Consider the following 72,089-nt stretch of genomic DNA (forward strand, 5'->3'; position numbering starts at 1 on the left):
TGCACACAAGTCAAAAACCTGACCAACAATCTAGATTTTTACCCTTTTAGGCAAAAATAAATGTGAATATCCTCTCCATCCAAAATCCTATACCAAAATGCCATGCTGTACATTTGTTTTTAACAAATTTTAAATTCTTATCAGGTAATCAGTCATATGATGGGCACAGCACACTGTGGTCAATCAAATCTTCTGCAATCAGCCAAATCTTTGCTTCTAAATGTCCAGCAATCACATCTTTGCTCTTTCCGGAAGACAGCTCAGTGATTCGCCAACTCAATTTAGTCTGCTGGTGGTTGATATGTGACCATGTGGTCAAAACTTTCATTCACTTTATGCAGAAATTCATCTGACAATCTTAACAATTCCTTTAATAGGGAAAGTAACTGATGGGCAGTGATGAATCAGTAGTGAAGCATGAAGATTAGTCCTACTTAACATTCTTCCATGGTTCCCCAGAGCCTTCAGGATAAAATCCAGGTTCCTTAAACTGACAATCATGAAACTTTAGAAGCTGAGCTTCATCTGTCTTTCTAGTACCATTTCTCAATCTTTCCCCCTTATTCTCTGGCCCAGGCATGCTGAACTATTCTTAGTTCTCTGGAAAAATTGATTTTTTTTTTTTTTTTTTGCACAGAGTTTCTTGATATGTGCCTAGTTTTTTCCTACTCATACTGCAAAGGTCCATAGCTGCATATATCAGTTTAGAGTGTTATCATAATGTAACTGATGTCATCACCCTAAATGTAGAAATAGACAACCTACTTTCAGTGCTACAGCTCTCATATCAACATTTGCTTTTTTACCACTAATCTCTTGGTAAATGGTTTCTATTCACAACTTCCAATTTTTTTTTATCATCCAATCATTTCTTATTTCCTTGCAAACGTGCTTCCCCTAGCACTACTCAACTGAAAATGCTTTTTAAAAGGTTACTAGTGTCCTCATAATCACATCATTCCTTGGAAATAGTTTTTGCTAAGTAGTTTCTAATGCCACCAAGACTGCTAGTCACCTTGTTCCATTTTCCCTTCCTTTTCCTTGGGTACCATGATTTTCTGGGGGCTTTTATAACAACTTTTCATTTACTGATTCCTTTTCCTCTCACTTTTTCTTCTTTCCTGGGTCTCTTTCTCTGCTGTTCTTCACTCATTCCACTACATTCACCAGATCCACATCTTTCTCTAATTAAAGATACTCCTCTGGGTTTACTAGATTCAAAACATCAGCATTAATATGTCTCCCACTTCCTCAACTTAACAAACTCAATTTGTGTATCCAGTTGACTCTAACTTCTCAAGAGAAAAAGGAGCAATTACAGTCCAGTAAAAATGGAATTAGGATAATTAGATATGACTTGGGCTCATACCTCAGATCTGTCCTTCACTCATGAACATTGTGACATGGAAGTCTCTCACCTATAAATTTGACAAAAGAATGCCTATCTTTTAGTATTACTGTGTTAATTGCAGTACACAGTGTATTTCTGTGAATTTGTACATAGCAGACACTCAATAAAAAGTTATTATTACTATTTTTTTCCACATTCACTTTTCCTGAACTTTTAGTCTCTCTGTTCTGACTCATTACTTCCAATGTGTCATACACACCAACAAAAGGTGAATCTTCTAGAGTACAAATAAGAACAGGTTTCTTCTTTGGCCCAATGGTTCCCAATTGCTTTACTGAATCAAAGCCCAATGTTGTTTTTCAAAGTCTTCAGATTCTAGTCATAACCTTCCTCACCTTTCTTCTCCCTCCCTGCTCTTCTATGAACTCCATTTTCTAAGCAAACTGAACATATTCTAGTCCTCAACATTTCAGGTACTCTTCACTTCAAATTCTGTCTTAATTTCAAGAAACTTGTTATCTCTCCAACTGGGTATTTCATTTTACCTTTACCTTATTGATACTCAAATACTCCCAGGGTATTCACATTGTCTGGTATTTAATTATTTGGGCATAACTGAGCCTTCCTGATTATATATCATAACCACTTTGAAGGAAGAAACTAGATTCATATGTATTCTCCTACTCACCACTTTGCTAAATGATGAGGCACATAAATTAAAAAGTAAAAACAAACATACAAAAGTAGATATTTCCTTAAGGAATTATTTTCATTTCTTCAACTTCTTATAAAGAGGTAGGGACAGGATGGGGAGGCAAGTGTGCATCTAGGGTATTGATAGAGGCTCTGCTGGCAGAATTCCCACTTGGAATTCTCCCAGCAGCAACAAAAGGCAGGGCTGAAACAGCCATCCTGGAAATTGACCAGGTAAGACTTTAAGATCTGTTGATCAATTGCAGTCAACCTCTTGGGAAACCCTTCACCAATTTGCTAAGCTTGTCCATATATTTTTTCTTCCCTGGAGCTATTTTTCTAACCTTCCAGTCTCCTCTAAACCAAAGAGTAAACAAAAGGTTTTATTTTAAGCCCACAGTTGAACACATAGGGATATACATACATATATTTAACAGTAGTGTATGTATGAGTTCACACTTGAAAACTTTAGTTCTTTAAAATGAAACTTCTTTCAACCAAAACTCAATGTCAACATTTTAGGGATATTATCTTAAGGCAGCACCTAGTGATTTTCTTACAGCGCAATTTCAATATGTCATGGTAGAAAAAATTAATTTATAGTCCACAATTACAGAACTCAATGTAAGTTAACTACAGTGGAATTTTTTGAAATGATACAGGATGAGCATGACACTTGGGGGCTCAGCCCTTCATCAACACCAGCTAGGTAAATCCTTTTGTGTCTAGTGGTACATAAAGATTTAAGAATCCTTAACTGAGCCCCTTTGAAATAGAGATGATCCAGCATTTTATTTTGTAATCTTGGTTCTGCTTCAAACCCAAGTCAGGAATCAGAAATAATGAAAGCTTCACTAGTCAAGCATATTAGATATAATTTTTATTTGTTAAATTTTCAACAAATTCTTGTGATCCTCGGCCGTTCAATAGACTAACTATACAATTATTAACCTCAATTACAAATCATGAGGTCATACTGCTGGCACTAAAATCTAATTCCAGAGCCACTTTTCTTCTACTATTGAATGTAACTGAAAAACAGGATAGTAAAAATAGAAGGGTGTTTAGAAATTCTGTAGCCTGATTTTTTTTTAACATAAGGAAAACTGAATCCACGAAGAAGTCACATTAGAGGATCCTACTAAAAGGCAATTCTTTAATACCTACCTTTGAATATTACTGTCAACACACACGTATTGCCTTTTTGAAAACTAGGAAGTGGAAAGATAAAAAGTCTCCAGGTAATGTCTGTCAGCCCATGTAGCCAGAGGGTAAGTTGTTTGCCCATGATGGTTTCTTAAATGGAAAAAAGGCAGAATGTAAGGGATGTTCTTGCATTTTACTTTGCAACACTGATGTCACAGGCCCCCTCTTCTACAACTCAACTACCACTTGGATATAGTAGACACAGCACAGGCTTTCAGGACACGTCCATTTCAAGTGCAAATCCCGACACTATATTTACTAAGAGGTCTTGGCCAGGACAATAAATTGCCCGGACCCTTAGCTACCTCAATAGTAAAAGAGCGATAACTGAGACTTGATGTGAAGCTGGCACACAATCCAAGACTGATAAATGTGCGCAAAGTGAGTCACTGGCACTCAGGGATGCTCAATGAAAGGCAATCACCCTCGGTTAGGGAACTGCAGGCTCCCAAGCCTTCTCTGACCTTCGAGGCCTGAAGTCGGGCCCCTATCTTCTCCTCCATCAGGGCCTTGCAGGGCCCACAGAGAACTCTCGACCTTGTACTCAAGTCCACCAGAGCACACAGGTTTTAGAACTTGCTTCGCCATTTCTCTCCCCGCCCCTCCTCTCCGAGTCAGAGCAGAGTTGCGATGCGATTCCCCTCCTCCCCGACCAACTCCACCATCCGGGCGCTTCCCCTGCCATTAGTGTCCAGCGGACACGCAGCATTTGGCCTTTCTCATCCTTTACAACGCCGGGTTTTAAAATCCTGGCCGGCGCTTCGCAGCTCCTGGCTACTTTCCGCCGCCACGCAGGCCACACCTCCACTCCCAAGCCACACCCCGCCCTCCAAAGTAAGCCCCGCCTTCTCCTGGTGGCTGGCGGGCCACGTTGCCTAGGAAACTGGGGCGGGGCTTGGGAAATCCCAGCCCCCCGAGCGGGATTTTGCGCAGGCGCTCAGGCCAGGCCTCTGACTATCGCGAGAATCACTTCCCGGAAGTTCCACGTCAGTCAGTCGGCCAGTCTGTGGGTCGGTGGGTTTCTCAGGCCCTTCGCCACCGGGATCAAGTGATTTCCCGGGCTCGGACTGACGGAGCCATGGTAGGTGTCCTTTCGGCTGCGGACCATTCCTGGGGTTCCTCGGCTGAGGGCCGCGATAAGCAGCGGTCTGTGCTTCGGCTGCGGCCGCCGCCTTTGGCCCGGTTCTGTTTGAGCCCTGGGAGGGAAGAGGTGATGGGGACCAGCAGACTGGGCTCGTTTTGGAGGCAATGTCTGTTCAGTGAGGGGTCCCTGACTCCTCTTGGGCCTTAAGGTGCTTTCCAAATCATCTAAGGTCTGCATTGGGGTCAGTGGATTAGGAAAAACGTTGAACTCTGGGCAGTTTTTGCAAAGCTACTCCATTCTACGCTGAAGACTGTGACAGCTAATCTTGCACTCCTGTCGGGCTTTTTTCCTGGATAGTGTGCTGACTACAAACTATGAATTTAAGCAGAGAAGAAGGGGGGGAAAGTCAATAAAATGTGTATGGAACTTAAGTTTGAATCCAGTGTGACTCTGTAGAACTGAGTTATACTTTATTCCTAGCCCTCCCACAATTCCTGGTTTGGGTCTCCTGTGCTTGCAGTATGGAATTTCTAATATTTTGGGAGCTAGCTCTTAGTTTTCTAGAGGGAAAAGGATTGGGAAGTTGTTTTTAAAGCTTGATAATGTGCTTTTTCAGTATTGCAAATGCAGTGAAAGCAGTGAATGGTAGTAATAGCAAGCAATCAGGACAGCACATTTTTATTATCACTTACTCGCAAACACTCCCCATAATGCCTTTGCATAACTGTATTATAATGATGAAGGAAAAACAATAGTGAGAATATCTTTTCTGAAAAAAGAACTTATTTTTGTAAACATTTTTCTGCCTTTTTAAAAACATATTATGGAGTACATGGTCAGATATTTTGGAGCTTGAAGACTGTGGATTACTCATTTCAAGTCCTTTATCTTGCAGTTAAAAAATTAAGTTTAACAAGTCTCATTGTGGTAAAGTTGGATCAGAGGTTGATCTCTTGGGGAAACTTATGAAAGTTATGGATAGTGCCAGAAGAATACTCAGAGAAACACCCGTTTTGCAATGTAAAGGTGGCCCTCACAGACAGCTCCTGCCAAGCCATACTTATCTGTAGACTCTCTTTTCCCTAGGTTCAGAACCCTTGAGAAAGACCTTAAATCTCTTGATTATACACTTTATATTATTAACAACTTGTGCTGGTTTGGGTCTCCTGTGCTTGCAGTATGGACTTAAAAAAAAAAAAAAAAGCCCATAGATTTGCCTAACTTCATTTTTAACTATTAAGTATTTTTATAATGAAATATTGCCATTATTCTTTAATATACAGTCAGCCCCTCCATTTCTTTGGGTTATACATCCACAGATTAAATAAACTGCAGTTTGAAAATTTTGGAAAAACATTGTCTGAACATGTACAGGCTTTTTTTTTCTTGTTCTTAATCCCTAAAAAACACAGTATTACAACTATTTACATCATTTACAGTGTATGAGGTATTTTAAGTAATTTAGAAATGATTTAAATTGTACAGAAGGACTTTGTAGGTCCTATACTACATCATTTTTCATAATTTGACTTAAGCATCTATGGATATCCATGGAGGTGGAATAGGGGGCACTGGACTCATTCCTTTCCCAATACCTAGGAACAATTTCTGTGGAAAGCACAAATTGTGAATTTATTTGTTTGCTCATGTACTACAATAATATTTACTCTGTGCTGTGCACTTTGCTAACATTTGCCACCTAGTTCTCTCAGTAGCTGGTAGAGAGATTTTATAAATAATGTTTATGGAGTGGATACTATATAGCCAGGTATTGTTGCAAGTGAACTCTGAATTAAATTCTCCTAACACCAAAAGGTATATGTTAGTATTATCACTGTTTTACACAAGTCAAACCTCAGAGAGGTTAAATATACTTACCTAGGATTGTACTTAGGAAATGTAAAGCTGAAACATTGTTTGAATCCAGTATGACTCTGTAGTACTGAGTTATACTTTATTCCTAGCTCTCTCCCAATTCCTAAATATATAAAGTGCTGTGCAAATAAAGACGTGTAAACAGTGACCCTGTCCTTAAGTGTCTACTCTGAGAAGCAAGAAGAGATATATGCAAAATTTACCATGAGCAGTTAAAATGAAATCCTACAGTAGCCTCTGGGAAAGAATACTTCAGACTAGGGAAATAAGAAAGGCCTTATTGATGACAGTTGCATTTACCTGAATCATCCATCTTTTGGAAGATGGAGGGATACTTTGGAGCATCTTAATCATCTTTGTTCCCATGTGCTTGAACCTTATTCAAAGTAATCATTGAAATGTTCAAGGAAATAGAGCAGGAGCACACATTTACCTGTGTGTTTTAAACTGGGATTTGCTCTTCCAGAGTATGTAGAGATAACTCATGTTCAGAGTTCCCTGGCCCACTTTCTGAAGCATCACTTTTACTCAGTAATTAAAACATTGTTACAGTAAAATATGTGGCTTAGAGTCCAGTTTTCTTAGTTCTAGAAGAACAATGTTGGATGTGTACCTACCCAGGTTCCCAGCACAAAGACATCATTATTAACAACTTGTGCTGGTTTGGGTCTCCTGTGCTTGCAGTATAGACATTAAAAAAAAAAAAAAAAAAAAAAAAAACCCTTAGATTTGCCTAACTTCATTTTTTAAGTATCAAATATTTTTATAATGAAATATTGCCATTATTCTAACTCTAAGAAGACCAGAAAAAGATGTTAAATTTTGTGATAGTAATTAGTGGGACAAATTTCAGAAATGGATGAAGCAGAAGGTTTTGCTTCCCTCAAACTAGCAAGGAATTCAGAGATAATGGTTTCAAAGTAGAAAGTTTGAGAAGGAAGATATGACAGTGGAAACATTTTTTTTTTTTTTTTTTTGAGGCAACTGAAGAGTCAGAGAACTCACATCCTTTAAGTAAAAGGTAAAGGTTGTTGCTAAAAGTATAGGAGGTATGAATAGGAAAAAGTAAGAGCAAAGACTAGAATGGAATAGTCTGCGACCCACATTTGATAGAGATTCAAACAAGATAAATGAATGCCTCATGAGGTATTTGCTTTGTCTCAGGAAATTACCTCTGGTAGATATTCATTTCATGTTTCATATTTTTCTGCCAAAATAAATATGCTTTTCTCTGAAGAGCTCTTTTACTGTTATGACTTAGAGTTACTAAGACTTCATGAATAACATTTCTTCAGAATATTTTCTTTTTTTATGTTAATTTTTTAGTTCTAGGTGGACACAATATCTTTATTTTATTTTTATGTGGTGTTGAGGATCGAACCCAGCGCCCAGTACATGCCAGGCAAGCGCACTACCGCTTGAACCAAATCCCTAGCCCCAGAATATTTTCTGCCATGACACTAATGACATGGGCACAGGGCTGTGATTTAGCAGCTATTTTGAATTTATTCAGGTGCTCAAAGTGTGTTCTGCAATGCCTTAGAGATCCCCATTCTTCCAGGAGGGACCACAGATTAAGTTTTCCTAATGGTCAGATGCTGTTGGCCTCTTTCACTATGTTAATATTTGCACCAATGGTGTAAAAGTAATGAAAGGTAAGCCTGCTCATGCAGAGGCACCAAATTATACTGATAGTGTATCTCCATTGTCACACAATGTTTTAAAAGCCAGTTTCACTTAAGGATGTCATTGATCAGTAAAAGTGATTGATGGCATTTCATCCAACATTTGAGTACACATCTTTTTAATTCTGTATGATGAAGTGAGGAGGGTGCATAAAGTACCTCTGCTGCTGTCTACTGAAGTGTGATGGTTGTCTCATGGAAAGGCACCTATACAGTCAGGGGAGCTTTACATGAAACAAAAGCTGAAGAAACTAGTTATTTAGACTTGATTATTTGTTAAACATACTCTTAAAAACTGTAAGAAGTTAGCTGATACCAGACAGTATTATTTGCTAATGACAAATTCGAACTTCAAAGTGAAATTTAGAATTTTAGAGAACTTCTGTCACTGAACTTGATGAATTTCTAATATTTAAGACTTATCAGTTGAGGTAGGTGGTGAGATTAATGAATATGATCTTTTTGATACAGTACAATGAAATACATCCCCGTTTGGAAAATATGCCTAACTTAGTGAACCAATATATCCCATATAATCAATGTGTGATGCTATAAAATGCATGAATAAGCCACTCAAAGTATAGGATAGTACACTGGATTTTAATTTAACAAAGCATAAGCAGTTCATTAGTTTGGTTTCAGATTCCACATTACAATTATCTTTTAAGAAACTACCACTTGAGTTTTAATGTGGTATCATTCAAAAATTATTTCAAAAATTAAAATATTCTTTCCAACTCTATTATCTATGTGAGGCCAGGTGTGGTGGTAGTTGTTTTGGGCATATATCATCCAAAACAATATCACAACATATTGAAGGCAGAAGCAGATACCAACTATTTTGGTACTCAATATTTTGACTATTGAGTCAAAATCTAAAGAGTTTTTACAAAAATATAAAACATTGACACTATTCTCATTAAATTTCTTTTGAAATTTTCAGAGCCATGGATAGTAAATATGATTAAAAAGTCTTTGGGGGGGGTCCTATAAATTTTAGATGTCAAGGTACTGAGAATTAAAATTTTGAAAACTGCTGCTATAAGTTTAATATTTTTAGATATTTTCATATTTTATACATATGATTGGAGAAGTAGGTGCTTTAAACTGTGCCTATAATTTAGCAAAATAAAAACAGAATTGTTTTATAGGCCTATTAACATACTATTTGTAGTTGCGGTCTCATATTTAATTTGACTAAACAATTTGATTTTTGTTTTAATGTTTTTTTTCTCCTTAGCCTCTCCGACTTGATATCAAGAGAAAGCTAACCGCTAGATCTGATCGAGTTAAGAGTGTGGATTTGCATCCTACAGAGCCATGGATGTTGGCAAGTCTGTACAATGGCAGTGTGTGTGTTTGGAATCATGAAACACAGGTAGGATTTTTAAAGGAATTTATTAGAAATAAAATGCAGTGTTGGACTTTTATTTTATAATGAAGAGAACTGTCATAATAGATAGCAGTAGCTATGAGCATATTACTTTCTAAAATAACTTGATACAAAGTATTTTAAATGAAGTGCAACTACATTTGGGAGAGTATAGCTTATGAGAGAAACTCTTCTGGACAAGTTATATGTGGTATTTAAATCTAGTTACTCTAATATAGGTAGAATTAACTCTTTGAAATTGAGGAAACAGATGTTAAAGTAAGATGATTTGCTATAAAGTATTTAGTAGTTCATATTTAATTTTCTATTCAGTGACTATTCTGATCATCTTTAAGAGTGGATTGTTAATTGTTTACCCAAATACTCAATGTAATGATATGCAAGTAACTTTCAAACACAGAAATATTCATAGTCAACTTTTGGTTATACTTATGAGAGTATGCCTATTCTAGATTGTCTGCCTTAATGCTTACATTATTCTCTTTCACCTAAGTAAATAATGTATCCTTCAAATAAATTTTTCTCATATTTTCTGCAGTCTTTCAGATTATCTTTTAAAATTTTTCTTTCAATGTACAAAACATGTCATTGGCATTATAATATACAGTGATGTGACTGCTCAAATAGTAGTTATCTTCAATATCCATCTTGAAATCTGATAAAATTTACATTTGAGGAATTTAAGATGGCAAAATAGGATTAGCAATCCAAGGTCAGGAGTAAAACTAAAAATACTTTTGTATGCTTACACTCGTTATAGTGAAACAACAGTGACCACACACTAAACCAGGCTCCATCAGGATGATGTTTTATACTCATTAACATTTTGTTCTCTGCTATATCCCAGTGCCTATATTATTACCTGACACATAGTAACTTATTAATACCCATTTGCTGAACTAAAGAATAAAAGGAATGTGTTTATCACTAGTTGATAATTTCTGTTCTCTGCAATTTGCTTGATAAAGATAATATACTGACCAGCTTGTCTCTCTTTCTCCCACTCTGCTCCCTTTTGGTCTAATTCTCCATCCAAATGTTTAAAGTCCTTGTATTTTATGCTTAACAGATATGTTGGATTCTCCTCTCCCTAATTCTTCCTGGGGATTTCCTCTGTTGGCTCAGTTTACCCATCTGCCAGCATTATTATTTCACTGTCATATGTTCTAAAGGCCAGATATAGTTCCTTCATGTTTCCTCTAGGCTTTACTATCAAATACCTCTGCTTTACCTAGGTCATCCACTTTGCCTCCTCTTTCTTTGTTGTTCCCTTCTGTGTCCTCCTGCTGGGCTCTCTGCTTCCACTTTTGTAATTCATCTCATTGGTAATTTCTTCTTTAATTTCCTTCTTTCCTCTGAGATTGGGGGTTCCCTGAGGACAGGGATCCCAGTATCCTCTTTCCCTTTGTCCCTCCAATGCATGGGGCACAGAGTGGCAGTATTTATCAGACTCAGTAAGTCTTTATTGAGTGATCTATATTTGGTTCTGTCTGCCTTTTCCCCTCTATCACTAACAGAAGTTATTTGCCATTTATGTATATTGAGAATAAAATTCTTAAGAGAGCCAAAGGGTTTTAGAAGTTAATTCAGATGTACTTGAATTTCAAAAAAGGAGATATTATATACTTCTTGAGTGGATGCAATGGGATTTTTTTTGTTTATTGTTTTGTTGTGTATTTTTTTTTTAAGTATTTTAGGATTCAAAGCCAACTTGCTGATTAAATTATATGGAAAAGCCTTTAACCACACTGAGTATCACTTTATTTTATCTGTACTAAAGATGATGTTCTTAAAAATCTTATATCACATAATTGTTAATAGAATTAAATAACATTAGGTAAAATTGTTTGAGACCTGTAAAGGGCTATGTAAAATATTGGTCATTGCTTTCCTAATTTACATTGGGCATTTGTATGTACTAAGTGTAGCTTTTCCTCTTCTGTGGATCATTTAGCTCCAGAGTGTGGAGACCATTTTTCATGTAGCTGTACCAGCCACAGTACCTATCATGATGCTGAACCATGATAGTTTGTTTTACAGCTAATTTATTTTCACTGTTTCTCATATCCCAGGATTTGTTGGCTCCTTATGAGCATTGATGGATTTTCCTGCTATCTTATAGATTACATGTTCTCTGTTCTCAATGTGTATATCATAGTCAATTGTAGCAGATGTGTAGGTGAGCATTGAAGCCCAATTTGTTCAAGCTTTGTCTAAGGCAAAGTCTGGCCTGGGAAGCCAGAGTAAGCTCAACAGTGAACCAGTCTCTATTACTTTTTCTTTAACGTACATGGTTTTTAAATAGTAAGATTATATTATGTTCCTTATTTATTTCATTCTTGCTTTCTGGAACATAAAGTAATTTCAAAATGAAGTTTGGTTTTTAGAATCTTAAAGAACAGGTATCAAGGAGGGATGCCTCTGCTCTTTCCAGGAGGTCTTCTAGTTTTCTACCTTTGTCTTATGTATATAATCTACTTTGAAGGGGCGTCTAAATCACTATGTTGTGATACTTACTGACAGCATATAAATATTCATATGGAAGTATGTTACTAAGGTGTATAAAAGAAACATCTTGTTTGAGTTACTTCTGTGGGTTCAGTTTTAAAAAGAAGAAACTAAGATCTAATTTATTCAACAAATACTTGTTACCCACTAGTTGTGTACCAACTGCTATTTTGGGTTCTGGGTATACAGTGGTAAAGATGATTCCTGCCCTTAGAGAGCATAATAGGGAATATTGAAATTAAGCATGAATTATGCAGTGCTGTGTTAGGAAAGGAGAGTACAGTTAGCATGCATGGATTTTCCAGGCAGAGGGAACAGGAGCAGAAATGAGGCTGGGAGTAGTGAAGGTAAGTCTGGAAAGTGAGGGAAGGGCCAGAGCACAGAAGATCTGAAATACCGTCTTTTGGAAACTTGTTCTCTCTTGTCTTTTAAAACTCTTTGATTTCAAATCCATTAAAAAGATAATCAGTCCTTTTTTAATTTTAATGTTGATCATTCATATTTTAGTCTGGGAGTATTTTTAATTAAAAGTCATTTTAATAGTCAAATGTTTTAAATACATTAGAATAGATTTTTCAGTTATTTTCTCATGACTTAATATGTGTATTGTTAAATTTTAAAGACACTGGTGAAGACATTTGAAGTGTGTGATCTTCCCGTTCGAGCTGCAAAGTTTGTTGCAAGAAAGAATTGGGTTGTGACGGGAGCAGTAAGTAATTATATAATTTGTAATACTGTTTTCTTAATTGGCCAATGATCATGTAAATTAATTGCAAAATTTTGATTCCTGATTTGTTTTGTTCATTAGTGCAGTGTTTTGAAGCATGGACTTCATACTTTGAGCTTATAATAGAGTTTTTCATGCAATTTACTTCCTAATAGTAACAGTGGTTTTTAAATTTCCATTGCTAGGATGACATGCAGATTAGAGTGTTCAATTACAATACTCTGGAGAGAGTTCATATGTTTGAAGCACACTCAGACTACATTCGCTGTATTGCTGTTCACCCAACCCAGCCTTTCATTCTGACTAGCAGTGGTAAGAGATGGCCTCTTTTGGTCATGGGTATCTCCTTGGGTAATGCATTTTCATTCAGTAAGACATGCTATTCTTTAAATGCTATTACAAGTAGAGTTCTAATTTCAAGCAGCTTTTAAACCATTTAAGTCTATTACTGTGCTATTGATGCTGCTTGCTTTTGTATTTTAATGGAATATCAACTGTACTTAGGATTGCATAGCAATTGCTCCAATTCCTGTCAGGGAAGACCTGAAGGTCTAGATGTTTAAACATCTGCTGAACAGAAAGCTCGTTTACATACTGATGAGTGAGTTGGCAGATTGCCATAGACCCTAGTCACTTTTATCTTTATATTCAGTCTTTTTCACTTCTTGGTATTATGTATAAAACAGCAGACCTTTGGGAGAGCAATTAAATGAGCAGTGCTGAATTGGTTATAGCTCTTTGAAACATTTTTAAATTAAAAATTGAGAACTTTTTTTAACCAATCTCATAAGAGCAAATGCTTATTCTTGCAATAGTCATTACTATTATTATTCAGACAGACTTGTATTGCACTTTTGTCATTCTTTGAAGCCCACTGAGTTTTTTAAAAAATTTTTTCACAAGATTTTTTTAGTATTTTCTGTTTGTAATCTGTTTTACTTACTTTATATCCACTCTTATAAAGAGTTAAGTTTGTCCTGAGGATAAATAAAGAATTTTTGAAAAATCTTCTTCAATTTTGATTCTATTTTTAAAAATCACAGAAGGTGTAATTTATTTTAGGTTTGTTGCCTTGAAAGGCACAGAGATTCTTAGTTCTAAAATTGAAAAAAAAATATTTGCAACTAACTTGAGACTTTCTTTTGGCCTAGATGACATGCTTATTAAGCTCTGGGACTGGGATAAAAAATGGTCTTGTTCCCAAGTGTTTGAAGGACACACACATTATGTTATGCAGATTGTGATCAACCCCAAAGATAACAATCAGTTTGCCAGCGCATCTCTGGACAGGACCATCAAGGTAGGGTGTCTGCTGTATGTGTCGGTTATCACTTTTTTGATTTATTTGCCTCTGAAGAACTACCTAGCTTTCATGACTTAGTACAGTTTTACTCTGAAAAGCTCTTGTCAGACACCCACTTTCTGGACAGAGCCAGTTATGATCATCCCATATCTTCCATTGCTTTTGCTTCCATTATGGCCTTTCTTACATTGTCATAATCCATGTATTTTTGGAAATCTTTGTCCCCTGATATATTGGAAGATCGGGGCAGGAACTTTGTTTCCTTCTTCCTCCAGACACTGCCTAGGGTGCACTCGATGATCAGTACATGCTGCAGTGACTGCGTTCATATTCCTTTTTTGCCATTATAATATTTAAAATACAGGGCCGGGGTTGTGGCTCAGTGTAGAGCACTCACCTAGCATGGGTGAGGCCCTGGGTTCGATCCTCAGCACCACATACAAATAAATTAATTAATTAAAGATATTGTTTCCAACTGCAACTAAAAAATAATTATTTTTTAAAAATATTTAAAATATAGGCATATAGGCATAGATTTAAAATCATCAATTTTTGCTTGCACACACTTGCTACATATGCATGATGCTTTGTTTTTCTTTAACTTAAATAAACTTTTATGTGTCTGACTATCTTAGGGTTTTGAGTTTACTTCTTTTTTCTTCTTTGGATTATGCTTGCCTTTGACATACGTTGGAAACTTTGAAATTAGTTTTAAAATTCTTCACTAAATTAGGTTTATCTTGAGAAAAAGAATTGTCTGTGGTATAGAGTAAATAGTAATTATTTGTTTACATTTGTTTTACATGTATTTACCCCCCATAGAGCCTTCCACATGTTATGCACCCAGTAAATATTTGTAAACATAAAGCTCAATCCTATAATTTTTTATTACTCTTCTATATTTTACATTTTTTTAATTAAACAGTAGTTTTTGTCTTTTAATACATCTAACTAAACCCGCTTTCCTTAGCTGTGTATTAAATAGTCCATAAAATTATTTACCTAATCTTAAAGTAGTGTTTTCTCAAAGTGTTCCATCTGGATTCCTGGACTTCACTGTGGTTTAAGTGAATATAGGGATATAGCCTAGAAATTGGCATTTTCAGAGAATACCATACCAGTTCTGCCCTCTGGAAATTTAACAAAAATAAGTGAAAAAAATGAATGTTCCTTAGCTTTTCTCTCCTGGGCTTTGGCCTTTTATTTAGTATGTCAGAACTGTGTGCATCTGCCTTCTAAAAGCAAAGCCTTGTACTAACTGGCAGATGCTGTTGCTCTCTGAAGGTGTGGCAGCTGGGCTCTTCATCACCAAACTTCACTCTGGAGGGACACGAGAAAGGCGTGAATTGCATTGATTACTACAGTGGTGGTGACAAACCATACCTCATCTCAGGTGCAGATGACCGTCTTGTTAAAATATGGGATTACCAGGTACAACTTTTTTATGGCCTTACTTGCCATATGCTAGACATTTTTAAAAATTGTTTCTTATAATATAGTTAAAACTTGGGTTGTTGAATTCTTTTCATCATGTAATATTGTAAGGCCTAAGAATTTACGTCAACATTGTCCCAGAAGTCTCCATAGAAATGAACACTGGGTGGGGATGTATCTTATTTGTAGAGTGCCTGCCTAGAATGTGCAAGGTCCTGTCCTTGATCCCTCGCACTGCAAAAAGCAATACAAGAAGACACAAATGCACAAGATTTCAAAAATATGCTCACATCTTTTCTTTTTTTACTTAATAATAGAGGTTATAAATTTTAACATTATAATCTTAAATTATACATAAATTATACATCCTTGAGTATCCTCATTGGTGGACTCCCATTTATATTTGAGAACAGATCAGCAAAAGTGTCGTAACATAGCTGTGGTACACCGTTTTGCCACATAGAACTCTTGTAAATCTAATTATAAGTTCCTAGTACCATGCTTTGTAGCTGTAAGATATTCTTAAATTTTTGTTTTGTTTTTCACATGTAAAGCATTTAATATAGTAAGACTTAGAAAACCAGTTATACTTTGAAATATTTTCAAATTTATCCCTAAGTTCAGAATAAATATGTTAAAAGACTAAAGTAGCAGTACTTAGCAGACTAAGTACCTAAAAGCAAAGCCCTGTACTGACTGGCTTAGTCCACAGAGGGTAGGTGTGGATATTGTAGGGGAAATTCATTATTCTAAGAATTTGGGAAAATAGTATTCAAATGAAAATCTAGATCTCTTTTTTCTTCTTCTTTAAATGATAATTACCTTTACATTTATCTGATCTGTGAAATTAAGCATTCATGTATGCAAAATTCTGTTTCAAAAATTTCTATATTGGATTTATTCAGTTTGTCTTAACCTTTATCATTTATAAGGCATCTGTGCATTGAGAAAATTAAGGATGGTTACTTACTTTTTACTAGTAAAATTTGTTTCTGTGTTTTGATTACAGAATAAAACATGTGTGCAGACACTGGAGGGACATGCCCAAAATGTGTCTTGTGCCAGTTTTCATCCTGAGTTGCCAATCATCATCACAGGTTCAGAAGATGGTAAGTTGGAGTATATGTTTATTCCTGTGCTCCTGTTAATTACTCAGTAGGTGTTTCAGTCAAGTGTTTTGACCCACACCGATGAATTATAATAGGAGGTTTCCAGTGATTCTGACATTTTTTATTAGAACACTAGACTTTTAAGCCGGGTGCAGTGGTACACACCTGTAGTCCCAAAGACTCGGGAGGCTGAGACAGGAGGATCAAGAGTTCAAAGTTAGTCTCAGCAGAAAGCGAAGCACTAAACAACTCAGTGAGACTCTGTCTCTAAATAAAATACAAAAATAGGACTGGGGATGTGGCTCAGTAGTCAAGTCCCCCTGAGTTCAATCCCTGGTACCCCACCCAAAAAAAGAATACTAGACTTAAGCTACTAAATAACAAAAGGGACATATTTTTATCATCTTCATCATTCTGGTGTGTTTTGATTCTATCACTTAAAAAAGAGGACACCCAGATGTTTTAGAGAAAACCTGAAAGATCCTGTGTGTCAAAGTCAAACCTGGGTTTCAAATTCAGGCTCTGTCACTTGGTGAATGTGGTTTGGGCAAATTATGAAATGAGAACACATATCTACTCCATAGGACTGTGTACGAGGATGAGAAGTGGTTAGTGTAGAAAGCATCTGGCACGTAGTAAGCACTCTACCCAGGAAATGTTGTTACTGTTTCACACCTCAAATTGCATTTCCTTGTTTTAGTTTCTTATGGATTTTCTATTATTATGTTTATGTTCCTTTATAAAGTCAGTTAAAAATTATAGATACGGAAAAAGTGGTCATTAAGTTGGCAGGTGTGTTTTCTGTTGATATAAAGACTTCCCTGTGACTCCTTCACCTGACAGTTTATTGTTGGGTGTTTGTATCAAAAGGGAATATTCACATTGTTCTCTTTAGGAACAGTCCGTATTTGGCATTCAAGCACCTATCGGCTTGAGAGCACTTTGAATTATGGAATGGAGCGGGTGTGGTGTGTGGCCAGTCTGAGAGGGTCCAACAATGTGGCTCTGGGCTATGATGAAGGGAGCATCATTGTTAAGGTAATTCTCTCTAAATAAACACATGGACATTGACAAAGTCATTTTCCTTTGTAATTCAGTACTGTCTCATTCCAAGTCACCAGTTTTGTTGAACTGACAGTTCTTTCCACTAGAGATTAAGTAACAGTGTTTTAAAGTGGAAGAAAGGAAATAGACCTCTCTGTTAAGGGGAAGGAGTGTCAGTTTTGTTGTGGTTTTATTTTTTCCTTTTCATTGCTAAGAGCCACTTGTCATTCTTCCAGCTTGGTCGGGAGGAACCTGCCATGTCCATGGATGCCAATGGGAAGATAATTTGGGCCAAGCATTCAGAAGTCCAGCAGGCCAATCTAAAAGCAATGGGAGATGCTGAAATTAAAGATGGAGAAAGATTGCCACTGGCAGTAAAGGATATGGGCAGTTGTGAAATATACCCTCAGACTATTCAGCACAATCCCAATGGGCGGTAAGTCATCGCCAAAATCTCTTTCTGAGCTTCTGTGTATGTTAGAACAGGGTGTGTGTGCATATCCACAGCATATCTCTGGGGTAGGCATCTCTACTCATTCTTCTTTGAGCTTTTGCCCTGGCTGCATGATCCCCAACACAGACACAGGCAGCCATTGCCAGTTGACAGGTTGGCATGCAAGGTGGAGCAATTAAATTGCATTTGTTTTTATTTCACACATGTTGGGTTTGTGTACCTGTGTGCTTCTTTGAGGGCAAAAATCATGTCTTACCTTAATACTTAGTAGGTGCTCTTAATATTTGCTCCCTCATTTCTCTTAAAAAAAACCTGATTCTGAGGTATATATCTTTTGAAAAGTTTTGGAATTGGTAATTCTGCACCTTATTCATAATTTGAACCATCAGATTGTTATTCCCTTAAGAGCTATAAAGCACCAAACATCTTTTGAATCTTGTGAGAGAGAAGTTCGAAGAACAATGAGCTTAAACCTGTAGAGCTTTACAAATTATTTTATAAGTCTGGAATGTAGCTCACTGGTAGAGTGCTTGCCTAGCATTCATAAAGCCCTGGACCAATCCCCCAGTACAGTGCAAAAAAGAAAAAAGAGAAAGAAAATTCCAGAAATTAACAATTCATCATTTAAAAAAGATTATAGTATGTGTCTTGAATATTAAAAAAGGCAAAGTATGCAGCCAAAGGTCAGTAAATGATATCAAGTTATTTGTAACCTAAGTAATTGACTTATGAAGGTTATGAATGCATTATATATATTTACCTTGATATCATAAAACATTCTTTGCCATGAGGTTGGCATTTTATCTTTGGTAATCTTTTGATAGCAGGAATTTTACAGTGTTCTAAATGATAATTTTGAAGGGAGTTGTTTTGTGTCTTCTGGGAAAATTTTACTTGACTACTTCACCATCTATTTTTATTTAATAAATTTAGGATAATTATTTAAATGTTAAATTTTAGTATTAACATTTAAATTTTATGAATTTTATAAATTTTATGAAGTCACTAAAAATTAGAATATATTTTTCTTAATTTGAATGATTGGTGTTAGAATGGAGATAATCTTATAATAAGACAGTACCTTCTTATGGTGTAAGTGTCATGAACAATGTGCTAGGCATCTTGGTGTGCAACAAATTCTAGTTGAATAATTGAAATCCTCCATTCTCAACTTCTTGTCCATATTTTTCTGGGTTTATAAGAGAAGGCTGTTGCAATAGCATTTTCAGCAATAACTTCATCATTTGCTTTTGGATTTGTTGACTAGAATATTTTTGTGTAGCTCTATATTCAAAGAAATATATAACTTTTAAAAACATTAAGTTATAATAATTTGCTGAAATAACATTATTAGAATTATTTTGCCATAAATTTAATTTCTGTTTCTTAACTTCTTTGCCCTCTGTACATCCCTCCCTGACTTCTGTAATTTCTAGGTTTGTTGTGGTGTGTGGTGATGGAGAGTATATCATCTACACAGCAATGGCCTTGAGAAACAAGAGCTTTGGTTCTGCCCAGGAGTTTGCTTGGGCCCATGATTCTTCTGAGTAAGTTTGGTCTGTATGATTAAGTCAGCATGCTGTAATTACCGATAGGTGTCATGTGCCACTCTGGGTTCTTGAGGCTTGGTGTGTTCTGTACTGCTCCTGTTAAAGATGCATTCCACCAGCACAGCCTGTTATAAAATTAGTCAGTGGCAACTGGGAAGTATAAATCCTTTGTCCTTTCTGTAGTTGGTATTGAGCTCTCTCAATCAACCTAATTTAATAATGCCATTAAACTAGGGACCCAACACCATTTCCTTGATGAAGCCTGTGGCAGGACCTGGTGCTTATGGACTTAAGGCAGAACTTCAAGTCCTTGCAGGCCCTCCTGAAGGCATTTGTCCTAAGGTGCAGCTGCCTTTTCATGACCTAGCTGGGTGAGGCCCTTCTTACTTTGAGACAGAGTCTCACTAAGTTATTTAGGGCCTTGCTAAGTTGCTAAGGCTGGCCTCAAACCTGTGATTCTCCTGCCACAGCCTCTCTAGTTGCTGGGATTACAGGCATGCACTATCATACCCAGCTCCTGGTCTCTGTTTTTAAGGCAGAGACCTAAATGTAAGTATTTCCTTTTGATACCACATATGGCTGACTGATGAGCCACTTATCACAGTTTTTCTTAGATTTTTAAAATCACTTTTAATGATATAATTTATATATTATATATTTTTTTAATGCACATTTTTAAGTATATAAACATTTCAGTGGATTTGGAAAAATGTATATAATCCATAACCACTAAAACAAATTATAGAACATTTCCATATCCCCACAAAATCCCCTTATTTTCCTTAACAGTCCATTCATCCCTATCTACCCACCCACTCCCCAGCCCCAGGCAAACACTGATTTGTTTTTGTTATTGTATATAGTAGATTGTCTTTAGAGTTTCATATAGTGGGATCATATGGTATGCATGCTTGTACTGGCTTCTTTTGCTCAGCATATTTTGAGATTCATCCACATCATTGCCTGTATCAGTAATTGGTTCCTTTTGTGCAGAGTAGTATTGTATACATATATTGTAGTTTGTCTAGTCATTCACCTGTTGATAAATACCTAGGTCATTTCCAGTTTCTAAAATGGTTTATAAGTCCTGCTAATCTGTGTCATACATCATATGAAACCCATTCCTTATTTATCCAACTATAAAGAGTTCACTGATCTCTTAGGGAAAAAAATACATCAGTGAATCTTCAAATATTCATTTTGTATCTATGCATAATTAATTACTCAGTAGTTGAAGATATTTCTAATGTATAATGGAATTATGGTTTAGCTTATCATTTTGTATTTTGTCTTCCCTATTCCCCCACCCCCACCCCAGATATGCAATAAGAGAGAGCAACAGTGTTGTGAAGATATTTAAGAACTTTAAGGAAAAAAAATCATTTAAACCAGATTTTGGAGCTGAAAGTGAGTGTCATTTACTTATGATACAATTTTAAAAGCTTTGTAATGGCTCAAAAACATCTAAGCCAGGCGCTGGGGTTGTGGCTCAGTAGTGGAACGCTTGCCTAGCATGTGCATGGTGCTGGGTTCGATCCTCAGCACCACATAAAAATAAATAAATAAAATAAATGTATTTTGTCCAACTACAACTAAAAAAATATTTAAAAAAAAAAAATCTAAGCCAGATCTTTTTATGTTCTCTTAAGGTATCTACGGAGGCTTCTTATTGGGAGTCAGGTCTGTAAATGGCTTGGCCTTCTATGACTGGGACAACACGGAACTCATACGCAGAATTGAAATTCAGCCCAAACACGTGAGTTGTCACTGCATTGCTGTTTTGGGAATGTTCATCTTTGTGATGAGGTCTGGGTCCCTGAGGCCAGGAAGTGTCCTTGTACCCTGTTATCCTTGTCTCATAGTGCTGCACACAGTGCTGTTTGCCTCAGAATTGTGGTACTTAAATGAAGCAGTAAACATTGGATATTTTGAAAAATATTTTTAAAAGTTATGCAAATTCCAAGTGCAATTCATATTTCAAATGGCTTTTGACATCGTGGAAAAGAGTGCTTTGAAGACAAGAAGTCGGGGAGTTCTTGACTTGGAAGGGCCTGAGAAGCCCCCATCCAGTCAGAAAGCTGTCTGAGGTTTATCTGACGATGGCTGCTTAAGGTTCAGGTGACTGTCTCTAGTGACAACATGTTGTACTTTTAGAACTAACTGCCTGCTACCCTGATAACTTTCATTGTCAGAAAGTATCTTTGGAGACAAAATAGCCTTCCTGTGGTCCTGACCCTGTCTTCTAAAGCATGGTGATTCCCCAAGTGGGAAAATGGGTGTGGTGGGAGGGGGACTTTGCCCTTTTTTTGTATAAACAGATATGTATCTATGTATCATATGTATTTTCATTATGTATATGTGTAAACAAATATACAGAATAATTATGGTATTAAAATATTTTTAGGGGAAATTTTAGGGAAAAAAGTCTAAAAAGGCTCATAGTGGTGGGAATTTTATTATTAAAAATTAAGGGTAAGAAATAGTGTTCTAGAGCAATAGAGGAGACTAGGCTGACACTCCTCTAAATTCCAGCACATCCAGTGTTACCAACAGCTCTCCTTCCTCTTTCCCATCGTTCTTTCCACTGCTAGGCTAAATAGAATAGCTCTGCCCTGTCCACTCTCCATACACATGTAAATATACTGCAAAAATCAAGGGCATGTTTATTACTATAAGATTAGTCTTATAAGAAACAAGGTATAAGCAGTTTGTCATACCCACTCAGAAATCCAAATCAGTTGTCTGTGTTTCTGTTTGTTGTGTTACAGATTTTCTGGTCTGATTCAGGAGAGCTCGTCTGTATTGCTACTGAGGAATCATTTTTTATCCTTAAATATCTGTCAGAAAAAGTCTTGGCTGCACAGGAAACGCATGAGGGAGTTACTGAAGATGGCATTGAAGATGCCTTTGAGGTAATTGCATCAGTATGACTTTAGCTTTGTTTTTAAATGATTTATAGACTTAAAAAGAGACTGTACTAGAAAAAGCATTTGACAAAATATAATATCCATTCATGTCCAAAACACTAGAAAATATAGGGACAAAAGGAACATACCTCAGCATTGTAGATGCTTTATATGCTAAACCCAAGGCCAACATCATTCTAAATGGAGAAAAATTGGAAGCATTCCCTCTAAAAACTGGAACAAGACATGCCCTCTTTTTACCACTTCTATTCAGCATAGTCCTGGAAACTAGCCAGAGAAATTAAACAGAGGAAATAAATTAAAGGATTACAAACAGGAAAATAAGAATTCAAACTATCCCTAATTCTGATTCTATATTTAGAAGACTAGAAAACTTTTAGAACTCATTAATGAATTCAGCAAAGTAACAGGATATAAAGTTAGTTGCATTCCTATACATCAGTGATGAATCAACTGAAAGAGAAATTAGGAAAACTGTCCCATTCATAATAGCCTCAAAGAAAATAAAATATTTAGAAATCTAGCAAAAGAGGTGTGAAAGACCTCTACAATGAAAACTATAGAACACTAAAGAAAGAAATTGAAGAAGACCTTAGAAGATGGAAAGATCTGCCATACTATGAACATGAGTAGAAAAATAACTGTTCAAGGATGGGAGGAGTGAAGTTCACCAGATTGGACAGGGGGGAATGGGAGAAGGGATGGGAATGGGAAAGACAGTAGAATGAATCTGACATAACTTTTCTGTGTTTATATATGAATATACGATCAGTACAACTCAACATCATGTACAACCACAAGAATGGGAAGTTATACTCCATGTATGTATAATATGTCAAACTACATTCTACTGTAATGTATAACTAAAAAGAACAAATTTTAAAAAGCGAAAAACATTTTTAAAAAGACTGCACTAATTCTAGCATTTCATTAAAGTTAGGATTGAGGAAAGTAAGTATTTAAAGGGTTCTGGTGAAATGTGAAAATTAAAATCTTGCCTCATAAAACAGAATCTGAAAGTAAATATGTTTAAAAGAAATTCATGCTTCAATTTTAGGGAATGTTTAGACTGATATTTTCCACTAAGGAAATTTGAAGTTATTTTATTCCCAAACCATTTAGCCAGAGTGATTTAAATGAGCTCCCAGGTGGTAAAGATAAATCATCCTTGATGTAGATGTCCTAAAAGATGTTGCAAAATATCTCATTTTCTAGTTTAATGTGTATTGGGGGTTAATTCTCTTTTAGATCATTATTTTGAACCAACAGTGAGATTTAATATGACAAATATTAACAGTAGAAATTTGTTCTTAAAAAAAGAAAGAAGATAGAAATTTCAAGGAAAGTCTTTCTTGAAATAGAGTTTTATTCTGCATTCCTTCTTTTTTACTTTATCAATCTCAACTATATTCAGCCTTTTGTTATTGACAGTTTTTCAATGTTAAATAATATAATCATAGTATTTTCTTTCTACAGGTTCTTGGTGAGATTCAGGAAATTGTGAAAACAGGCCTGTGGGTAGGCGACTGCTTCATTTACACAAGTTCTGTGAACAGATTAAATTATTATGTTGGAGGAGAAATAGTCACCATTGCCCACTTGGACAGGTAGTGGAGTATAGTTTTGCTTCTGTCTTAAAACATCCTAAATTGAAAAGTGTGCTCTTTCAACAGAACCTGTTACTGGCTTATAGCAATTATAGGCTGACTTCCCTGTGTTATGGTTTTGGTAGACTGCCTTTTGTCAAACAAAACTGCATTAATCAAATGGAAAGATATTGAGCAAGAATCAAGGGGGGCGGGTCATGTATGTGTGTAACTGTAGTGTTGGGCTTCTAATTTAGTTTCTGTTTCTTTGATAGGACAATGTATCTCTTGGGCTATATTCCTAAAGACAATAGGCTTTATCTGGGTGACAAAGAGTTGAATATTGTTAGCTACTCCCTGCTGGTTTCAGTCCTGGAATACCAGACCGCTGTCATGAGGAGGGATTTTGGCATGGCGGATAAGGTCCTTCCTACCATTCCAAAAGAACAACGGACCAGAGTAGCACACTTTTTGGAAAAACAGGTAAGAATTTTTTTCTTTTCTTTTCTGTCTCCTTCCTTCCACTTTTCCTTTCTTCTTCATCCTTTTTTACTTCTTTTTGTGTGTGTTTTTTCAAACTAGCCATTTAAAAGAATGTTGGTGTGATTTGCTTGTGCCAGTGGGATTTCTCCTGTCAGTTTATTGCAGTCTATGGTAAACCTACACTCTTCTTTTTTCTCTCTCAGTGCCCTTAATTCCCTCTTTAAATATCAGTAAGGGTTTATCTGTCCTCCCCTTCTATATATATCTTTTCCATTTTATTAATATTTTTATTTCTGCATTGCATTTTTCTATCTCATCTGTCTTTTTTTTTTTTTAATTTTGGTAAAATACACATAACAAAATTTTCCATTACCAGCATGTTTTTTTCTTACTATAGTATTTGTGCAAAGTAATATGTGCACACCATATGAATTAAGTTCTTTTTAAAAAAGGTGACTTCCCTTTTTCCTGTCTCCTTCTTACTCTCTGGAGATAATTACTTTTAATTCTTCTAATCTAATTCCCTTCATATTTATTTTCACATGTCTAAATATCATGCAACACAGCATAACATATATTTTTTCTTCATTTAGCTCTAAGCATTTCTTGTGACTTCTGTTCTATAAAAAATGAGGACGTAGGCAAGCACTTTACCACCAAGCTACATCCATGGCCTGTAACTCAGACTATTTAGAATACCCGTTTGTATTCATGGATTAATTTGGGAAGTGGTATTAAATTCACTTGTTAGAACTTATAATCTGAAAAGTTAAAAACACCCATACTGAGCAGTCTCCCTCAATTTTTGAAGAACAAACCACCTCTGAGCTTTTCATCTAACCATCACCACACCCCTAGAGCTAAAAACTTTGCCTGTAGGGCAGATCCCATCTGTACTGCTAATTTAGTAGTTAGAAGCTAATTTAGTGGTTAAATTAGTTTAAATGCCCTTTTCTGTTGGCAAACTGGAACATAGAAAGGAATTCATAGGCTTTCTGACCATTGGGATACTTGCTGATGAATAACGCAAGACCAACACTATAGGCATAGGTAGTGATACCTGATTATCATCTGGACCTGCATACAAAATGTCTGCTAAGTGACTTACAGATGATGGAAAATTGGGTTTATGTTTTGACTCCCTTTCCTTTGCCCATTTACTGGCAATAACTTCCACTCTAAAACAAGGCCTGGACTAGATGACCTGGATTTGTTCAGTGATTTACCACTATGTATATACCAGTGCACCTGGTTTCTTTTTGGAAGTGACTCTTATTTGACCAATTTTCCAAAATCCCTTTCTTTATGATATTTATTTATATTCACATTTCTAATTTTGTTGATTATTGTTTACTTTAGTTCATCTAGAATTAGTCAGCTACCATTGTCTTAAAAAAACAGTAGGTAGTATGTGTCTAAATACTCCATCAGCCAGGCTTGTGCTTACCAGTTAATTCAATGACTTCTTAATTTTTGCTTTTCATTATTTTGTTATATTACTTTTGTTTAAGTTGTGGGTTTCTGTGTCAGCAAAGTAGTTTAAGAGGGAAATGGATGATTTTTCGGTGTGTACATTGTATCATGAACACATTTTGTACTTGTAGATATCACAGACATATATATTTGTTTTCTGCTTTTAATTTTGTTTAGGGCTTCAAACAGCAAGCTCTTACAGTATCCACAGATCCTGAACATCGTTTTGAGCTTGCTCTTCAACTTGGAGAGCTGAAAATTGCATACCAGTTAGCAGTGGAAGCAGAGGTATGTTCAAGTTCATGATTTTTTATAACTGATGGAAAGGTCAGCAGGTACTTCCATGTCTTTGGTATAATGTATTGTTATTAAAGTTTCCAGATGGAAACTTTGGTGAGTTTTGACTCATTTTGGTGAGATTATTCTCTTTTTGATCTTTTTCAAAGATGCATTGTTAATTTGCATAAATCAAACACATTTTATTTGAGATAGTCTTAGCACTATAACTTAAGTTTTTTCTATTTTGAGTGAAATCTGTTTTACAAGAGAAGAAAAATTTAAGATAGTAGATAAACAACTCTGGGAATTCTAAAAGAATATAGACATCAATAATTTGCCCCCAAGCTAGTAAGAAAGATCTGGACTTTAAAGCAGGATTCTAATCTAGATTAGAGGCATATCTTTTGAAAGACAGGTTGATGATATTTTTATAGATCTTTGTATATTGTATATCCTAATTGTGGTTTCACTCTAGCATTTATTGGTACATTAATTTCAGATGTGCAAAATAAATTTTAGCTATGTTAAGATCATCTATATGTGTAGCATTGATTTCTGAAGCTACAAATGACAGATATTTATTGTTAAGTATTTAAGAATAATTTTTCAAAAAAAGTGGTATTAAATTCACTTGTTAGAATAATTGCAATCTAATTACCTTAAAAACTCCAATTTAGCTTGTTTTCTTTCAGTTTCACTGTGTAATTACAAAATAAAAATAAGTTGATAATTATTCATGCATCATTAAAATTATTTGAATTAATTTTGTATATGTGAATAATTTCCTCATTGTACATTTTATCATGCTATTCTTATTTTGATTGAAAGTGCCAACTTAATAAGTACAGCTCTGTGTGTGTCTCTGTATGTGTGTGTAAAGTATTTTCCATTGTTATACAGGGATGCTCAAGAGAACAGAATAATGTTGATATTGGAGATTGAAATGTTTATTTTCAAAGGTATTTTAACTTGGAAATTCTTTCTTTTAGTCAGAACAGAAGTGGAAACAACTTGCTGAACTTGCCATCAGTAAATGTCAGTTTGGCCTCGCCCAGGAGTGTCTGCACCATGCCCAGGATTACGGAGGTCTGCTGCTTTTAGCCACTGCCTCTGGAAATGCTAGTATGGTGAACAAGCTTGCAGAGGGTGCAGAGAGAGATGGCAAAAATAATGTGGCATTCATGAGCTACTTTTTACAGGGAAAGTAAGTATTAATCTAAGGTGTAAAAGACCTTGGGAAGCACAGTAATTAAAATTTTCCACATTAATTGTGAGGCTGGAGAGAACTGATGGCTGGCCAGGTGATGTTGAACAGTGTGGGCAATAGGATGACAGTGTTACCTTGGTGGCACTCAGCTTCAGCAAGGGATACTCCATGACCTTGATATAAATGTGAGCTGAAGGAGGTGCTCAGGGTGGGATAAAAGTTAACCCCCTTCCCCACAGCCTGCCAGTTAGTGGCTGAGGCATTTCGTTTTGACAGGAGGAGGCTATGGTGCTGCTCCAGTTGGTATCTGAGTGGCAGGTGCCTTTACCCAAATTGGACAATTTTGATCTGTTTGTGGCATGGAGGAAGGAAGATGAAAATGCCAATTACTTTCAGATTTGAGTTCAACAGAAAAGCATAAAATACACATTTGTAAGTTTGGTGCCAAATCATTTAGAAATTAGTTGGCCCTGTTATGAAATAAAACACAAAAGTGTTCATTAAGTTTGCCCTGCATACTTCATCATAAAAATTATTATTTTTTGGCGAGGCATGATGGTCCATGCCTCTAATCCAAGCTACTTGAAGGGCTGATAAGAGGAACACAAGTTCAAGGCCAGCTTTGTCAACCTAGTGAGACTTGTCTCTAAATAGAAAAGGACTGAAAGTGTAGTTCAGCAGTGAAGGGCTCCTGGGTTCAGTCCCCAGTCCCACAAAAAACAAACAAAAAATAAACTTTCTTTTTTTGATGCTGTGGAACAAACCTCAGGGCCATGCAAATACTAGATAAGCACTCTTCTCCTGAGCTACACCCCATTTTAAAACTTTGTGCACCATGTCATATATACACATATATATGTGAATTTATATTTCTGCAAAAATAGGTCCACTATCTTTTATGCATAATTCAAAAATTATATGAAAAGTTTTTTTAGAACTCATTTGAAGGCAAAATCTGACTAAACTCTACTACTGAGTTGTTTTTATGCTACTCAGTATGTTTTTATTGCATTTAATAGTCATATTATTACAAAAATATTGTTTGGGGCTTTTGTTAGGTGCTTCTATTACTCCATTTCTTACCTAAAACTAAAAAAATCAGAATTCTGAAATGCTTTGTAAAACTTGCCAAGGGGAAAAAAAAAATAACTGAAGCTAATAGACATGGTATCTTTCTTTTCTACTGGGCACCTCTGGATAATCTGGTCCAGCCCACATTGGAGATGTTGAAACTGAATTTCTACTTGCCTGTAACCTGAAGCCTTCAAAATTTGCTCATCCAAACTGCTTTGACTCTTCTTGAAAAGGCCCTTAAGTAGATTGAAAGTAGTCATAAAAGCTGTCGTATCCCTCACACTCTTGAAGTCCACCAAGTCTTTAATATACTGTTAAGATGAGTAAGTGGCCAGGAACAGAAATGAGATGAATGTGTGAGGGGACTGGGGAAGATTTTGACCTTGCAACATTAAATCCACATTTCTTCCAAATGTTAAGTGCTGTTGTTATAGTATTTAATTCTCCTCCTGAATCTTCAGGCTCGATGCTTGCCTTGAGCTCTTGATTAGAACCGGACGACTGCCAGAAGCTGCCTTCCTGGCCCGAACTTACCTACCCAGTCAGGTTTCAAGGTACAGACTTTTTAATTTTAGGAAGAAATATTTCAAATAAAAACAGGGCATGCTTATGTAATTTCTCTTTGATTTCATGATGTCTGTAATAGGGTAGTGAAACTCTGGAGAGAGAATCTCTCAAAAGTCAATCAGAAAGCAGCGGAATCCCTTGCTGACCCAACAGAGTATGAAAACCTTTTCCCAGGATTAAAAGAAGCCTTTGTTGTTGAAGAGTGGGTGAAGGAAACACATGCTGATCTGTGGCCAGCCAAACAGTACCCCCTAGTCACGGTGAGTGGGTGAGTGATCAGGTGCTAGGCTTGATTTAGTGTGACTACAGGGTGCGAGCACATTAACTTCAGGGTGTGAACAGTGCTGGTACATTATTGCTGGATAAGAGCTAATATCTGGGATTTAGGCCAATTTCTAGAGCAGTTATATAATTTCAGGATTTTTCATTTCATCATTGCTTTATTCTCTAATAGCCAAATGAAGAAAGAAATGTCATGGAAGAGGCAAAAGGCTTTCACCCCTCAAGATCTGTAGCTCAGCAGGTAAGTAGAGTACTACTTGTGATAACTTGGTTGAGACTGTTGATTTTAAGTACCATCTTCCACTTCGTAATTCTCATCTCTCTTCCCTCAGAGGATAAGTTTAAAATTTGTGGGAAAATGCCTTTATTTCTCTCTATATATATTTCTACTTGGGCTTTCAGGACCTCGATGAGAAACCCCCATCTCCGACTCCAGTTATCGTGGCCTCCCAAACAGCCAACAAAGAAAAAGAAAAGGTGGGTCAAACACCATCCAAACCTCCCGTCCCTTCCTCCCATGGGTGCAGGCTGCCTGGGCCTCTGTGGCAGGTGATGTACCCAAGTTTCAGAGTAGGGACTTTGAAGTGGGAAGATGCTATTTAGGACAGTTAAGGAGGAACACATTAAGTTCTTTAACACAGCGCTTTAGAACTCCATCATCTTCCTTTTGTTTGCAGAGCTTACTCGAACTAGAAGTAGATTTGGACAATCTGGAATTAGAAGATATTGACACTACGGATATTAATCTGGATGAAGATATCCTGGACGACTGAATTGTAGTTTTCCATTTATTTGACTAAACAAATCATTATTATGTATAGGTATTGATCATCACCCTGACTACAGTGCTTGGAAGGAAATATGAAAAATTTCTTAGGTTTTTATATGTAAATGCTATGGACCAACAGAAGCACATAGCCTCCTTTTCTTAGGAGGAGTTCATGTGCAGTTTAAATCAGTGTTTTCTTCATTGATTAAAACAGACATGGGCTTTGATTTTCTCATACTGTCATTAAAATCCTTTGAATTAATGAGAATACTTCCATTTCCTTCTTGAATAATAAAAACAGACTTCTAGTTGTAGAAGGCTGAGCCAAAATTACACCTCACCCAAGGGTCAGCCCTGCATTATTTTTTCTTTGTATAACTAAATCTGCATTTTGCAAACACCATCATAGTTTTCTAGAACTGGACATCTATGTACTTTTCTTGATGTCCTTATAACACTGTCTTCTGTCGTGTAACATGGCTGACAAGAGCTCTTCCTGATTTTGTCCAGTAATACCCATTTCTGGAATTGGTCTAAAACCCCTGTTCCTCTGCCCTCAGTAAGCTGGGCTCTACCTGCATTAACTGTTGGCTTATTTGGTGTCAAAGGCCTGGTACTCTTTTAAAATACTGTGTACTCATCTACCATAATTAGAGGAATTCATAATCAGGCAGTCAAATATATTCTTCATTTATCAGATTGAAGCCTAGAAAAATAAATAAGGTAAAAAGTTTTTCTTTGTACTTCTGTCAGATGCACTATGTGGAATTTAAAAAACAAAAAAAATATATAACAAACTATGTATTAGTACCTTTTGATCTTGATGTTTTTAAACATTAAGATAAACATTAACAAAGGAAGGTTTTAATAAATTGAAATGTATTTTTAAAATATTTTCAGGAAGCTGCAGAATGACTACTCATGAATGCTTCTTGATAAGTTTGCAGTGTTAATTCTATATATGCTCCCTTCTGGGCTTCAGTTTTTGCAAAGACCTGTTTAAAAAAAAATGGTTTTAAAACAATAGGACATACAATTTAAAACAATAAAACGTATACTATTTGTAAAAATTTCCCATTTTAAAGACATTATTAACATGTCAAGAAGAGTCCCAGTTGTCTTCCAAGTGTTACAGCTTTTCCCCTTGATTTTTACTTCTCCTCTTGAAAGCAATAAATACACATGATCAGAAAAAGCAATACTGATTCTAAATACCAGAATGGCTATTACCTCTTTTAGCTTGTTTTCAGAAAAAAAGGACCTGATATTGTACTTTATGCTACAATTAAAATGAAAACCAATTGGGTTCAAGAGATGAGATGAGAGTTAGCAAACTCATTTTTCACTTCAAAGAATGTTTTCTCCAAAAGCAGCATTTTGCTTTATCTGGCTAATCACAGAAAAATCAGGATTTGTTCTGAAGTTTCTCTCTATTCCACTTAGAGTGGTCATTTTTATCCTTAGTAACCTAACTGCTTTTCAGTATGGAAACAATGTTATTGGCACAGAAGCCAGTTCCACAAAACCATGTCCATTTAGAAGAAGTTAAATTACACAGTGACCTCCCTTTCCTTTCCTGAAAATATCTGAACTCTCAGCATTTACACATAAATCTATGTAGCCCATGGTGTGAGAAGTGTGTAGGCTTGGCAGTATCTATCCAAGCACCACCACCCTCTCCCCTCAACACCTATGGGTTTTCCCCAGTGAGCATGTCACCACACTGAAGGATAGGATATATTCTTAACACCACACTGCTCTGGGGACATATTCTAGTCCTTCACCTGGTCCTGCTGGTGACTTAGCACCTCAGATGCAGCTTGCCTTTGCAGTACTTCAAAGACCAGGGACTTGCTGCCCCCAACTATATGAACTTCTCTAGACTCCAGCTGTCAGCACACCCACCACCCACCTACCTGACTACTTCCCCCCCCCAGCCACCCCCCCACTCCATCTGCTTCTACAAGAGAGCTGTAATCACACTGATGTTTTCAAGACCACAAATGTTTCATATTCACAGATTTGTTTAGTTACTGCTAAATATGACCCACTTCTAAATTTTTCCCAACTCAATCAGCATCACAAAACAGCCAATGTGAAAAAAAGACCCTTTACCTTAATTAAATTGACTCCCTCAGCAGCCTGCTCTTTGGCCTCTTGAGCAGACTGGCCATCTGGATGGAGCATGTGATACAGTTGGACCAAGCTGGTGGCATCATCAAGTCTGAGAGTAAAAACAGCTTAAGGATACAGATGGGCTTTGTTCATTGACTTCACAGGCCTATATACGCATGTGCCAACATCAAACTACATGATATTTCAGACATTCCTCAGGCTGGGAGGGGGCAGGGTGTACACTCAGTTGTAGAATTCCAAAAGCACTTTTAGGAAAATTGACTGATTTAAGTCTTCAGAGCAACTCTGTGAGGCAAGTAGCGCAGGAGTCACAGGAAATACCCAATTTAAAAGTGAATATATTTCAAATGTGGCTACATTCTTTTTAGAAATGGAACATCATGTCTCACAGAAACTCCACTCCTAGTGGTAGATGCCTTCCAGGTTAGCCCACTCCACCAGCATCCAGCTCATCCTATAAACAGGTTGGTGGTTCTCAAAGCCACTCGCCTTTAGTAGCATCTGCTAACCAATTTTCACTGAGACTGAATTAGTAGACAAATGCCTCTATAAGAGGAACCTGACTACCAATCCATATGAATATCCATGGAAACCCATTAGTTAAAAATTAGTATCTTTGTAAAGCATATATGAAATTATGCACAATAGACAAAAGGAAAGGTTCTATACCAGCAATTTTTTTAAAGTGGAAATTTAAAAATTTGCCTAATTTTAGTGTCACTACTACCTATGATGAAACCAGAACAAGAATTCAATTCACATATTTTATAAACACAAAAACTTCCCACAGTGAATGGTGGCATGTGTCTGTAATCCCAGCAGCTGGGGAGGCTGAGGCAGGAGGATCACAAGTTCAAAGCCGGCCTCAGCAATTTAGGCCCTAAGCAACTTAGCGAGACCATTTCTAAAAAATAAAAAGGGCTGGGGATGTGGCTCAGTGGATAAGCGCCCCTAGGTTCAATTCCTGGTAAAACAACTTTCCTAGCCTTCCCCAAACCAATATCTTCTCACACAGTCCTACCCTTCACCACATCAAAAGTGAGAGGGGTAAAAATAATCAAGTGCTCATGTTTACTTTTTTATTTTAAAATATTATTTCAATAAAAAATATAATAGATTGCACAAACCTTAAGTGCATGGCTGCATACAACTTTGCATATATAAAATCACCCACATACCACAGATCCAGAACACTTTCAGTCTCTCCAGTGACTTCCCATTGCTCTCACAGTAAAACCCATGGCCTGCTAGCCCTGTGTCACCTGGCCCAAGAGCATATCACTTCCTTCCCTGCTTGTTAACTTGTTCCACCCATATCAATCTTCTGTCTTTTCCACCAAAATATGTTCAAGTTTTGAGGATCTGCTGTGTATACTTAATGAGCTACTGGCCCCTAGGTGGGTTGGAGAGGTGAAGACACCTTACTTCACTGCTACTCCCCATCCCGCCCCCTGGGCATCATTCTGACCTTCCCCACTTTCCCATCACTTGAACTAGGGGATAAAGCACAGGGTGAACATGGGAATAGGTGCAGAATTCCTCAAACCATGGTGACCTCAGAGAAATGTCCTGGGCTATCCCAAGCCCCACCTACCCTAAAGAACCCTTAAACACAATCTATTGGAAAAACTGAGAAGTCCAAGCTGCTTGGTACACTGAACCTTTCTGGGGGGAAAAAATGAATAACACAAAAATTAATTACACATCTATTTTGCTAGCTGGAACCTAACAAAATCCAATAAATGTAGCAACAAAATATCTCTTTAAACAAAATTTAAAATAAAAATATGAAGAGCTTAACTGGGCTTCTACATATTATAATCATGTCTCATTAAGTTTCTACTAAAATGGGATTTCTATATTTAAATGTAGCCTAATCCCTAGCCCATTCTTAATATTAAGAGCAAATAAATTACTATTTTCAAAAATATTTTTAAAGGATCTCTACAGAACCATCAGTGGGATTGAATAATCATTAAATTTGTACAGAATCATAATTCTGACCTGGTCTCCACTCACTAAGGATGCACACCCTCTTCTGACCATCTGGGGATGTGCAGTCAGCTCAATGTCCCCTGCAGCATACCACAGAGGGGTTAAGTACTAAGACATCCCTCGCATGAGACATTTCAGATGTGAAGCTTACATGAGAAATTCTACAATATCACAGGTTAGTACACGTCAGTAAAGAATTTTTCATTTAAAAACTTATTAATTTAACATCTCTGTTGTTCTTATTTCTTATAAAAATATATTTTAATAAGTTAAGAATGACTGCGTTGGAGGAACTTTTAAGCAAAAAATTCATTCATAAATGTCACTGCTGAAGTTCATCAAGGTACACCCTTTGTACATCCCAATCACTCCAGCCCTTGTTATGCAGGATGAAGGCATATTTCTGCCTTCTGTACTGAATCACACTATACTTGCTACAGACTCAGGCTGGCCTGGGAATCATCACCCTTAGGATGGCTATTTCTAGGAGAAATGATACTGTTTCCAAACGTGGGCACGTGGAACCTTCCAGTTCCAAATGCCTTACTTTGTGTGCATGGTTCAAATTGCACATAGGCTACTCTGAGTCAAACTCCTACAGCCTGAAGATGGCAATGATCAGTAAATCGTCTTCTTCAGACTTTAGAACCCAGAAAAGGCTTTTTATAGAAAGTTGACTTTCTGACAGCCATGCTCACTTCTTTTCCTTGTCATTTTGGGCCTTCCTGACCCAACCAATAGAAAAATATGCAGTCAGCTCAATGTCCCCTGCATTGAGAATGGGAAATGGGGGGAAAAAAAAATTCTTTCTGGTTTTATCACTAGTTGTAAAGTACACTAAAGGCAGATCTTGGAGATACCGTAGCTTCAGCTCCACACAATAAAGCAAATGCCATGACAAAGTAAGTCACACAAATTTTTTGGTTCCCGGTGCATATAGTTTACACAATTTTGTGGTCTACTTAAGTGTACAATACATTACATCTAAAAAAGCAATATGCATACATTAGCTAAAAAATTACTTTATCGCTATAAAATGCTAATAATTATCTAAAAACTGGTGCTAATGAATTTGCTTAATGCAAGTTTGTCATCAATCTTCAATTTATAATAAAACACAATACCTGTAAAGCACAACAAAGTAATGCATGCTTATATTATTTTCAGCTAGAACCTGGAAGGATATCAGTTTGAAGCTAAAATTCAAGTCTTTGTTCTACATTGTTTTGAAAAAACGAACCTTTTTGATGTTTTTAAATCCTGAGAAAGCAAGCTTTTAGCTTGTAAGTTAAATGATGACTTACTTAAGAGCCCTAGAAATAGTTCTTAAAGAAAACAAGCACCCATAAAGGGTCAAGTCTACTTCTTTACATTTGCTATTTCATCATCCTTTGAGTATCTGGAAAGTTCACTGATACCCAGAAGCACTGGTGAGCCCAGGATAAGTCAATGCTCACAGCCTACCATGCAGATCCAAAGTCACTTCCTCTCAAAAGAATCCAGTCTTGTTATGCAACACAAAAGCAAGGACTAGAAAAACTAAGTCATGCGAGAATAAACCCACACAAGCTGAGGTAAGTGAAATCTTCTGTTTATCACTGCACAAGCTACTGTGATCAATGGGAAAATACACAGCTTTGACACAGATACGCTGCTAGGGCAATAAGAATGACTCTTCTAAGATCATACTTACAAATCTCTCTGAATCTGGTCAATCAGCAAACCGTCAATCTTCTTCTTATTTACAAAATACCAAGCCATTCCACCAAAGTGTCTTGTTGAACGTAAAAGGTCATACTTTCCATGTTTATCTATATCTTCATAGGTCTGGTGGTGAACCTATCCACATAAAATGCAACTCTTCAGAAACAGGAAAATAAAAAGATCTAAGCAGCATTACTCAGTTTACACTGACCCAGCTTGAGTGCTGCTAGGAGAGCACCAGTAAATCCAGGTCTACTTACTACCTCCACTCTCATTAGCCAATTTGTATAATTTGGACATTCCTGCTAGAACCCAACTCAGAGGGGAAAGAGGATTTTTATTAACAAGAGTTTGCCTAGAAAACAGCAAATCTGTGTCTTTTCCACTACAGGAGTGTATGGCAGCCTGGAACAAGTAACACCAGACCTTTACATCCTGTTTAGTTCTGTCCAGCAGCCAAGCACGGTTCTCAGATACACAGACTGCTGCAAATAATTGTGCACTCTCTCTTGTCACTGGGAAAAAATAAATCAAGAATATTTTTTTCACGCCTCCTTTTCTCCCTAAGCCGATCAGTTCACCTTCCATTCAGCTCGCCCATTCCTTCTAATGTTCCTCTGGTGAGGGCTTCCACTATTCAAAAGGCTTTTAGAGGCCTGCTGACTGAAGTCCAGCCTAGAATCGAGGGTACCTGTGCTGTGGACCCAAGTACCTTCCCAGCTTGATCTTGAACCACTCCCCTATATATATATATATATATATATATATATATATATATATATATTATATATATATATATATGCATTGCATGTTCAAGCACCAGATGACTGGGATTCTCAAGTATACTTGGTTATTTTCTAGCTGTTGCTCATCCTATTCTCTCCACCTGAAGCCCCTCTTCTCACCCACATCCCCCTGCCACAGAGTTCCATGCCCTCCTAGAACACTCTTTAAGACCCCTATGAAGCTTTCCTAAGCATACTCTGTAGGCTCCAGTGACAAGTACCTGCATACTTACCTAGCAGCCTTCCATACAACCAGTACTGGGCTATAGGCTTTGCCATAGCAAACCCTCTCCTGGCTTATGGCATCACCTAAACTACCCACAATAATACCTCACACACCACAAAAGGTACTAATGGACACATACTGAGTTATAAGACACACTAGGGCAAATTTTAGTAAGTAATTTTACTTCGGTACAATAAATTAAAAAGAAAATAGGCTTTGTCATTTTGGGGGTTCTAATCCTATCTCTTAGTCGCAATGCAACTTTCAGCAAGCTACTTAATTCCCCAAGGTGAAATTCCCTCATCTTTAATCAAGGATGGTTCTATGAATAAAATATGGATCTGGCACACATCTGTTCGTAATAGATCTTCAGGTATTTACTTTCTCATTCACCTGTATCAAAGTTTATACAAAACTCATTGTGCTAGATTAAAAATCTTGTTCATAACCATACTTACACCTGTATTTCAGAAGCTATTAAATATACTCACTTTGATATACTCAGTAGAATCTGGTTCAAACTGGGCAACACAGAGATTGAGGACATCAACATGCCGGTCCCTGCTGTACATTGTCTAAAACCACACAGCAGAATTGGAATTAGATGTGAACACCAAAGTTGAGCACTTGTCCTGGTGCCATCACAGGCCTGCCCATCCAAGATAACACAAAATGTGCCATTAAGAGTCATAAAGAGCCCAGACCAGCAGAGGCAGCAGCCAGATGCAGCAGCAGTCTGCGCCCTCTCCCGCCCTCCACCCACCCTGGGGTCTCTTTCCCCCTTCCTCCTCCTCCTCCTCCTCTACTTCCCCCCATTCCTCCTCCACCCATGGGGCGGGGGAGGGGGGGCGCCTTGCCTCCCCTCCCCCCCCTATTGTTCCGCCCCCAGCCTCCCCCTTCCCGCCCGCTCCCCTTTTCCCCTCGTTTCACGCCTGCAGTTTTTGGCTTCACCCCCACCAGTGACCAAAGACTTGATCAAAGTCCAGCTCCCATAACACTGCTCGACATGGACATCAGTGTGATTGAAGGTGGATTAAATGTCACTCTCACCATTCAGCTACTTATGCATGGAAAGGAAGTTGGCAGTATCATCAGAAAGAAAGGAGAATCGGTTAAGAAGATGTGCGAGGAGAGTAGTGCACGTATCAATATCTCAGAAGGGAATTGTCCTGAGAGAATTATCACTTTGGCTGGACCCACTAATGCCATTTTCAAAGCCTTTGCTATAATCATTGACAAACTGGAAGAGGACATCAGCAGCTCTATGACCAAGAGCACAGCTGCCAGTAGACCCCTGGTCACTCTGAGGCTGGTGGTCCCTGCTAGTCAATGTGGCTCGCTCACTGGAAAAGGTAGTTGCAAGATTAAGGAAATACGAGAAAGCACAGAGGCTCAAGTCCAGGTGGCAGGGGATATGCTCCCCAATTCAACTGAGTGGGCCATCACTATTGCTGGCATTCCACAATCCATCATTTAGTGTGTCAAACAGATCTGCTTGGTCATGTTGGAGACTCTCTCCCAGTCCCCCCGCAAGGGCGTGACCATCACGTACCGGCCCAAGCCGTCAAGTTCTCCAGTCATCTTTGCAGGTGGTCAGGACAGATACAGCCCAGGTAGCGACAGTGCAAACTTTCCCCACACCACCCCGTCAATGTGCCTCAACCCTGACCTGGAGGGACCACCTCTAGGGGCCTACACTATTCAAGGATAGTATGCCATTCACAGCCAGATGTGACCAAGCTGCACCAGTTGGCAATGCAACAGTTTCATTTTCCTATGATGCATGGCAACACCAGATTCAGTGCAGGTTTGGATGCATCTGCTCAGACTACTTCTCATGAACTCACCATTCTAAACGATTTAATTGGCTGCATAACTGGGCGTCAAGGCGCCAAAATCAATGAGATCGGTCAGATGTCTGGGGCGCAGATCAAAATTGCGAACCCAGTGGAAGAATCTACTGATAGGCAGGTTACCATCACTGGATCTGCTGCCAGCATTAGCCTGGCTCAGTATCTAATCAACGTCAGGCTTTCCTCGGAGATGGGTGCATGGGGAGCAGCTAGAACAGATTCATCCATAATCCCTTTTTGCTGTTCACCACCACCCATGATCCATCTGGGTAGTTTCTGAACAGTCAGCGATTCCAGATTTTAAATAGTTTGTAAATTTTCAGTTTCTACACACTTTATCATCCACTCGTGATTTTTTAATTAAAGCATTTTAATTCCTTTCTCTGTTCAGCTGTTAATGCTGAGATCCATATTTAGTTTTATAAGCTTCTCCTTTTTTTGTTGTTTTTTTTGTTTGTTTTTGGCTCATGAATTTTTCTATTTGTCATGGAAATGTAAGAGTGAACTATTAATACATTTCAGTTTAGTTCTGTAATGTCAGGAATTTTTCAAAAAAATTAAAAGATGGACTGGGAAAAAAAAGAGTCATAAAGAAACAATGGGGCTAATTGTCACACACCTAGATTCAAATCCCAGCTGCACCAATTATAAGAGAAAGAGAGAAAAAAACCCTAGTCAAGTTATCATTAGACATTTACCTTTGTTTATCAACACTAAGATACCAGATAGAACTAGAGCCAACTGGTTCAACAAATCATCACCACTGAGTCTACAATATAAAACACAATTTACCTTACCTTAAGGTTTTCTTCCTTGAAAATTACTGGTGGCAAAATTTTGCGACCTTCTTTTGGAAAATAAACTTGTATCATCCGGTCCCGTTCTTCCCAAGAGGCTTTGCGGAGTGTGCCACTTGGTTCTCTGACAACAATAAAACGCTCCTGAATTAGAAAACATGATCAAGGATGAATTTTTTAGGCCTATATTTAATTCCTGTGTCCCACTAAGTCCATTATAAGAACAGTTTGCAATCAGCAATATAAAATGCAAGTTGGAAACATAAAACACAATAGGTACATAGGAGTTCAATGATCATTTTAAACTGCAAAGACTTGGCAAGGTTTGCACCTCCTTTGCTAATCATTGCTGTGCATCTATTAGAAATTTAAAATTTATGAATACCAACTATAGTGCTAACATGGATTCAATACATAAAATGGTTCAAACTAAAACTGATCCAAGATTCATCTAAATCATTTTTAGAGATTAAAAAAATGCTAAAAAAGCTTTTCAAATTATTTCATTTCCCCATTCCAAAGTTTCACCTAAATAGATTTTAACACTTTATGATCTACGTTAAAAGTCTCTGAGGTAAAAGGAACAAACCCAAGAATGTTAATTGTTAATTCTACACTTCTGTAACTCCTCATACTGGCATTAGATGTATATATATCAGAAAGACTGACTGGTCCATCTGCTTCTGGTCTCTTTACTCTGCCAACAGCCAAATCCCAAGCCCGGAATCACTTCCTCTGAATTCCACCCAATGTTTGTACATTCAACTGGCAATTTATGTGTACAAGATTCTTGGCACTTCTCAGATATTACTTAACTGGACAAGGGCAGGAAGTATGTGTGATGAGTTACAAAGACATACATAGAACTTTGCACATTGCTGGTAACTGATACACACCCAATCAATGTATAAACTAACCAGATGGTACTAACTCTTACAATTCCAGTGGTATAAGAATCTCTGAGGATAAAATAATTAAAACTTTCATCAAATACTGCAAATAGAAAAAAAAATAGCAGATGTCAAAATAATAATTTTTCCTCAAAAGAATTTTGGTAATTTGAGTAACCAGAATTAAGTTTCTTTTTTTCAAGTTATTAAAATGTTCCCACAACCAGCAAAATTAAATTGCAAACATAAATTAAAACACCACAACACAAAGATATTAATTCAAATGAAATTCTGTGATTCCCATTCATGTCAGTTGCAGATGGCTGGTGCAGAGACATGCACACAGCTGAAATCTTGTCTTCAAGCCATAATCATATATGATCAAAGAATGAGTAATATGAGGTCATCTTTCAAACTCGGCATTCTGAAGTACTCTAGTGTATTTTGTGGGCTGAACTGAAAGTTATGGTAGGGAAATGGTAACATGGGTTGGTCTGCATTTCTTTTCTCCTTATATTGTTTCTTCCAAAAGGGTCTCACCTAGTCAAAGGAATTCTAGTTTTAAAGCATCAGACAGAACCACGTCATATCATTCCTCAAACCCATCTCCACATGGTATTTCAAAGATCAATTTGCAATTAGACATATACTCACCCGGTGTGGTATGTTATATGATATATCAGTAAACACGTATTTGGCTGTTTCTATTCCTTCCAAGATCTTATCTTCAGCTAACACATCATTTATTGGTGTTCGTTCTTCTAGAACTGGTGGCATTTTTAGTCGCACTTTGGCTGCTTCAACTGCCTTTCTGGTAGCCTAATGAAATAAAATATTTCTTAAGGAAAGTCACAAGATTACAGACCAAAGGATGATCTGACAAAAGCAGAAACTAATAAAGAAAAAGACTAAAGACTGCAAAGAAAAAAAGCTACAGCAATGACATAGTGAGTAAAAAGCCAAACTTGGATTCATGGGCCCTGCCTTTTCCTGCGGTGTGACTAGGCAGGCGCGCCCATAGGCTTAGCCATTATCACACCAGCAAAAGACGTGGTGAGACAACACCAAGCTATAAAAGCTTCTTGATTCAGAGGAGGCATTTATTGGGTGCTTACTATGTGTCAGATATTGTTCAAACAGGGTCAATATATTTGGCTCACTTAATGCCCACACTTTCCTGTTATCTAGGTGCTACTGTTATCTCCATTTCATGGAAAAGAAAACAGATGTTAAGTAAACTGTTAGAAAGTTGTGGCACTGGGATTTGAACTCAGGAAATTCAACTTCAGAGCCCACACTCTTAACCACTGACAACACCGCTTTTTGCCACATTATTAAAGTAGATACCTCTGAGAGATAAACAGGGGACTTTTGCCGTACACAAAATATACTACTACGGGATATTTGAATTTCTTGCGACTATAAGCTACTTTTAAATGAGAAAGAAAAGCTTTTACTGCTTCACATAGTCATACATCAAAGTGTATTTCACAAAGGTCTCAGTACCCATGGCTCCAGGAGGACACTGGTGCCTGGAGTAGGATGCTGCTCAGCAGGATCTCATAATTTCACCAAAGCTTCAGCCCCAAGGCAGCTCACAGCAGATGTTTCTCCAGGAAGGAAGCTGGAGCAGGCAGGAAAAAGGAAGGATACACAGGCTGGTTTGGAGAAGAGAGGAGCCTCTGCTTGGAAACCCAGACCTGGCCCATATGCCCCAGTCTGTTCACTTTTGGCCACACTCCCATCTCCTCTCTACCTGCCTACTCATAATTCCTTTCTCAATTTTGTGCCTGGTACCCGTTCACTGGTGCCTGTGGAAGAACAGTTATAAGCGTTTGTGGGGGCCTCTGGAAATCTTGTTTAATCCCTTAATGAAAGATATCCTACTAACATTCCTATGTTCACATACCTCTTCCAACTGTGCCTGGGTCATTAGCTTATAGGTTGGTGGTTTCAGCTCTTGTACAGCTGGCTTAAAAATCTTCTCCAAATTCAAGCCCGTCATCTTGATGAGGATACTTTGGACTTCCTCATCCATAAATGTAGGTTTCTTCATCTCTGAGCTACGAGATTCTGCTAAAATGGATTTCAGTAAATAAGAAGCCAGCAAAAATGACAGGCCAACAAGACCTCTCAATAGAAAAGTTAACAAAAAAAAACCCATTAGTACAATGTCTATCCCAGCAGTGCTTAATACCTCTGAGATTCTTTCATTCATTCAAAATTTACTGAACATTTACTATGGTAAGGATGTGAAATAGACAAAATCTGCTAAAAAGACATTCTACTATTGGGAACAACAGGAAAAAATTAATGTTATATTAATAGTAGTAATGGTTGCTACTATATCCAGATTTGTCTTCTTCGAGGGCTTTTTTCTTTGTCAAAGAATGGAACCTAGGGCCTCGTGCACACTGGGCAAGGACTGTACTACTGAGTTATATTCCTGGTCCTCAAATTTATCTCCTAAAAGCCAGGCACAACATACATTTTTAGAAATGCTTACAACCCACAAAATAGGTATTGATATCCCTTTTTTTTTTTTTTTTTTAATAAATGAGTATCCTAATGCTAACCCAAAGACAACTAGCTGACATGACCAGGATTTACCAACATCTGTCTGATACCAGGGTCCAGTAACTTCCCATTTAAATTCAACGCTGCCTCATGCAGTTCACCTTTCCCTTTGCCTCACTTCTTTTTCCATTTCCACAGAAAAAGGAAAGAAAAAGCCATTTGTTCTCAGTCACTTCTTCCTCTGCTAGTCCTAGTAGGGTTGGTTTCTAAACTCTGAACTGTCCTTTTCTCCTTTCTCACATTCTCACTGAATGATCTCCTACATTCCTGTGACTTTAATCACACTTACACTCTAAAATCTGAAATCTCCAGCCAAGATCATCTTCCACCCACCTACTCAATGGACATCTCACATGCACTTCAATACTGCCAAATCAGAACTCATCAACTTCCTTGTTCCAAACCTGATTTTCCTACTTTTTCCTATCTCAGCACCATTCATGAAATCATGCAAGCCAGAAACCTAAATCACTCCCGGATTCTCCCTTATGTACCACATTCAGCCAAGAGCAGCAGTAAAAATAACAGTTAATAACCACTAACATTTATTAAATATTCACTATGTACCAGTACTTACTGAACTAAGTACTTTACATATTTAGCACATTTAATCCTCACAACAATCCTATGAGGTAAATATTATAATTATCTCCATTTTACAAAAAAAGAACATTGATACAAACATGACCTGCTATATCCCATAAATCTTTCTGTAATCCTCCATTTCCCCCATCTTACGCTGCCTCCTTTCTGGCCTCACTGAAAAACATTCTCTACAGAGATTACTTAAGAGAAATCTCTTAAAAATGTAATCAAAATGACTCTCAAGTTTAAAATTCACCTGTGGCTTCCAACATCATTCAGGAAAAAAGCTAAGGTGGTTTGCTTATTTCACTGTGTGCCCCACTAGATGACGTGCTTTCTGAAGAACAAAGCTGTCTTTTGCTCACTCTGGCACCCACAGCGCCTTAAGAGTGTCCAACACATATAGACGCTCAGCACTACTCTCTCCTCAATCTTACCCATTCATCCAACTTCAGTTACCATTTTACTTTGATGTTCCTAGCTATATACTTAACCCTTGAATCTCTAAGGCATCTCAAATTTAATAGTCTAAAACTGCCTTCCTTCCCATTTCCTCATCTCATCTATACCTGCACTACCCCCCCACCACCACCACCCAAAACAGAAACATCCTACAATTAATATTCTCCATCTTGGTATAAATTTTTTTTCAAAACTTTTTTTTTTAGTTGTTGATGGACTTTTATTTTACTTACTTGTATGTGGTGCCTCACACATGCTAGGCAAGCGCTCTTCCACTGAGCTACAGTCCCAGCCCATCTTCGTATAAATTTAATTGATCAAGCCAGAAACTTGAGAAACAACTTTTCCTTTTAGACCTAGATCCTAAGGCCATAACCAAGTCCTATCAACCCTACCTCCAAAGTGAGTTCCCAAAATACCTGTTCAGTCCCTTCTCTGGACTTTGCTTATGCTGTCCCTCTGCTGGGAAGATTGTCTCCTCCTTAGCACAGCTGGCCCGCCAGGTGTCGGCTTTGGTAGTGCTCTCCAGGGACCCATCCACTCACTGTGGGCGTCCTTATCACAGCCCGGGTCACAGAGCACTCACTGCCAATTCCCCGCTGGGCTGGGATCCTCAGGGGAGCGTCCTTGACAGCCTTAGCTTACTCTATGCCACATGCTTAGCAGCGCGCTTTGCACCGAGCGGGGCTCCAGCACGGTGGGCTTCGTAAATAAGCCAGGGAGGCTGATGACAAACCCGGCAAAGAACTCCGGAAGCCGACTACGGCTGAGAATGCACTGAGGGAAAACTCGCAGGGACCGCCGTTCAAGGCCTCCCAGGAGAAGCCCTAGCAGACGTCCGGCGGGTCACTTACCGGCCTCGGAGCTGAGCCGGCGGCACAACAGCCTCACTGCGGAAGGCTGAGGCAGCGGCTGGAGCGGAGTATCGGGCTGGGGCTGGGTGCGGGCTCGGACACAGATCCATTCGGTTCCGCGAGAACCTGTCAGAAGCCTCCAAAAAGGAACAGAGGTTCTGAGGGTCGCCATGCTTATTCGAGGCTGCCTGCGCCGGAAGCAACTGTGATAAACTTCCGCTTCGCGCTCAGTGGGTGAGGCATTCTGGGAAATGTAGTTTGGTTAGAGGCGAAGAGCATCAGAAGCCATCTGGGCATTTATAGATTATTTTATGACACTTCCTACGCGTGTAGCCAAAGTTCAGACTTACACTTTTTTCACTATGTGCTCGGTTTCGTGGGTGTTTTATTTATTTCCATGGTTCTAAATAACAAATTTACGCTTTCTGCCCAAACCTTTTCTCCCATCTTTAGCTGGACTTCTCCATTCGAACTTTCTGCAAACACCCCAGATCTAATGCCTGATTCTGCGCCTTGATTATCACTACCCAAAACTACAAAAAAAAAAACTGTTAATACACTTTACTCCTATCTCATAACTACTCCTTTCCTTCAGAGTCTTTTTCACAATTCTTGATTATTTTACTCATTTATTTGCTTGCTTATTTTTCTCATCCCAGTAAAGCTAGAATCAGACAGGTAGTCAATATAGATAGGTAAATCGAGTCAGGCCGAATCAAGGAGGCCAATTTTGAGTGAGTCTGGGAAGCTGGAGATTGTCCCCTGAGTGATTGAAATGTTAATTCCTTCAGAGCCCTTCCTCCATCCTCATCAAGAATCTGCCCCTGCTCCAACCCTTTGCTAAGGTGATCTGTCCCAGGTTGCCCCTCCCTACAGGGAGCTATAGGTTGTTAATTAATGTGTCCTGGGCTGCTCTTTCCTGCCCTTCACCCTTCCACCTACCTATTTCCCACCTTTTGGACATCCCACCCAGCATTCCTATGCAGGAAGGAGAAAGATAAGGGGAAGAGAGCCGGAGAACGAAAGGAAGCCTAGGACATAAGAAAAGGGCAGAACATCTCACTTCTGGGGATACCAGAATACCAGCTATGGCCACCTTCTCCTTCCTGGGAGAAATCTACGTTACCCTTTTAAAAATAAACCCTGCTTTATATGCTTGCCTTGGTGCACTTCTCTAATGTTCAAACTTCAACATGTGAGGAAGTAGAACTCCTCACCGATAACCAGCAGTATCTCCATGAAGACAGTGACTGTACATATTTTATTGTAATATTCCCTAACCTAGGCCATCTATGTGCACAGCAAACGTTTGTTGAATGAATTAATGAATTTGTTATGTTCCTTCCCAACTGTCAGGCTGTGCAGGTCTTATCCTTCCCTAGTCCTATCCTTCCCTAGTCTATGCGTAGTGTAAAGCAGAAAAGGGCATGCAAGGCCAGGAACTATGGAACAAGAATAAGCCACCAAAAGGAGTTTTATTGGGAAGGAGGGGGGCGCTCCCGGGCGAGGTTCACAAGGGCCAGGGAAGTCACACATGCTCCAGGCGAGAACAATACCGTTATAGGTCACTCCAGGTAAGAAGGCCCAGGCCAACTAAATTGTTACAACCCTTAGTGGATTGGCCGAGTGGAGTTTAGGGGCTGAGTTTAAGGGCCTGGTCTCTTCAGCCAGGTGAAAAATCCCCACCCATGGCCACCAAGGGATGGGGAGGGGGAGAGGAAGGGAAAGCTGTGGGTGGACATCCCCACCTCTTTGATGTTGCAGGGCACTGGTTTCATCTGGCTACTTCCTGCTGCCCGGGGGGGGGGGTTGTCTAGGGAAGGTCGGAGTTGGAGGCTCATTGGGAAGATGGCTATAGGGGTGGAGGAGCATCCGATTTACTACCACCGTGAGACTTTGCTGATGCAGTTTCGAATAAATCTGAGGAGACAAGGAGCAACCATTAGCAAGACACAGAGGATGGGACCAACACTTGGCCCCAACCAAGGAGCGAGGGCCGAGTTCCACCATCCTGGGAGGAGTGAGGTGGACTGCTGCTGCCTTCGTTTCAGTTCTTCACTCAGCCAAAGAAGCACATGGATGGCCAGTCTCCTTGATGTAATAGCAACATTCTTCCCTAAGGAATACACAGGTACCACTATTGTCAGCAGTGAGTAGGTCTAGGGACCCCCTGTTTTGGAGAGTGACTTGTGCAAGCGATGTTATTTGTCTTTGGAGAGATGCCAGGGAGTTGGCAGAGGCTTCGACCGCTAGCTGTAATTTTTCTTCAAGCTCTTTAGTTGTGGTTAAATTATAGCCTGACGCCCAGGCCCCCAATGCCTGAGGCGGCCAGAGACAAGGCAAGGGAAATGCCTATGATCACTGGAAGAAAGGCAGCCCATTTAGATCTATTGGGTGGAGGCTCAAGGAGGGAAACTAGCCTGTCCATAGTGTTAGTTGAGGAACTAGGGTGACAGGGGTGCAGAAAGGAGTGGCAGTAGAGGAGTGGATGGCTTTCGTCAACCTCTTATTATTGGGAGGACACCATAATAGTCACGTTGCATCTGGGTACGGTTTGGGAGACATGACAGATGGAAGGATTTCACTGCTGCTGCAGGGGATTGTCAAAGGGGGATCCCCATCAGAGGCAGACAGGCATCACCCCCTTGGGAGATATTAAGGGGAAAGGCCAGAGGGACCGCTGTTAAGGGGAGGGCTATCCAGAGCAGCACACAGAAAATAATCAGAAATATTACTGACCCTAGAGCAGTTCAGGAGTTGTAACCTCTAACGTACAAGGGCCAGCCATGAAAGTGGGTCCCCCTTCTCTGCCTCATGTGCCCCTGGCTGGTGAGAGAGGACAGTTTCTTTCTGGAGGATTTCTTAGTGGAGCTAAGGAAATACTCAGGTGTAGGTGTGGAAAAATCTTAACAGTTCCAGAGGAAGAACTGTCCCAGGGCCAGATGTACAACTTTCCCTCGACTCCTGCTGCCCAGCGATTGTCCCAGGGATCTCTGATGTTCGGGTAGGTCCTACCTCCACAATAGATATATAGGAATTGGGTTTGGGTGTTCTCTCTGAGCTTGTGTATGTTGAAGGAGGTGTGAGAGCATCCTCCATATATATCTGGTCGGGACTTGCAATACCGCTTGGTTTGGTCATAGAGAAAGCAAAGGAGGGGCACTCAGCCAGAAAGACTGAGGCCGGTTAATAGAATAGAGACAGTTGTTTGGCAACCAGAAGGTTGGCAATCACCGGTTCCTAATATCCGGGTCTTACCATCCCAGGTCCCCTGTACCTGGAAATGCCAGCGGTAGGGATTAGGCAACGTCAGATTAGGCATCAACGTTCGGGTCAGGGCACCTATAGGAACAGACTCAAGAGGAAAAGAAGCGGGAGGCTCACAGATGATCTGGAGTTGAGTGGAGTTGGAGTTGGGTCCCACCAATTGGGATGACCAGGACTTAGGTTCTGGGGCAAGCTTGAGCCGAGAAACATGATACCAAGAGGGATGGCCTAATAGTTTGACTGATGTAGGGGTGGTGAGAATCATCATATGGGGTTCTATCCGGCACAGTTGGAGTGATGGAGAATGAAGTTCCTTTAAAAGGACAGAGTCTCCTGGTTAAAGTGGACCATCAGAAAGCACTAGTTCTGCTGGGGCAGGAAGGTGGTGGTCTACGTGTTCCTGGAGGAGGTGGCAGAGCAAGGTGAGATAAGATAGATATGAGGTCAGAAGTGGGGGTTGGATGGGAAAGTTGGGATCGGTCAGGGAGGGGGCAGCCATAGAGCAGTTTGAAGGGGGCTCTAGGGGCCACTCATAGGCTGCTCTGTGGCGATTGGCCCAACAGCTGAGCTTCCATCTACAAAAATTGTCAGGTCTGGTACCAGCGAGGGGTGGTCGAAGAGACCTTCCTGAGGGCGTGCATAAGGCCTCAAGTACTTGAGGACCAGAGTGGGTAGTTGGGTGGGTAGAGCCAGACCTTGGGAGAAGAGAAGCTGGGTTAAGGGGTGGAGAGGCACAGAGGGAAATGATGGGGTTTTCAAAGAAAAGTAAATGAAACTCCGGGAGGGGCCCAGGTGGGAGAGAGATTTCTGTCCGAGGAGGTCCTGAAGCCTATGGGTAGAAAAGATGGTCAAAGGTTGAAGGAGGGTCAACTTTAGAAATTCTTTGGTAAGTTCGGCTGCCATTGCGAGGGCGTCCCAGGCAGGGCAGCCATCCCTGTACTGTAGAGTCGAGATGTTTAGAGAGATATGCTGCAGGAGGTTCCAAGGGGCTGGGCCAGAAGACCAGCGGCAATCTCTTGTTTTTCATCTGTAAGAGGTGGAATGGACGATTGGGGTTGGGTAGGGAGAGTGGAGGTGAGGAGATCCAAGCATCTCTGAGTTTGAGGAAAGATCGAGAGACCTGGGCTGGTGATGTCAACGGTCCAAACAGAGTGTCTTTAGCTGCCTGGTATAGGGGCTTGGCAAGAAGAGCAAAATTGGAAACCCAGTTGGAAGAATCCAGTGAGCCCCAAAAGTGAGAGGATCTGTTCTGCTGACTCAGGAGGCTGCAATCTCCTAAGAGCTTGGATTCTGTCTACAGGGAGGCTTTTGGAGGTAGGGGTTAGAAGAATGCCCAGGTAGGTAACCAAGGGAACTGAGAGTCGAGCTTTGGCTGGGGAAACATGGTATCCTCGGGAACCTAAAAAGATGAGTAGGTGGGCAGAGTGTTCCCGAGAAGTCTCTAAAGATGGGCTGCATAAGAGGAGGTCATCTACATATTGTAGGAGGGTACTGACTCCGAGATCACAGGAAGCTAAATCCTGGGCCAGTGCCTGTCCAAACAGGTGGGGACTATCCCAGAAGCCTCGAGGGAGGACAATCCAGGTTAGTTGATGTGAGGTGAGGGTGTCAGGGTCCTCCCAGGTGAAAGCAAAGAGGAAGTAAGAATCTAGATGAAGCGGGACTGTGAAGGAGGCATCTTTGAGATCCGGAACTGTGAAATGAGAGGTTGAGGGTGGTATGTGAGAGGAGGACATAAGGGTTAGGGACCACTCTTGGGCAGGAGCTCCTGATGGTTTGCAGACAGGTAGGATCACAGTGTTGCAGGAAGAGTCTATAGAAATAAGGAGGCCTTGATCTAGTAGTCCTTTGATGATGGGTTTGAGTCCCCTGCGGTGAGAGAGAGAAATGGAAAATTGAGGTCTAGAGGGGAACTTAGAGTCAGACTTTAGCTGAATCTGCACAGGTTGATGGTGTGTTGCTATTACTGGTTTGGAGGTGTCCCAGACTTGGGAGAATTACGAGGCCTGGTGGGAGGGGATGAGTGCTGGTGGGGGAGAGTGTCTATAATGGATTGAATCAAGGGGAGGAGGAATTCTGAAGTAGGGGAATGGGGTGAGAGCTGGAGGGTAACCCCCAAGAGCTGAAGACATATCATCCTAGGAGGGGGACTGAACAGGAAGGGATAACTAAAAAGGAGAGGTAAAGAGATGTCCCTCTAGGGAGCACATCAGACTGGCTGTTTTCTTTGGGAAGGAGGGTGTTCCATCTATCCCCATGACCGAGATCTGGGAGGGATATAAAGGCCCAGAGTGGGCAGGCAAGACGGAATAGGTAGCCCCCGTGTCCACAAGGAAGGTAATGGACTTACCCACTACCTAGAGTGTTACCCTGGGCTTGGTGAGGATTATGGGAGTCCTGAGTCCAGGCTTCTTCAATCATCAGCCAGTCCAGAAGCTCAAGAGAAGGAACTGCCTGCCTGGCCATACCCCCATGATGAGGCACCAGGGAGGGACTGGCCAGGGGACAGTCGCTCTTCCAATGCTTGCAGCTGGGGCACAGCCGAAAGGGGGGCCATGGGTTAGGGCACTGGCAGGCCTAGTGGCCTTCTTGTCCTCATTTGAAGCTGGCCCCAGGTGGGGCAGACTTCTGAGCACCCCTGGGAGCCCCAGCAGGGGCCGGGGCTGGCCGCAGAGCTGCTACCAGGACTTGGGTCTGGAGCGCCACCTTTTTCTGTGAGCGGGCTTGCCGGCAGAGTTCAGCTGTTTCCTCAAGGGCACTGTAAACTTTAAAGGCCATTTTCACCAGATTTCTGATGGGGGCTTGGGGACCATCCTCAGCCCGCTTTAACTTTTTTCTATTATTGGGGGCTGACTGGGTGATAAAATGAGTGGCCAGAACTGTCACCCCAGAGGGAGATTCAGGGTCTAATCTATTATAGAGAGCAAGGGCTTCCGTTAAGCCATTAAGGAACATTGCAGGATTCGCATCAGGCCCCTGAGGGACGTCTCTCAGTTTAACAACCTTATTAGAAACTGCCTGCGTGCCTGCCAGCAGACACTGTATCACCTGGGCATAGTGGCATTGGCCCTGTCCATTTTGATAGTCCCAATCAGGATTAGTGTCGGGGACTGTGGCCGCTCCTGTAGGCATGGTGTCATCGGTCAAACGAACCTGGTCTGCATGGTTCCGTGCAGCTACCTGGACATGAGTGTGTTCATCTGGGGTAAGAGTGGAGGTAAGGATGACATGGACATCATGCCAAGTAAGGTCATGGGCTTGAGAAAGGTATTTAAATTATTTGACATGGATAGTGGGGGTCAGCAGAAAAGGAGCCTAAGCATTTTCCGATTTGGGAGAGGTCTTGTAAAGAAAAAGGGACGTGAACTTGAACGATGCCCTCAGATCCTGCCACCTCACAGAGACGACAGAGAAGTTCAGGGTCTTGGGTCATTTGGTGAGACCTGGTACAGGCACTGACTGAGGAAGAGACAGGGGAGGGAGGGTGGAGCCGATTCCAGATAAGGAGGAGGATCAGGATGGGAGGGTCTGGGGGGCGGTGAGGAGAGTGTCTCAGGAGGTTCAGTAAGCAGAGAGGGGTCAGAGTCAGGAGCAGAGGGGGACTTGGAAGGAGGAGTTTCTTAAGCAAGAAGGACTTGGAAAGTGGAACAGGTGGAGCAGAAAGAGGGATGGGAGTGTAAATCCCAAAAGGCCTGAACATAAGGAACCTCTAACCACTTTTCCATCCGTTGGCAGAAATTGTCCAAATCAGTGAGGATTTTAAAATCAAAAGTCCCCTCAGGAGGCCATATAGAGCCCTTATCTAAAGTCTATTGTGGCCAGGCCACGGTGGAATAGAAAAGGAGCCATTGACGGCGTAAGTCCTGAGCAAGTCCCAGTTTGGAAAAAATCATGTATAGACACCTCACGGGAGTTTTGGGGTCCAGAGTGGACTCTGTGTTTCCCAGGATCTTTCAACACCCGGGGGTGAGCAGGGAGGAAAAAGGCGTCCCAATTACCTACTCTGCTCACTGGAGAATGGAGTGGCCTGGCCAGGGACTGAGAGAAACGTCTCTACAGTCCACTGGGGGCCTGGACGAGTCGGAGGGGAGAGTCCACATGGCCATGATTTATGGACAGAGTCCCCACAAACGGGAGGGAGTCGAAAGATCAGAGAAAGGGACTTACCCCATGTCTGCTGGATCAGGTCAGATGAGGGTGGGTGGTCTAGAGATCCCCAGTCTGGTTCCTTTGGCAGAGAGGAGCAGCCTCAGCCCCTAAGAGTGGGGGGCGGGGGCAGAGAGGCTGGAACTCCTCTGGGGTTTCGGCATCAAATGCAAAGTAGAAAAGGGCACCCAAGGCCAGGAACCACAGAACAAGAATAAGGCACCAAAAGGAGTTTTATTGGGGGGGGGGTAGGGGACGTTCCCCGGTGAGGTTCACTGATCTGCAAAAGGGCGATGGAAAAGTAAATCTCCAGTTGTGATAAGGGACAGAGTTGATATAAGAAGCTTCTGGAAACTAAGTGTTAGTTGATGGGAAGGGGGCTTTGTGCTAAGAAGCAAGGAGTTTAAGGTGGCCAGAGTGCAGATAGGTTTTGGAGAGGGAATCAGAGGGCCTTCCTACTTCTCTGCCTCTGTTTTTCTGAGCCATGGAAAACAAAAGGTCATTGGTTGAGAAGAAGTAGGGTTGGGTTGGAAGCTAAGAAGCCAGGAGTATCCACTAGGAGCTGGGCACATGGCTGAGACGCAGCCCACCAACTAGCCACATAGGACAGGTTGCAGCAGTGCCGATGTGGAGCTAGGATCTAATGGCCAAGAAATTATTTCTGATAACTCTAGAGAAAGAGGGAGACCATCTGAAGACATGCCTGGAAGACTGCAAGGCTGTGTCTGACAGATAAAATTTAGATGGGAAGGGAGAAAGACATGACAAACCACACACCCTTCCCTCTCAGAGCACACCATCTTCTCATTAGCCTTGTGGGTCTTCATGGCAAATTGGTGAGGCAGACAAGGCTGTCACCTTCCTCTGTGTGCCTAAGCCAAGGCTCTTAGCTTAAGGACATTGCCTAGGACCACCCAATTTATTCCATACAGAGATGAGGCAAAACTCTGGGGTCCCCAGCAACTGTTATGATACCAAAAATCTGTTTTGCATGTGTCATATGGGGTACAGAAAAACACTGAAACTTCCAGAAATCATATAGATGGTCTTCTGGGCTAGAATGTGACCCAGAAGAGGGAAGGAGTGTGGGGATAGATGAGTCAGTTCTTCCACTCCCGGAGTTATCTGTCTATCTCCAATTTTCCACATGACACTATCTCTTTTCTCCTGAGAGTAGCCACTGAACTACAGCTCTACCCCAAAGTGAACACTCAAAATGAAAAATCATTGCCAGAGGCCAAGGCCACATGGGTCTGGGATGACAGATTGACCCTCCATCCTATAGCACAGGGACATAAATGTCAAAGCCACTGAGGCTGGCTCTTTGCTGCCACCCCAGCAGCCCCCACAGTGACTTGAGCCCAAAGTAACTGCCTCCATGCCATGGCCATTGTGGATATAATTTGTAATAGATGGCACTTGGCTCCCAGCTCCCAATAGCTGGCTGCTGTCAGGTTTGGTATGTGGAACATTTTGTCTGAGAGACATGTTGGCCTGGGTTGAAAGTAATTCCCATCATCTCAGAACCGGGTGGCCTGTCAGGAGGTTATTTTTCAATTCAATCTGGACTCAGGAAGTCCTTCGGACTGAGAGCTGGTATTTTCAAAGGTTAATAAGCCCATCAGAAATTTCTTTCATGGGAAAATGTGATACATCTGATTGGCCAGACTTGCATAAAGACCCCCACCCCAGATCAAGAGCCTGAGCATAATTTCACTTTAGACTTAAGACTTCAGTGCTCTGAAGATTTCTGGGGTCAAGACTGGGAGAAGGTGGCGGGAGACTGCCTTGGTTATTGCTTGTGGGAATCCAGGACAAGAAGGGCTGAATTATGTTCTTAGGTGCCCCAAATGTGTGCCAGTGCATGTACACACACACACACACACACACACACACACACACGTGGCTGTTTGGCTGTAGGCTTTGTGTACAAGTGTGTGCACACATGTGTGGGTGTTAGGCTGTATATTTTGTGTAAATGTCTATTGCATGTGTGTGCATGTTCAGGAGACATTTGTAAGCATATTTTGCATGCATGTAAATCTGCATTCCTCCAATGAGTGTGTGCATATATGTGTGCACACATACTTGTGTATGTTAGTTGAGTATATGATGTATGTATATATGTTTGTGGATTCTTGCATGTGTATCCAAGAGGACATGCATGCATCTACACATGCATGTTGGCCTGGGAATGAGAGCAGTTTAATGGTAGGAGCACAGGTTTTGGAATCAGACGAACATGGGTTCAAACTGTAACTCCACAATTTATCAGCTGTGTGAAGCCATATTAGTCATTCTTTTTGCGGGGGTGGGGTACCAGGGATTGAACTCAGGGACACTTAACCACTGAACCACATCCCCAGTCCTTTCTTGTATTTTATTTAGACACAGGTATCAATGAATTGCTTAGGGCCTTGCAATTGCTGAGGCTGGCTTTGAACTCCTGATCCTCCTGTCTTAACCTCCAGGGCCACTGGGATTACAGGCATGCACCACTGCACTTGGCTTCCAGTCATGTTTTTTAATTTTTTAATTGTAGCTCTTCTGATAAATGTATTATGGTATTTTATTTAATTCACATTCACCTGATGACCAATGATGTTGAGCATCTTCTTGTATGCTTATTTGACACTTAACCTTTTCCAGAAGTTTGTCTATTTAAATCTTTTGCCTATTTTCAAAAGTCCGTTGTCCTACCTGTAAGGATCTCTCTGGAGTCTCTGTTCTGTACCACTGATCTATTTTCATTTATTTTGATTACTGTGGCTTTAAAACAATTCTTGAACTCAGATAGTATCATTCCTCCAACTTTGTCCTCTTTTCCCCAAAAAACTGTTTCAGCTATTTTATGTCCTTGGCATTTGCATTTGAATTTTAGAATCAGGTTTTCAATTTCTAAATAAAAAAAAAAACCTTTCTAAAATTTTTATTGTTCGTATATCAAATGTATAGATTTGGGGAAATTTGGTATCTCAACAATATTTGGCTTTCCAGCTTATGAACAAAGCTTTTCACTCCATCTATTCAGGTCTTCAATTTCTCTCAACAGTGTTTTTTAGCCTTTGATGTATAGATTTATTCCCAAATTGTTTCACGATTTTGGTGCAGTTGTAAATGTTATTGTCTTTTAATTTCAATTTATGATTATTGTCAATCTATCGAGATGCAATTGCTTTCTGTGAAGTGAGCCTGTATCTTTCATATTTGCTAACTCATTCTTCAGATCTAGTAGTTTCTTCTTGTTGGTGTTTCTTGGATTTTTTTTTTTTTTTTTTTTGATACCAGGGATTGAATTCAGGGGCACTTGACCATTGAGCCACATCCCCAGCCCTATTTTGAATTTTATTTAGAGACAGGGTTTCACTGAGTTGCTTAGTGCCTCACCGTTGCTGAGACTGGCTTTGAACTTGTGATCCTCCTGTCTCAGCCTCCCCTAAACTGCTGGGATTATAGGCGTGTGCCACCACCTCTGGACAAATCTAGTAGTTTGTTTATAGAATCCATCAGATGTTTTATGTAGACAGTCATGTCTGTGAATAAAGTCAAGTTGAATCTTCATTCTAAGCTCTCTTCTTTTTGTTTTCTGGCAGGAGGGAAGCTGGTTGCACCGGTAGAACCTCTAATCCAGGGTTAGTAGCAGTGATGGGAGCACACATCCTCGTCTCTGAGCATAAAAAGCACCAGTCTTCCACATGAAGCATATCATCTGTAGATTTTTTCATAGATGCCTTTGCCAGTTTGCAGAAATCCTCTTTTACTCCTAATCTTCTGAGGATTTTTTAAAATTGGGAAGAGATGTTAAATTTTATCAAATGCTTTTTCAGCAACTATTGAGCTAGGTTTTACTTTTATAGTTTGTTAATATGATGAATTAAATTTATTATTTTTTTGCTTATTAAACCAACTCTATACTCTTGGGGGAAACCCCACATAATAAGGATGTATTATAATTTTTCATTAATTGTCAAATTGCTTTGACATTTTTTCCTAGAATTTTTACTCTATATTCATGAAAGATATTGATCTATGACTATCTTTTCTTATGATGTTTTTTGGTTTTGAAATCTGGATAATGCTGGCCTCAGAATAAATTGGAAAGTCTTTCAACCTCTTCAATTATCTAGGTTGTGTTTGTGTAGAATTGGTATCACTTCCTTCTTAAATATCTAATACAATGGACCTTGGCCTGGAGCTCTCTCTGTGAGAGAATTAAAAACAAACAATCATCTAGCTCTTTGGTTTTTCTTTTTCCAATGTGTTATTGTTTTATTTTTCCTCTTTACCTGTTTTTTTTTCCAAAATTAGTCAAGTAATTTTTATGATTCTTTTTTATATCCTTTGCTGATTTGTTCTATATTTATTTTAGCAATTGCTTAAGAATTTATAATATGCATCTATAACATAGTCTACATCCAAATGATATTATAGCGCTTTTCATGAAAGACATAATAGTCTACTTCCATTTTTCTGTTCTTAGCCTTTATGCCATTTTAGCTCATAAATATCTCAGAGATAGATATCTCCAACAATGAGTTGTTATATTTTTAAAATTATCCTTTTTGTTTTATCATTTTTTAAAAAAAGTCAATTTTCAGTCAGATGTGGTGGTGCATGCCTGTAATCCCAGTGGCCCAGGAGGCTGAGACAGGAGGATCTAGAGTTCAAAGCCAGCCTCAGCCAAAGCAAAATGCTTGGCAACTCAATGAGACTCTGTCTCTAAATAAAATACAAAATAGGCTTGGGATGTGGCTCAGTGGCTGAGTCCCTCTGAGTTCAGTCCCCAATACCAAAAATCAATATCACTTGTTTTTTAGAGCAGGCTTAGATTTATAGAAAAACTGAGCAGAAGGTACAAAGAATTACCCTTTACCTCTTTTCACCCCAACACACACACATTGTTTCCCTTATTATTAACATCTTGTGTTGCTGTGGTCCATTTGTTACATTGAAGAACCAATATTAATGTATTATTTTTACTAATGTCCTCAATTTATGTTAGTGTTTACATTTTGTGTTATACAGTTCTGTGGGTCTTAAAAAATGCATAATGTCACAGAAGTATTCTTAATGCCCCCAAAGTTCCTGTGTTTCACCTATTGGTCCCTTCCTCCTTCCCTTGAACTCCAGGCAACTGCTGAACTTATTAATATCTCTATGGCTTTGCCCTTTCTACAATGTCATGCAATTCAAGTCATACAGCTTGCTTCTGTCAATCAAAAAATTGTATTCTTGTCTGAATGCACTAGTTTGTTTATCCATTCACCTACCGAAGGACATCTTCATTGCTTCCAATTTTTTGCAATTATAAATAAATTTGCTATAAACATTCACATACAGATTTTTGTAGGAACATATGTTTTCAATTCATTTGAGTAAATACTCAGGAGCACAATTGTTGAGTCATATAAAGCTGTTTAACTTTGTAAGAAGCTGTTAGAATGGCTACACCATTTTTTCATTCTGTTTTTGTTTTGGTTTGGGTGGTTCTGGGGATTGAACTTATGACCTTTGCCTGCTAGGCAAGTGCTCTACCACTGAGCTATATCCTGCTCCACTTTTTCATTCTCAAAAAAATTTCTTTCTGTTAAAGAGATTTAAGTAATAAAAATTATATACTTTCCCATGTACATATTATTTCCAGGTGCTCTTCAACAGATTTTTTCATCTAGTATCATTTTCCTTCTGCCTGAAAAACTTTGACATTTGTGTGTGTGTGTGTGTGTGTGTGTGTGTGCACGTGCACACTGATGTGGAATTTTTTTCAGCTTTTGTTTATCTCAGATAAATCCTTTTTTGCAGTTATTTTTGTTTTGGTACTGGGGATTGAACTCAGGGGCACTCGACCACTGAGCCACATCCCCATCCCTATTTTATATCTTATTTGAGACAGGGTCTCAACTGAGTTGCTTAGTGCCTTGTCATTGCTGAGTTTGGCTTTGAACTCACAATCCTCCTGACTCAGTCTCCAGAGATGCTGGGATTACAGGTGTGCGCCACCGTGCTGAGCTGTGTGCCTTCATTTTCAAAGACACTTTTGCTGGATATAAAATTTAGATTTGTCAATTTTTTTGTTGTTTTGTTTGGTTTATTTTATGTTTTTTAAATTTCTGTGCTTTAAAGACATGACTCCAAAGTGGATCTGGAGGAGGGAGGAGAAGAGGCCAAGGGAAGGTCCTGAGAAATGAGATTGCACAAATCATGTTGTGTGCATATATGAATAGAGCATATGTGAATATAGCATAATGAATCCACCATTATATATAATGCACCAACAAGAAAATTATAAAAAATAAACAATGCATCAAATTCTTAAAAGATGTGGCTCTAATATCTCCCTGCTTATTTATTTATTTATTTATTTAGGATGAGAAATCTGCCATCCTTATTTTTCTTCCTCTGTATATAATGTGTCTTCTCTCCCGCACCCTCTGTCAGCATTTAAGATTTTCCGCATCATGATTGACTTTGAGTAATTTGATTATGATATGCTTTGGTATAGTTATTTTTTCATGCAACTTGTGCTTGAGGCTGGTTGAGCTTCCTAAATCAATAAATATATAGTTTTCAGCTAATCTTGAAATATTTTGTCCATGATTTCAAATTTTTTTCAAATACTTTTTGGTCAAATATACTCAACTATTTTTTGCCTCCTTCTCCCTCTCTTGCTCTGCTTTAGGGACTCGATTACATGTCCATTCGGCTGCTTAATATTGTTTCACAGCTCACCGAGCCTCTGTCCTTTCTTTAAAAAAAAAATGTCTTCTCTATGTATGTTTTATTCTGAACAGTTTCTATTGCTGTATTTCAAGTTCACCGTGCTTTCCTTCTGCTGTGTCTAATCTGCTTTTAATTTCATCCTGTGTGTTTTTATCTGGGATATTGTAGCTTTCATCTTTTGAAGTTTTTTATTTAGGCATCTTGTAATTTCTGTGTTTCTGTTTCACTTTTTTTGACACATGGAATGTGGTTATAGTAACTTTTAATATCCTTTCATGCCAAATTCTAACATTTGTGTCAGTCCTCGGTCAGTTTAGATTGATGGATTGTCATTGTAGGTCATGTTATCCTGCTTCTTTGTATGCCTATCCATCTTTTTTTTTTTTTTTTTTGCTGGGGGGCAGGGGATCCCACACATGAATTTTACTTTGTTGGATGTTTTAGTATTCTTATAAATATTCTCATGTTCCAGACCAGGATGCAGTTGAATGAAATGGAAACATTTGACCTTTCATAATTTGTTGGCTGGAATTGGAGCTATGCTCCATCTATGGCTAGTTATTTCCCATTACTGAGGCAACTTGTGAAGATGCATGAGTTGTTCCCATCTCCCTGGTGGGGATAAGGCACCATTCCCACACTGTTTGTGCCCTCCTCATTCCCCAGCTTCACATTACGCCTTCACACACACTGATCAGTACCTGGCTGCATACCTGAAGAGGACCCTCTGCAGTCTTCAGGGTTCTGTGATCAGTTCTCTGCCTCTTTGGTACTCTATTTGAGAAACTATATGTGCTATAACCTGGGTCTCCCTTTTATGTGCTATAGCCTAAGCCGCTGTAGCCAGATTCCCCTGTCACATGCTGTCTTGGAGTCTAGTCTCTCCTTCATCACATTTAGGTAGATGCTAGTTAAACTGTTGTTAGTCTGCTCGGTTATTCTCCATTTTACCTTTTTGACTACGGGTTCCATAAAGGCAGAGATTTTGATACTATATCGTTAATATTCATCACATTTGAACCATAGTAAGAGCACAGTAAATATTCATTAAATCAATGGATAAACAAATAATTATTGATAGCAGAGTTAGAAGGGGCCCAAGTCTCTAGACAAGGATGAGAGGAACCAGCCCTAAGCACTAAGCAGTGGTGGTGACCTTGGGGGCAGACAAGGCCCCTGCAGCAACAGGAGAGGGGGTGGAGTAGAATGCTGTTGATGCTGACAACAATAATCCTGTGTGCTTTTATTTAAGCTAGGAAGAGAGAAAAATCTGAATACGATCAGAAAGCTCAAGATCAATGTTTTAATGTTGCCTGTTAGAAAAAGTAAGTAAAATGGATTAACTTATGATATATAAGTTATAGTTATAACTTATATATAACTTATGGTATGTAACTTAAATATTTATAGGATTGACTTTTTAATGATTGTTGTTGATAAAGTCTCTGTCAGTAAGAGCTGCATGTGTCAGTTGAAAAAGTACCTACCCAGGGTCCATCAGAACTTCACCTGAGCCCTTCATGTCCCCAGGAAGGAGATGGAAGGGAATCATTGGCAAAACCAGGTATCGGGATGTTAAACAAATATAGGTTCAAATCTTGACCATGTATCCATTGACAAATTGAATTTGGCTACCTAGAAAATAGACACTTCTATTACCACCTGCCTTGGAGGTTTCTCTGAGGATTGAGATGATACAAATAAAGTCCATGGTTTATATCAGGTGCTCAATAAATGGCAGACATTCTTTTAGTTACTCTTGGTCAATGACTACCTTAAGAGAGCTGCCTGCATGATTTGGGGGTGCAGTATAGAGGTGATCTAGACACTGCTGCCTTGAGGAGCTTATGGAGGCAGAAGTGGCCAGGGGCCAGGACCCCAGGTGCTGCTCATTCAGCAGTACCCTCTGTTGAGAAAGGATGATATGATAATGCTTCTTTCATATCTCCCTACTTGCCACTGGCAAGATGAGAGGGATGAGGGAACCGGCAATCCTAAGATGTCAGGAGCACATCCGGATGCCTGTGACCTGTGAGATAAATACAATACTTTTCAGTTGCTCTCTTTCCTTTGACTGGAAGTCTGATATCTCTCTATCCCTTTCACCCTGTGCATGCTCAGTACTCAGTAGTTGCTTACAGTTATCTGTGCAAGTGAGCAGAATGTCTATTACAGTGTAACTAACTTCCCCAAACTTAGTGACAATTTTTGTGTGTGTGTATGTGTGTGTGTGTGTGTTGCTGGGGATTGAACCCAGGGCCTTGTGCATGCAAGTTAAGCACTCTACCAACTGAGCTATATCCCCAGCCCAGTGACAATTATTTTACTCATGAGTCTACTTTGGGCAGACTTTGGTAAAGACCGCTCATCTCTGCTCCTCCTACTCTAGCTGGAGTGGCTCAAAGGCTGTGCCTTGGAATATATGAAGGTTCATTATTCACATCTGTCTGGTGATGCCTCCCTGGTCTGGGACCTCAGAAGGGGTTGTCAGTCAGAACACCTACATGGGCCTCTGCACTTGGCCTGTGCTTCTGCACATCCTGGTGGCTGGATCCCAAAAGAGAGCATTGGGCTGGGGTAGGGGGCAGAGGACAGGGGCCAGAGGACATGGCACAGACAAAGCTATATCATGTTTTCTAACCTAGTCTTGGAAATCAGGGCACCACTGCCATCCCACTGTATTCATTAGAAACCGATTGCCAAGGCCCGCCATTATTTCAGGCAAATTGAATCAGACTTCACTTTTTGAAAGTGTATCAAAGAATTTGCAGGTATGTTTCTAAACCGTGCAGAGAGCCTGTAGGGTGCTGGTGTGTGCCAGGCCTATGTCCACTGAAGAGCCTCAATCTGGCTTATGGAGGAGGTGCTGAAGAGGGAGTGAGTAGGGACAAGGACAACATGACAGCACCTCAGTCATGTGTCAGATGGTGAGGGGCCCTAGCGGGGCTGGAATAAATCAAGGGGTGATAAGCACCCTCACCTTGGGAGCTGGATGGTCAGCAGGGGAGGCCTCCCTGAAGGACAAAGGACCTGTGGGTGGAGCAGGGAGGGTCCTTCTGGGAAGGGCGTGCGAGGCAGGCTGAGCAGCAGGGTGGTTTGAACCCCACCTGTGTGGCAGGAGGGCTGTGTTTTTCACTGGCAGTAGAAACAGCTCGAGGAAGAAGATGACAAGAGCAATGGCTCTTCCGGGGAAGCCCACAGACTTGGGGTGGGTGTGAACCCGGCTCTGTCTTGCACTAACAGGGTGAACGTGTATGTCACCCCAGTTTTCTGAAACTTAGTTTCTCTTCCCTAAAATGAGTTGGATAAGCCTCCATCATTCCGTGCTGCTGTGAGGCTTGGTGTAATGCTCATGATAGGACTGCAACCTTAGGCACAGAGAAGGTTCTCCGGGAGTGGCCTCAGGACTGCTCTTGTAAGGTATATCATTTGTTTTGCATGATGGAGTTTTTATTTAGCTCCAAAATTACTTGATGGGAGAGAGGGGCCGGGATGATCATCCCAGGTGCCAGGCGCAGGGGCAGCTGCATAAGGCCTGTGTGGGTTCAGTGGGATGGGCGGGAAACAGCCTGTCCCCATTCTGGTCCTTTGGGGGTGCACTGGGCTCCTGGACAGCCCCCTCCTCCGCGAAGTGAGCGCAGCGCGTGTTCTTTAGGTTGGCACTAGGTGGCGCTGTGGGACCGCAGTGGGCACCTGGCGCGGAGCGTCCATCCTCCCAGGCGGCTCAGACCCAGGGGAACCCTACCAGGCTGGCTCTTGGTGGAGATCTCTTGGTGGAGATCAGGCACAGCCTTCCTCTTCTTGCAACTTCCTGTTACCTTCTCCACCGGCCCTGCGGGCAGACAGACCCTCAGTCTTTCCTCCTTCCAGCCACAGAGGCCTGAGGTCTCCCAGGATGGAGCGGATGCTGGAAGCAAACAGGAGCACCCTTTGGGGAGGGAGGCTAACCTTGCTGCAAAGCCGTTGTCTACCCCCTAAATGCCAAAAGCACACATCTGGGCATGCAAACCCTCTTTCCTAACTTTGAAACTTGGCGATAAAACACTGAAGTCTATCTTTCCTATCTTTTCTACAGGGTCTGTTTAGGAGGACGAGAGGGCCACATCTCCCTCCCATCTGGCACTTGGCAACCCCACCTGTGCCCAACAGGCCTTGCCATCATCCTTCAGTGAGGGGTGAAGGAGGGAGCTCATCCCATCGGGAGGCAATCTCAGCCTCCCCAAACCGGGATTTAAAAATTAGAGCCACTGTGGAAACCCAGGATTTAAAATCTGAGGCTGGTCTGCAAAATGGGAAGAGTAATCCCGAGTTAGTAGGGTGGTTATGAGAAGTAAACAGATGTGTCTGGTGGAAATGTCCCCTGCAGCTTTGGGGAAACAGTACCACAGGGCTGGTGTGGGTGGCAAGTGCCATGGAGGCCAGAGGAGGTGGGGGACATGGGCCCTGGGCCAGATGGTTAGGATCAAGCGTGCCAGCAGGAAGGGTCATTGCCGGAACATGGAGATTGGAGAGCACGGGTGAGTAGCGCCTGGCCCACGTGGCTGGAAGGAGTTGACAGAGTCACATCAGGGGCTTTCAGTGCCTGGATCCTGAGTCTGAATCCAGCCCTCTGGGAACTTCTGTGGATTCTCAACCCCAATCCAAGAAGCGGCAGCCCTTGCAAAACTCCCTGTACTCAGCAGTGAGAATGGCAGAGCCTGGCAGCTGGCCTGGAGACTCTTAGAGTCACTGTGTATGTCACCGTGTCCTTGAGGGTGACTTCAGAGAGGCTGTTTCTCCTCTGACCATTCCTGATCATTGAGATGGGCTTGGGGATCAAGGTGGGCCCATCCTTATGTCTCTAGAGGACAGGACATAGGCCTGGATGGATGACCCAGCACTGTTCACACATGTGTTCCCATCGGCACTGACACCATAATGTCCCCAAGGCTTCACCTCCCACTTCCCAGAAAGCCACGAAGCCCAGTCCAAGGTCTGAACTCTCAAGAGATAAGCAGGGTTAGGGAACCCGCAGCAGCCCCATGGCCAACCCACACAGTCTGACACACTCCGGGCATGAATGTGTGGTGGATAAGGAAAGCCATACAAAGCCACAGGGCCACGTGCTGCGTCCCCACACCAGGCTTCAGCTCCTCTGCCACGTCAGAAGGAAAACGTGTCGTGGCCAGCCTGGTCTCCTGTGCAGTGCAGCAGGACGGGTGTCAGCGCCTCCCTCCAAGGTGAACTTCTCACAGATCTCTGGACCTGTCCGTCAGGAGGCCCAGGTCCTTGGCCAGAGGTCTTGAGCAGTGAGCTTGTCTCCTGGGGAGTAAAGGAGCCCCCTGAAAGGCCTTCTCTGCTTGTAGCTGATAATCGTTCTGAAATTCTGGCAGTCAGAGTGGCCATGATTTCTGTGGACTCTGGACGAAACATCGTTTGACTATAATCCACAACTCCAGCAACAGGCTACAGAAAGAGAAGGGCAAGGACATCAGGAGCAACACAGCAGGCCGATGGCATGTGTGGGGACCAGTCCTCTGGAGGAAAGGTGGAATCTCAGTCATTTCCATGCATATGATCCCGGTTCCCACAGGGTGAAGACAGAATCCAGGGCAACTTTGTTTGATTCTGACTTAGAGCAATTTAGGTTCTAAGATTCCAGGAGCAATTTCTCACGTCCCATGTGACACTGACACTACACTCCTCCCGGTGGTAGCCTGGCAAGACCCTTGAGACAGAAAAGAGGCCGAGAAGCCAGCTTCCTTTACTGTGCACTGGACAGCCCCCAGAGTGCTCTGTGCTTCCGTTTTTCCATCTGCAGGATGGGGTGAGCAGTACTGGAAGACATTGCAGAGCCGCCCCAGGGATTAATGGATAGATGTAAAATAATTTGGAAGAGGACATACTACAGGCATGCAGCCACATCAATGTTCATAGCAGCTCAATTCAAAATAGCCAAGCTATGGAGCCAATTTAGGTATCCTTCAACAGATGAATGGATGAAGAAAATGTGGTACATATACAGAATGGAATATTACTTTGCAATAAAGAAGGATGAAATTATGGCATTTGCCAGTAAATGGATGAATCTGGAGACTATCATGCTAAGTGAAATAAGCCAATCCCAAAAAACCAAAGGCTGAATGTTCTCTCTGATATGCAGATGCGAACACACAATAAGTAGGGGGTGGAGTGGAGGGAAGAATAGAAGCTCATTGGATTAGACAAAGGGGAATGAAGGGAAGGGAGAAGTATGGGAATAAGAAAGACAGAATGAATCTGACATAATTTTTCTATGTTCATTTATGAATTACACGACCAGTATGACTCCACATCATATAAAAACCACAAGAATGGGATCCAAATTAGAATAAGTTATACTCCATGTATATATGTGTCATAACACACTCTACTGTCATATATATCAAAAAAGAACAAATAAAAGAAACCCATTCATTGAAGGTGGTATTCCCACCCTCCCCGTGGAAAAAAAGAAGCGATATAGTCTCACTACATACAAGTAAAACCTCAGTCTCCAAAGCCAAGTGAGTTCAAGTCACAAATCCAAAAGCAAACCTGGAGGGCTGTGGCTGGAATTCCTGGTGAGCAGGCCTTTGAAGTGAGGCTCTCCCTCCCTCCAAAGGCTCTGGCAGCTCCCCCAGCCTCGCCTGATGAAAGGGAAGACGGGCTCTGTTGTGGTTTGACACATGCCCCAGATGTCAGGTTGCAACTCTGTTCAGCAATTAGCTCTCAGAGGTGGCAGCTGTGCAGACGGCGAAGGGTCGGGCCTTGGAACCAGGTTGCCCAGGTCCCAGAGCTGACCGTGCCCCACACGACTGAACACGTCCAGGGAGCTGCTCAACTTCTCCAGTAAAATGGGGGTGATATCAACACAGATCTCCTCCTGAGGGTTACCAGCTTTAGCAAATAAGAATACAGAGTGCCCAGATAAATCTGAATTTCAGACAATCAACACAGGACCTTTCAGTTCATGTGTAGCTCACCTAACACCTGGGATCGACGTAAACTAAAAGTACCCTTTGTTTGTCTGGAGTTCAAGTTTAACGGGCCGGCCTGTGTGTTTTAGGGAGACTTCACGAGGAGTGGCCGGGGTGGAGGGGTTTCAGACAGCAAGTGCTTTTAAAGTACAGGTGTGTTGTGGGGGGATGGTAACCATAGCAACCCAAATGGGTTTTCACTTGGTTAAGGTCCCCTCAACCTCCCTTTTCACCTCTGCCTCCCACTCCAGTGGAATCTCTTCCTTTCTAAAGGGCTCCCTTGCTCTTCCAATCCCTGGTCCCTTCTGGTTCTCAGGCCCCTCCCATGATGCCCATGCCCAGCATCCCGGAGAGACCCACAGGGTGCTGGGAGGCTGCTGAATTTCTTCTCTGCTCTGCCCTGTCCCAGGTCCTAACTCAGGCTGCCATAAAAAAAAAATAACAAATATGTTTTCTCACAGTTCTGGAGCCTGGAAGTCTGAGATCAGGGGTCGGGCACTGGCCAGGGCCCTCTTCCTACAGACTGTCCTCTCCCTGTGTCCTCCCATGACCTGTCCTCAGTGAGCACTCAAGGAGAGAGACAAAGAGAGCTCTCTTCCTCTCCTCATAAGGCCTCGGTCCTCTCAGATGACACATTGTGGGCCAGGACTTCAACATTGAAATTCTGGAGGGGACACAATTCAGTCCACAGCACATGTGCACACGGGGACACCAAAGAGGCTTAGATCTGTGACTGTGGGCTTTGGGAGATACTGTGGGACAGTGGGAAGCCCTTAGGTCCATTGAGCAGGCCTGGCTGGATGTGCTCTGGAAAGGTGGGGACCCCAGGAAGGCTGCTTCTCCTCTCCAAGCCCCTGAGTCTCCACCTGGGCCGTGGAATGGTGTTCATCCCATCTCAAAAGGGCTTTGGAGAGACTCTCTCAGAGGGCTTGGAGTGTGGGCACCTGCTAGCTCCCACCACCACCTGCTCACTGCCCTCTGCCATGCCCGGTGGCCTGCTAGCAGTCACTGTGTGCTGGTCTGAGGGGAAGGCTCACCCTCGTGATGCTTCCTTCATGAGGCCCTCCAGGCTGCCCACCCTGCCAGCCGCTGCCACTTCTGGTCCATCTGCCTTCCTCTCCCCCAAACTCCCTGGATCTGCTTATATTATGACGGGAATTTGGTAATGGTCATTGTTCCCAAAATGCAGCAGAGAAATAGACAGGATATACTCCCACTCCACTCCCGCCTTTTTAAGTGTCCAGGAGTGGGGAGGACTATCCTGTGCCTTGTAGAATATTTAGCAGCATCCCTGGCTAACAGCACCCAGTAGATACCAGGAGCATTCTTCCCCACCCCAGGTTGTCACAACTGAATACACCTCCAGATATTGTCAAATAACCCTGTGTGTCAGAATTCTGTTGCTGTGACAAAATACCTGAGAAAATCAATTTATAAGGAAAAATGATTTATATTGGCCCATGATGTCAGAGGGGCTTCAGTACTTGGTCACTTGGCCCCTTTGCTTTGGGCCTGGGGCACCATAGCATATCAGGGTGGAACACTGGGGTAGAGGCAGCCAAGAAGCAAAGTGAGAGAGAGAGAGAGAAAAAGAATTCACACAAAGGAGCCATGAATCTGAAATCCAAGCTGGGACAACCACCAAGTCAGCATAGGACAGAGGTCCCCAGCTGTGGGTGACTTTCCTCCTCAGGGTGTTATGGTTAGATCTTAAATGGCCCCCAAAGGCACATGTGTGAGCCTTGGTCACCAGTCTGATCATGAGGGGCTTAATAGGAAGAAGTTAGGTCATTGAGGTCATGCCTTTAAAAGAGATATTGGGATCTCAGAATGCTGATCTCAAGACACCTGGTCTAGGAGAGAAAGGGAGATGCTCATATAGGGCTTCTCAGATCCCGGCAATGTGTAAGGCGGTCATTTTATGTATAGCCTTTAAACTCTGCATAGATATTCTATATGCTCCAGAAATAATTTTTAGAGAATGCGATCAGGCGTTTGGGAGGAGAAGAGGTCTAGAAAACAAAGTCACTCTGAACATCCAGCTGCAAAGGGAGCCCAGGACTAGTGCCGGGATGCCCCTCAGGACCACATGAGACACCTGTGCAGCCTGAGATTGCTCTCGACCCTCCAAGACACCAACACAAGGAGTCCCCACCCACCCACCCCCCTGCAGCAAGGACAAATGTCCTACCAAGTGACGTGAGTTCTCTGGGCTCTGTTCCACCACAGGGCACAGCAGAGGCCACAGGGGGCAAGGTGAAGAGGTGGCCTGGCTGCTGTTTGCCCCACCACCCTGCTCAGGAGGGCCTGGGGCTCCAGGCATTTGGAGTGGTGCCAGGTAGTACTAGAGCCTCTTGGTCCTTGGGCTCCACTTGTACGAGGACCCCCCGAGACAAGTTCTGACTTTCTTACCCCAGGATCAATAAGGAAGGCAGCAGTGAGGCTTACTGGACTTCAAACTCAGGCTTGTGATCCAATCTTGGCTTGTCATTTATAAGCAATATGGCTGTGGACAAGTTACTTGATCTTGTCGAGCTCAGCGCTATTGGACGTAAAAACCGCTGTCTACACCGCAGTGTTCCCATGAAGAAAAGGTGGAATGATGTATGGGAAATGCCACTCCAGCAGCCAGGGCCCAGTAGTGGTTACTAAATGGTAGCCATGACCGTGGAGTTCATGGGAGTGCCATGGCAGTGCCTACTGCAGGCTCTCTGCCCTGCCCTGTGTCACACACAATGCTTCAGGCCTTTGGGCTCTCTCCATTTGGGTCCCTGTTAATGTCTCTCCATATTGACTGATTTAAACAATTGTTACCCCTTTCAGTGAGCCACGAGAAGGACTTTGGGTCCAGACCTGAGTCAAGGCACTGGAAGAGGACATGCTCCCTTAGACACAGGCATTGAGGTGAGGGTTTGCACATCACAGGACAGGCAGGGCCCCGTGGTCCTTCTTCTACCTGCTCCACCGGCACCCCGACGCTCTCGCCAGGATTGAAGTCTGTTTTGTTCCACCAAGAAGATCACAGGCTACATCAGTGGGGGCCCCAGCAGGCAAGGGCTGGCCACTTGGGTCAGGATAATTTGAAGGAGGTTTCACCAACAGGCCCGTCAAACAGTGTAAGCAGGGTTGAGAGTGACAGGGACAGTCCAGATGCTGAAAGGGCAGGAGGAGGAAGGAAGGGTTACCAGACTCTGAAGGAGAGGCCCAGACAGGCTGCCTGAGGGGGCAGTGGCCTTCAGCCCATGGGTGGCTGGTGGCACCCTGCAGGTCAGCTAGAGCAGTACCTAGCCCCACTCCCCTGCCCTGCTCAGAGCTCCTGCTGGGGCCTTGCTTGGCCCAATCAGACGGGAAGACAGTGGACAGGCGGACATTCATGCCATCCATCTGGTCAGGCTCCTGGACACAGCATGGTGAACAGAGGGAGGGAAGGAGGGAAGAGGGGCCGCTAGCAGAAAGTCTAGCCAGGGAGGGCTTGTGGGGCTCCACTGGGAGGCTCTCTCTGGGGACGGGTCCCTGCCCATATGGCAGGCTAACAAAGGTTCTTCTCTCCGTCAGGGTGATGTTTCAAAAATCAACTTTGTTGAGTGGTAATTGATACACAATAGAACTCATCTACATAAAGTGTTGGTTTTGGTGAGTCTTGGCAAGTGCATCCAGCCATGGAGATCCAGAGCATTCCCCTCACTCTAAAGTAACCTGTGCTCCTGCCCAGCCATGCTCACACCAGCCCTGGGTTTAAGAAGCCCCTGGTCAAGATCTAACTTTTTTGTTTCTTTGTTACTAGAAATTTAACCCAGGGGTGCTTTACTACTGCGATACATGCCTCGTCCTATCTATCTATCTATGAGACAGGATCTCACTAAGTTGCTGAGGCTGGCTTTGAACTTATGATCCTCCTGAGCCACTGGGATTACAGGTGTGCATTACTACGCCTGGCCACTAGTTTGCTTTCTAACACTGTACAAAACTGTTGTTTTTTTCTAGAGATTCACATAAATAGGACAATATTGGTCATTTTTGCCCTGCATGACTTTTGGGTTCATCCATTGTTCATTGATTTCATTGTGGAGTTAGGGTTCTGTTGCACTAATATGTGACAATTCACTTATTCCTCCACCTGTTGATGGACATTTGGATTGTCTTTAGATTTATGCTATTATGAACATTTCAAGAGTCTATGAACATTTGCATGCAAAGTTTGGTATGACACGTTTTCATTTCTCTCAGGTAAATATTTGCAAATGGGGTTGCCTGATCATATTATAAGTGTATGTTTGATTTCATAAGAAACCACCAAAGTGTTTTCAAATATGTCCATATACATACACATATATATTTTTTCAATCTACCAGCAAAGTAGGAGAGTTCTAGTTCACATTTCCACCAACTCTTTCTATCTTCAATCTTTTGAACTTTAGCTATTCTAGCGCGTATGGAATGGTGGGTGGCTTGGTACATGGGACATCTCATTGTAGCTTAATTTGAATTTCCCTATGACTAACAACTTTCAGCACCTTCTCATGTGCATGCTGGCCATTCAGACATCATCTTTCCTAAGTCTCTGCTCTTGCAGTTATGACTTGCTTATGTGTTTAGTTGTTTTTATATATATTGTTTTCTTGCAGTGATGACTTGCCTTTTCTTTTCTTAATGGTGCATCTTGAAAGCAGAAGTTTGTTTGTTTGTCCTCATTAAAATTAGACTGTGTAAGAAGGGCTAATTTTCCTCACCCCAAGGTAATCTGGGTCTTTCTTTCATCCCATTAGTAGTCACAGAAGAACCTGACCTGGAAAACTGCCCAGTGTTTCAGAGGCGAGGCACCAAAAAGATTGTTTGCTCCTTCCCTTGGCTTTGAAGCCCATACCAGGGACTGCCCTGGGGCTCATGACCAGGCCCTATGGGAACTGCTGTCTTCACTGACCAAGTCTTCCCTCTGCCCCAACCTTGAGCCACAACACCCTTCACTGGCATCTCTTGGCTGAGTCTTGCGGCCGAGAGCTTGCCAAGGTAAGGACAGCGCCGCAGGAATAAAGAGCTCTCACAACAGTAAGCAAGTTGTCCAATTTTTTTTTTAACTGGCAAATTATTTGAGTAAACTCTTCAAAGAAAATCCAATAATGGCAAATGAGCACGTGAAAGATGCTCAGGATTAGCAGGAATACCTAGGGTTGTGGCAGCAGAGGCGGAAGTTTGAAATTTTGAAGATAGGGACACGTGGAGGCTGCAGGTTGAGTCTGGACTCAGAGCGGGGGCGTCTCTGAGAGGGTGCTAGGGGCTGGCTCCCTGAATGTGCAGAACTAGCAGCTACTGTTAGGTGCTGAGCTGGGACCGGGGCCCTCTTGGTGGAGTGTAACAGCCGGGTACAACTCACCCTGGTAGGGCGCAAATGTGGTTTGCAGAGTCTAGGAGCATCCCAGCCCGGAGGAGGGCAGGTTGGGGCAGAGAGAGAGCAGCTTCAGCACCACAGGTCAGGCCTCTGGTCCGGGAACCTCTGCTAGTAACTGGGGGCTGGAGGTCCATTCAGGTGCACAGGGCTCAGGCCAATGCCCAACCAGGGTTCGAGAGGAGACACTTGACTGGTGCCAGCCCTGGAGGCCAGCCAGAACCTCAGAAGTCTGAGATGTGGGGCACTGAGCAGAGCAGAGGTCTGGGCAGACAGACCACAGTGGGTACCAGGGAGCCACCATGGGTCCTAAAGCCCAGAACCAAGGAGGCTCTGTGGTAGCAGTTATCGGTCCTGCCTGCGTGGTCAGCAGGAGGCTCCCAAACTGTTTGCTCTGTCCCTCCCCTTTTGATTCTTCCCTGGATGTGCAGCTGTTGAGTGGAGTTCCCAGGCCCTGTGCACACATGGACTTCCTGTGAGCCAGTTTCCACTGAGGAACCCGCACCCTGAGCCCAGACCCCTGACCACCAACTCTCCTCTCTTAGCCATTAGGGCCTCTGGGCCCAAACACTGGGGGCTCCCATCCTAACTGCCGAAGCTAGCTCACACGGGGCTGGGCGGTGGGCTCAGGCTCCTGCACTCTATGTCATTTGTCACTCAGGTTAACGC

The 72,089-nt window shown here is 41.1% G+C and overlaps 2 protein-coding genes and 1 pseudogene across 3 annotated transcripts; 2 read left to right on the top strand and 1 right to left on the bottom strand.

Moving 5' to 3' along the window:
* The first annotated feature begins 4,215 nt into the window (after positions 1–4,215).
* Copb2 (coat protein complex I subunit beta 2) lies at positions 4,216–30,325 on the top strand. The gene is made up of 22 exons (XM_076868467.1): positions 4,216–4,331; positions 9,135–9,272; positions 12,418–12,504; positions 12,708–12,834; positions 13,674–13,822; positions 15,110–15,256; positions 16,269–16,368; positions 17,264–17,406; positions 17,649–17,848; positions 19,303–19,413; positions 20,735–20,823; positions 21,066–21,172; positions 22,185–22,328; positions 23,820–23,950; positions 24,205–24,412; positions 26,063–26,173; positions 27,154–27,368; positions 28,907–28,999; positions 29,092–29,272; positions 29,467–29,535; positions 29,697–29,771; positions 29,972–30,325. The coding sequence occupies exons 1-22, from the start codon at positions 4,329–4,331 to the stop codon at positions 30,065–30,067; spliced, it is 2,724 nt and encodes a 907-aa protein (XP_076724582.1). The 5' UTR covers positions 4,216–4,328; the 3' UTR covers positions 30,068–30,325.
* Positions 30,326–30,911: 586 nt separating this feature from the next.
* Mrps22 (mitochondrial ribosomal protein S22) lies at positions 30,912–45,116 on the bottom strand. 2 transcript variants are annotated; one of them, XM_076868469.2, is made up of 8 exons: positions 44,928–45,116; positions 42,359–42,522; positions 41,104–41,268; positions 39,560–39,703; positions 37,401–37,484; positions 35,888–36,033; positions 32,179–32,287; positions 30,912–31,058 (listed from the first exon to the last, which is right to left on the bottom strand). In XM_076868469.2, exons 1-8 carry the CDS (start codon positions 45,097–45,099, stop codon positions 30,960–30,962), a joined length of 1,083 nt encoding a protein of 360 aa, XP_076724584.2. In that variant the 5' UTR covers positions 45,100–45,116; the 3' UTR covers positions 30,912–30,959. The 2 variants fall into 2 exon arrangements, with proteins under 2 accessions (XP_076724584.2, XP_076724583.2); XM_076868468.2 differs by having other exon boundaries at positions 42,359–42,525.
* Positions 37,890–39,042, top strand: LOC143408702 (poly(rC)-binding protein 2 pseudogene; annotated as a pseudogene).
* Positions 45,117–72,089: the final 26,973 nt, after the last annotated feature.

Source organism: Callospermophilus lateralis, chromosome 10 (genome assembly GCF_048772815.1).
Source record: "Callospermophilus lateralis isolate mCalLat2 chromosome 10, mCalLat2.hap1, whole genome shotgun sequence".
NCBI classification, from domain to species: Eukaryota; Metazoa; Chordata; class Mammalia; order Rodentia; family Sciuridae; genus Callospermophilus; species Callospermophilus lateralis.

Coding starts and splice junctions, on each gene's coding strand:
- Copb2 (XM_076868467.1), top strand. Junction 21,173..22,184: donor TTGAAATTCAGCCCAAACAC/GTGAGTTGTCAC, acceptor GTTGTGTTACAG/ATTTTCTGGTCTGATTCAGG. Junction 22,329..23,819: donor GCATTGAAGATGCCTTTGAG/GTAATTGCATCA, acceptor TTCTTTCTACAG/GTTCTTGGTGAGATTCAGGA.
- Mrps22 (XM_076868468.2), bottom strand. CDS start 45,099: ATGGCGACCCTCAGAACCTCTGTTCCTTTTTGGAGGCTTCTGACAGGT. Junction 41,269..42,358: donor CCCAGGCACAGTTGGAAGAG/GTATGTGAACAT, acceptor TTATTTCATTAG/GCTACCAGAAAGGCAGTTGA. Junction 36,034..37,400: donor ATTCTACTGAGTATATCAAA/GTGAGTATATTT, acceptor TTATGTGGATAG/GTTCACCACCAGACCTATGA.